The 72,089-nt window shown below is 46.6% G+C and overlaps 1 pseudogene; it reads right to left on the bottom strand.

Annotated features, from left to right (window-relative positions):
* Nucleotides 1–23,186: 23,186 nt before the first annotated feature.
* Nucleotides 23,187–70,316, bottom strand: LOC127031632 (sodium- and chloride-dependent betaine transporter-like; annotated as a pseudogene).
* Nucleotides 70,317–72,089: the final 1,773 nt, after the last annotated feature.

The following is a 72,089-nucleotide window of genomic DNA, read 5'->3' as shown; positions in this document are numbered from 1 at the left end:
TTTCCCAAACACGCCTACTACATTGCAAAAAACTATAAGGCCTGGATAACAGGAAACAACATTGAAACCTTGGAAGAACTGCACCTCCTCATACAAATGGAGCAGTTCTTGGATGGTGTTCCTGAAGACATCACACGGTACATACAAGATGGAAATCCCAAAAATATCGCTGAGGCGGGGAAAATTGGAGCCAAATGGATGGAACTGGCAGAAAGCAAAAAAGCTACTGCCAAGGGGAACGATTACCCCAGGGGGCACACAGACCATAAACCCTACAACCGAGGACAGCCAAAGACCCCACATACCACCCAAGTAAAGCCACAGATACCCTACCCTTCAACCTCACCAGTCTCCAGTAACTCACCTCGGCCCAGTGACCCATCAGATGGAAGATGCTTTAAGTGTAATGAACTGGGACATATCAAGGCCAACTGTCCCAAGAACACCATGCGAGTGCAATTCATTACACCACCATCACCCCAAAGATCCCCAGGCCCGGATGCCTCTCAAATACCCTTGGAGCGAAGGGAAAATTTGAGAGTGGGCGGAAAGAAGGTTACTGCGTGGAGAGACACGGGGGCACAAGTGTCAGCTATCCACCAATCCTTCGTTGACCCCAAATTCATCAAACCAAAGGCCAAAGTTACAATTTACCCCTTCATGTCACAAACAGTTCCAGGCTGAGCAGGAAGCGGATGACAGCCTTCAGAAAGCTTGGGCGGCGGCACGGAGCACCCCACCGCCTCTCAGCTCTTCTAATCGATCCCGGTTTGTTATAGACCAAGGACTTTTATACAAGGAAATTCTTTCTGGTGGACACCGGGAAGAATGGCAGCCGCAAAAAACAGTTGGTGGTTCCAACTAAGTACCGGGGGAAGCTCTTAAGCTTAGCCCATGATCATCCCAGTGGCCATGCTGGGGTGAACAGAACCAAGGACCGGTTGGGAAAGTCCTTCCACTGGGAGGGGATGGGCAAGGACGTTGCCAAGTATGTCCGGTCTTGTGAGGTATGCCAAAGAGTGGGAAAGCCTCAAGACCAGGTCAAGGCCCCTCTCCAGCCACTCCCCATAATTGAGGTCCCATTTCAGCTAGTAGCTGTGAATATTCTGGGCCCTTTCCCAAAAAAAACGCCCAGAGGAAAGCAGTACGTACTGACTTTAGTGGACTTTGCTACCCGATGGCCGGAAGCAGTAGCTCTAGGCAACACCCGGGCTAACACTGTGTGCCTGGCCTTAACAGACATCTTTGCCAGGGTAGGTTGGCCCTCCGACATCCTTACAGATTCAGGGTCTAATTTCCTGGCAGGGACCATGGAAAAACTGTGGGAAACTCATGGGGTGAATCACTTGGTTGCCACCCCATACCACCATCAAACCAATGGCCTGGTGGAAAGGTTCAATGGAACTTTGGGGGCCATGATACGAAAATTCATCAACGAATTCTCCAATAATTGGGACCTAGTGTTGCAGCAGTTGCTGTTTGCCTACAGGGCTGTACCACATCCCAGTTTAGGGTTTTCACCATTTGAACTTGTGTATGGTCACGAGGTTAAGGGGCCATTACAGTTGGTGAAGCAGCAATGGGAGGGGTTTACGCCTTCTCCAGGAACTAACATTCTGGACTTTGTAAGCAACCTACAAAGCATCCTCCGACACTCTTTAGCCCTTGCTAGAGAGAACCTAAAGGATGCTCAAGAAGAGCAAAAGGCCTGGTATGACAGACATGCCAGAGAACGTTCCTTCAAGGTAGGAGACCAGGTTATGGTCTTGAAGGCGCAACAGGCCCATAAGATGGAAGCATCATGGGAAGGGCCCTTCACGGTCCAAGAGCGCCTGGGAGCTGTAAACTACCTCATAGCATTTCCCAATTCCTCACTAAAGCCTAAAGTGTACCATGTTAATTCTCTCAAGCCTTTCTATTCCAGAGACTTTCAGGTTTGTCAGTTTACAGTCCAGGGAGATGATGCTGAGTGGCCTGACGGTGTCTACTACGACGGAAAAAAAGACGGTGGCGTGGAAGAGGTGAACCTCTCAACCACCCTGGAACGTCTGCAGCGGCAACAAATCAAGGAGCTGTGCACTAGCTTCGCCCCATTGTTCTCAGCCACCCCAGGACGGACTGAATGGGCATACCACTCCATTGATACAGGTAATGCTCACCCAATCAGAACCCCACCCTACCGGGTGTCTCCTCATGCCCAAGCTGCTATAGAACGGGAGATCCAGAACATGCTACAGATGGGTATAATCCGCTCATCTACTAGGGCATGGGCATCTCCAGTGGTTCTGGTACCCAAACCAGATGGGGAAATACGCTTTTGCGTGGACTACCGTAAGCTAAATGCGGTAACTCGTCCGAACAACTATCCAATGCCACGCACCGATGAGCTATTGGAAAAGTTGGGACGTGCCCAGTTCATCTCTACAATAGACTTAACCAAGGGGTACTGGCAAGTACCGCTAGATGAACCTGCCAAGGAGAGGTCAGCATTCGTCACCCATGCGGGGGTGTATGAATTCAATGTCCTTCCTTTCGGCCTTCGAAATGCACCCGCCACCTTCCACAGGCTGGTAGATGGTCTACTAGCTGGACTGGGAGAATTTGCAGTTGCCTACCTCGATGATGTGGCCATTTTTTCAGACTCCTGGCCCGAACACCTACTACACCTGGAAAAGGTCTTTAAGCGCATCAGGCAGGCAGGACTAACTGTTAAGGCCAAAAAGTGTCAAATAGGCCAAAACAGAGTGACTTACCTGGGGCACCAGGTGGGTCAAGGAACCATAAACCCCCTACAGGCCAAGGTGGATGCTATCCAAAAGTGGCCTGTCCCACGGTCAAAGAAGCAGGTCCAATCCTTCTTAGGCTTGGCCGGATACTACAGGCGATTTGTACCACACTACAGCCAAATCGCTGCCCCATTGACCGACCTGACCAAAAAGACCCAGCCAAATGCCGTTAAGTGGACTTATGAGTGTCAAAAGGCCTTTACCCAGCTTAAGGCGACGCTCATGTCTGACCCTGTGCTCAGGGCCCCGGACTTTGACAAGCCATTCCTAGTAACCACAGATGCATCTGAGCGTGGTATAGGAGCAGTGCTCATGCAGGAAGCAACAGATCACAACTTCCATCCTGTCGTGTTTCTCAGCAAAAAACTGTCTGAGAGGGAAAGTCACTGGTCAGTCAGTGAAAAGGAATGCTATGCCATTGTGTACGCCCTGAAAAAGCTACGCCCATATGTTTGGGGACGGCGGTTCCAACTACAAACTGACCATGCTGCACTAAAGTGGCTTCATACTGCCAAGGGGAACAACAAGAAACTTCTTCGTTGGAGTTTAGCTCTCCAAGATTTTAATTTTCAAATTCAACACATCACAGGAGCTTCTAACAAAGTAGCTGATGCCCTCTCCCGTGAGAGTTTCCCAAAATTCAGTAGTTAAAAAGTGTTCTTAAAATGTACAAGTCTGTTAGTTATATACTTAGGAGTATATGTAAAGGTCTATGTGTTGTATTAATCTGTTTATTTTCAAGTTCTAGAAGGAAATCGCCGCCAGTGAGCTTCCCCACTGTCTGCAATTTGGGGGGCGTGTCATAAACAGATAGCTAAGGGTTAATGTCTCTTTCACCTGAAGCACCTGACCAGAGGACCAATCAGGAAACCGGATTTTTTCAACTTTAGGTGGAGGGAATTGAGTGTCTAAGTCTTTTGTCTGTCTGCCTGCTTTCTCTGAGCTTTGGAGAAGTAGTTTCTACTTTCTAGTCTTCTGTTTCTAAGTGTAAGGACAAAGAGATCAGATAGTAAGTTCTATGGTTTCTTTTCTTTGGTATTTGCATGAATATAAGTGCTGGAGTGCTTTGATTTGTATTCTTTTTGAATAAGGCTGTTTATTCAATATTCTTTTAAGCAATTGACCCTGTATTGTATCATCTTAATACAGAGAGCCCATTTGTATGTATTTTTCTTTCTTTTTATATAAAGCTTTCTTTTAAGACCGGTTGGAGTTTTTCTTTACTTCAGGAAAATTGAGTCTGTACTCACCAGGGAATTGGTGGGAGGAAGAAATCGGGGAGATCTGTGTGTTGGATTTGCTAGCCTGATTTTGCATTCCCTCTGGGGAAATAGGAAAGTACTTTTGTTTCCAGGACTGGAAACAGAGAGGGGGAGTCACTCTGTGTAGTTTCACAGAGCTTGTGTCTGTGTATCTCTCCAGGAGCACCTGGAGGGGGGAAGGGAAAAAGGATTATTTCCCTTTGTTGTGAGACTCAAGGGATTTGGGTCTTGGGGTCCCCAGGGAAGGTTTTTCAGGGGGACCAGAGTGCCCCAAAACACTCTAATTTTTTGGGTGGTGGCAGCAAGTACCAGGTCCAAGCTGGTAACTAAGCTTGGAGGTTTTCATGCTAACCCCCATATTTTGGACGCTAAGGTCCAAATCTGGGACTAAGGTTATAACACCAGTAAAACAAGGCACGTGAATTTAGCATAACTCTTGGAAATCAAGAAGCCCAGCTGGGATCTACGCTATATACCAAGTCTAAGGCAGGGGATTAAGTTTGAACTGATTATATTTGAAATTCTCTCTCCAGACCTCCAGTTCCAAAAGTCTTTGCATTGCTCTTCTCTAAGGCAACTTGAGTCTCCCAGCCTGAGCAGGGTAGGAATATGCACCAGAATTTAGCATATGCAATTTTCAAACACTCACTTTGGCTCAACTCTCTTGCCATTGAAATCAACAGAAACTTTACCATTACGCCTGCCTGCTCGCTCCACCTGGGGAGACTTGTATGTTACATTAGCTCATAGGCATGCAAAGACTTTGAATACCCCACTCATGAAGTCCCTAATTGGCCACTTACCCTGAAAAGTGAATTTAATAGTTTGGGAAGATGGGGCGAATATAGAGAGCCTTGTCTCTTCTGTTACACGTTCTTTAAAATTAGAGGTTTGCATAAAAAATTGAGACTAATAAGATTGTGAATTGCCTCAGCAATCCCTGGAAAGAGGTCAGACCCTTCTTTTCCATCTGATCTTAAAAAGAAATCTATCCTCTTTTTCTCCTCCCCCTCCCATCAGCACTTGCATCAGTGATGCCTGGGGAAAAATCTGGAGTTCCTTTAACCAGAAGAAGAGGCGGTGATGGTGATACAATATGGAAAATAAACGAGAACATCACCCCACCTCCAGTGCTTCTCCGTCTGTTGTTTTTTCCGTTGACTGGAGTTCTGCTGTTTGTGCTAGATCTGCTTCTGGGCCCAAGGAGGGAGATTTTTCCAAAACTGACCGCTCTTTTGGCTATTCTAAATATGATGCAATTTCGCCAACGGTTTCTTCGGTTGTAGAAAGGATCATGTGACATCTCTGTGACTTCAGATAGTGAGAGAGGTGAATGCTGGGGGGGTACTCCCCAGCCAGCATTAGGCAGGGCATCTTCTTAGGCAGCACTAAGAAGAAATTTAAAAAATGCAGAGTCCTGAGTACAGGGGTAAGGATGAACTGCTTGGCAACATTACAGGATCCTGCCTGACAGAGATCCACTGCCATGTTGTTAAGACTCTCGCCTAGATGCTTGTGTGAATGAACATTTCAGTGGAGAAAATGATGGGTGTTTGACAACCAAGACAATGTGTCATTCACCTGCAGTCCAGGGAGTCTCTATACCAGCCTCCTTTTGGAGCAACAGGCACAGCCGTGGTACGGGGGAGTGTATCTGGGGGAGTTATGGTATAACTACTTGTGAAGGGACTGTACCAGGTGATTCAGAGTCTCCGCCCATCCCTTGTTCCATCTTAGCTGTTCACAGTCTCACCACTTTGCCAGCAGGTACCACAAGCAACCCCAATTTGACTGTCCTCCCAGATCCACATTGCTCTTTGCACCCTCACAGCCTGTGTAGTCCAGGCATCTGCTGGTCTCCTGAACCTATGTCTTGTTCCAACAGGTTCATCTCCTGTTCAGTCAGCCACCCAAGCATGGAGAGAATAGATGCCCCAGACTTCGCTGTACTCTTTCTTCTGGGGCCCTCTCTTCCAGTGTCCCTAGCAGAGCAAATGTCTCTGTTACAGAATCACACAGGCCAACTGTCAGCAGACGTCTCCATTATCTACATGCCCCTGCATACAGACACCTCTTCTACTGCTATCACTGAGATCTTTGAGGCTCCTTCTGCCTTCTCTCCATCTCAGGCTGTCCCCCTACTTTTTGGTGCAGTGCAATAGATGATTCACCTCATCACTTCCATCCTGAAGCAGAGAGAACTTGACAGCCCTTCTCCACCCAAACTAGTGCAAAAGGCTGTGAATGATGTGCTTCCATAGGGGAAAGCACCGGCATGGAATCCCAGCTTGTGAATCTTTTGTTGACTTTGTGACATCTCCTGGCCAGTATGCAGGATGATGGTTGATGGATGCATGGAAGATGTGAGCCAGTCACTCAGCTAGTTTCTGGGATATGGTGAGCAATACATGGGCACTGCCCCCCCCCGCCAAACAAACAAAACCAAAACCAAAGCCTCATAGGAGGGATGGAGAGTTTAGGACAGGGGTAGGCAACCTATGGCACGGGTGCCGAAGTTGACATGCAAGCTAATTTTCAGTGGCACTCACACTGCTTAGGTCCTGGCCACCAGTCCGGGGGGCTCTGCATTTTATTTTAATTTTAAATGAAGCTTCTTAAACATTTTAAAAACTTTATTTACTTTACATATAACAATAGTTTAGTTATATATTATAGACTTAGAGAAAGAGACCTTCTAAAAACATTAAAATGTATTACCAGCACGCGAAACCTTAAGTTAGAGTGAATAAATGAAGACTTGGCACCCCACTTCTGAAAGGTTGCTGACCCCTGGTTTAGGATAAGAAATGTGGATCTACTACAAATATGTTTGTCACTTCAACAAGGCATGGCGAGTACATCCAATTATAGTTTTCACTGTGTAAGGAAAGACCAAGCCTGTTTTCAGTTCAGTGGAAGCCCAAGTAGCAACATTGCGGACTTAGTTACAATTTTGGTAGGAACTGAGGTTGGAAGGACATTGCCAAGATTTTTGGCTAGGATTTTTTGGTCTAACTTAATTAGTGCATTGGGGTGATAGATGATGTTATTAGTCTCCTTTCCCTGCTGAAGAATTCAGGGCAGACGCGGCGTTACAGGAAGACAGGAGCCCCAGAGAGGTGAGATCAGACAGAATTCATCCTCATCTAATGGGATGTTGGACATCTTGGGGAAAGGAACCGAAAGAACAGCACTGAGCTGTGTGGAATTCTTGGGGGTATATCTGTGTAACTCGTACTGCGCTGCTGAACTTCTAAGGCATCAGTCTAGCTGTGTGCACAGCTGTCGTTTTGCGAAGCAGAGTAGATGTAGCATGTTCTACGGAAGACGTGCACTGTGTTCTCTGACTGAGATTTCACTACTTGTTGCTTCCCTTGATTCAGGCTGGAAAGAAATACCAGAAACACTCAATTCTAGAGCTGTCATGGCTTTGGAAGCCCTGTGGGTGTGCGTGTTACCACTTGATCTCAAAATCTAAAAGGTTTCTATTAAGGGTGTGAGTTTTGCAGGAGGGGAAGAAAATGCAGCATATTCAAAAATAAGCTTCTGTGCTTTGTGGCACTGTCAGAATTGCTAGCAGATAAGATATTATGGAAAAAAACAAATTCCTGGGAAATATCATGAATGATCCCAATATCTCTTGCCTTGTGGATCAAAGCAATTGGGCTACCAGCTGTGTTGCTCCTCAGGTGAACCATTATTTCCCCAGCTTTATTAGCAAAAGCATGAATGCAGGAGTCTTGCTAATCGATTGCAATGACAGCTTTTCTTGAAGGAGGGAACTGTGGTAGGGGATGTGTGTGTGTGGGTGTATTGGCTTCTGGGGTACAGATCATGTGCAGGGAAAATGATACAGCTGTGTACAAGGGTTAGCCAGGGCTCGACCCGCTTCGGGGCGGCGGGGAGCCACACAGGCTCACTACACACAGTTGATGTTCGGGGGAATTAGTCTGTCCGCAGGGGTATCCCTCCGCAGCCCTTGCAGCAACTGGAATAAGCACTGTAAACCCAGGCCCTGGGTCAGGGCGGGGCAACAATGAGTCAGGTGATCAGGCCCTCAGGCAGGGCAGAGCAACCGCAGTTCAATAGGAAGAAACCCCGGCCCAGGGTCAGGGCTGGGCAGCAATGAATCAGACGCTCAGGGCCCTGCGGCAGAAGCTGAGCAGGGGCAGTATAAACAGTAGCAATAAGCCTAGGCACTAGGTCAGGGCGGGGCAACAATGAATGAGGAGCTCAGGCCCTCAGGCAGGGCTGAGCCGTAACCGTATATGGTATAAGCAGTAATGAGTCAGGAGCTCAGGCAGAGCTGAGCAATGACAGCAGGCCCAAGCCTCCAAAGGGCCTAGGAGAGGGGGAGTCTGCCACCTACGAGTTGGGCGGCAGGGGGGACGCGCCCCTCCCACTCCTCTGCGTCCCAGCCCGGGGCCCTAGCAGTGGCAGAAGACCCACTGCTGTGTCAGTGGGGATCCTGGCTGCAACACACTCTGACATGGGTTCTGGCAGTGCTGCAGCCAGACTAGGGTCAGCTGCCCCTGGGCTACTTCCAAACTCTCCCTTGGGTAATATCTGGGTCAGGGTATTATCGTCTGGGAGGTCCAGCACCATGGGTTCGTCGGGGTAGTGGGCAAGCGGCAGGTCTGGCAACTCCTCCAGATAGCGAGCGCAGGTCAGGCCAGTCCTGGCCTGCACCTTGGGCTGCCGGAGTTTCCCAGGCACAGGCTAGACTGGAGATGTCTGGCCTCCCCAGCTGCTGGGCCACTAGTGAGCTCTGAAGGCGAACCTTTATACTTCCGTGTCATCGCCTGACCCTCTGAGGGGCGGGCTTAGAGCTCCCTAGCTCCGCCTCACTACAAGCTGCATTTTGGTTCTTAGCAGGTGATTGTTTAGCTGGGGAATGTCTGTCAAGCAGTGTATTCTGTGAAACGGGCCTCTCCTTGGATGGTGAACATTTGGCTCTGATTCTCCCCATTAGGGTTCTTAGTGCCCCAGAAGAACCTCCTGTGCTCCCTATTAGTGAACATCAGCTGCCAGCAACATCTGGCTGGTTTTGACTGTGGCTTGACTCCCAAGAGAACTGCCCCCTTCCTTCTGGAAAGGAAGCTGAATTTGTTCCCAGCTTTCGCTTAAAGGCACCATGATGCACATAACAAAGGGTTACAACACAACTGTGTGGAGCGGTCACAATTTCAGATGTCTCTTGCTCCACTATGGACTTTATTTTGGTGTAGTGTAAGCATTTGCTGATTATTGACCTATCTCCTTGCTGCACTGTAGAAAATCAGAATGCCCCTCTTAATTCTCAGGTTCTGCTGCATCTGTATATGAGTGTGCTTGTGTTTGCATAGGTCTTTGTATGACTTCCTGTGTGTGAACATGCATGTCTGTGTGCATGTGGCTATGTGCATGCATGCTTGCATATCTAGCTCCACACAGGTACACGAGTGCGCCTCACTCATGGAGCACTTTTTCCCAGAGGTTGGCTGAAGTCTAGGTGCAGGTGAGGCAGGAAGTTTAGACCACCAGCAGAGAATCTTGTGCGCTGTGCCCAGCCATCCAGTGGTGCAAAGATTGGTGGGGGAGGGGAAGACATTAGAGTTGTCCCTTGATAGCCCCACTTGATTGTGGAGGAGGCAGCACATGTGCTAAAGAACACTTGGGAGAAATATACCCTTATGTCAGCACTGGCTGTTTGAATGCAGTAATTTCCTAGATTGCATCAATGGTATTTGAGAGCCACTGTTTGCGTCCCCAGTGTTTGCTTTGCTGGTGGATCAAGAGGGACATTAACTATGGGGTAAAGGGTGCAGTCTGAAATTGACCTCATTTCCAGGACTTCTGCAGCTACTCTACTACCTCTGGAGGCAGCTTGGCTGATGGGGAGAGAGCTGTGCCCGCCAGGCCAGGAGAGAGGCTCCTAGGAATTGCTGTTATTGCTAGGACAGTGCTGCAGGGTGTCTATGGGCACGCATGGATGTACTGCTTGCTGTGTGCCCTCTGTTAGCTAGAGCATTGGGCCTGCTCGTGCGTGTGTGTGCGTGCGTTGTCCTTGAGGCCCACGGTGGCTATAAGCCCTAACGCTAGCACAGTTACCAGAGTTGTCTTTACCTCAGGTTAGGGTATTGCCTACATGTGGAGCTGGAGGTGTAAATCCAGCTCAAGGGCACAAACCCCGAGCCAGCTCTGAGTCAGCTAGCATGCTAAATATAGCAGAGTAGCCACAGCAGTGCAAGCCATGGGAGAGGCTAGCCGGGTCAATATGTGACCATCCAAGACACTAGGCCTGTATCCGGGGCAGCTAGCATCCCACCGTGTGTCACTGTGGCTACACTCCATATTTAGCGTGATAGCTCGATGGGAACTGGTTTGGGTATGTCTCCTCAAGCTGGAATTTATACCTCCCGTGTGACGTGTAGACATATCCTTAGAGGGGCCTTTGCAGCAAAAGGATCTGGGTTCTACCCCTGCTAATAATTGTGAAGTCCCTGTGGTCCCAGTGGGATGAATAGCCGCAGTCAGTGCATTATTAATATGCCATGCCACAAGCCTTCAGAAATCATGAGCCGGGCCCCCAGAATCACAACACTTTACGTGTGGGTTCTTTTTCTTTACCTTCTGGTTTCTGAACATTTCGAGTGCACTCAGGTGACGTTGCCAAGCTTTTCTCTGCAACCCGTGGAACTAGAAACTTTTTAAATGAATGCTCTGAGTCTCCCCTAATCCTATGATTCTACACTCCTGGGGGAATTCTGCGCCACTGCACAATGCAGAATTTTGCAGAAATTAACACTGCGCAGAATTTGCTTCCCCATCTCCCCAGAAATGGGCTGCAGAGCTGCTAGTCATCACTAGGGGCTGCTGGACCTAGCAGAGCCCAGCTCACACACAGAAGATGCAGCTGGGGGTGTGGGAGGGAGCTAGAGGGTTCCTGGCATCTGAAGTTCCCAGCATGCCCTCAGGGAAGGAGAGAACAGTGCACAGGAAACTCTGTGCAAGCCTGGGAATGAGCATCAGGCTATTTCTCCCTCTGGATCACTGGGTTCTGGGGGAGGAAAGAGGGTGGGTATCTGGACTGTGGGGTGCCATGGCTGGGATCTAGGGAGGAAGGGATTTAGGTGTATTGGCTGGGGGGATGGGGGCCATGGCTGGGCTCTGGGGGGAGGGGTTGTGGGTGTCAGGCCCCCCCTGGCTGGGCCCTGTGAGGGAGGGTAAGGGGGCAGAGAAACAGGAACTGGGCTGTCATAGAGGTTTCTTTAACTCTCCATTCCTGGGGGATTTATTGTGTCAGTATTGTTCCAGACATGCATGCTGATATTTATTTTGAAATAAATTACCAAAATAATTGAAAGTGGCGTGTTTATGTAGTGTTATTTTGATAAATAAAATTTGCAGAATTTTTAATTTTAGGGCACAGAACTTTTAATTTTTTGGCACAGAATGCCCCTAGGAGTAATTCTAGGAGCTGGGGGGTTCCAGAAAAACGTGACAATGAGACTTGTGATAAAATCACAAGAGATGGCAGCACTGTATCTATGCAGCCATGAAACTGTTGGCACCTGCTGAGGGCAGAGAGTGGTTCCCAGGAACTTGAGCTCTGGGATGGGCTGCTGTATCTCTGTGGGCTTGTTGGGATGGCTCTGCTTTTCCACAAACGAGATCCAAGGAACTGATATTGCCCCTGGGAAAGGTTTGCATGCCTCCTATAGGCAGCCCCTCCCTTCCACACCCACAGTGTGTCTCTTGTATGCCAGGACGGGAGTTCCCAGGCCCCAAGCTGATTGTTTAGAAGACATGTCATGAATAAACAGAGAGGTGAAAGAGTGAAAAATAGATCCAAAGAGTTTGACTAAAACCTGCACCTGCTTGAAGAAGAAAGGAGCAGGGAGAATTGGAGGCAGAGGAGCCCTGCCAGCTGGCAAGAGGTGAATAGAGAGTGGAGATTAGAAGAAAACTGCTGTGATACAACTTGTTCCCATTGTCAGCCAATGGAAAACAACAAAGGCCTCCATGGGCTGAAGGGGCAGAGTAAATACTAGCCTGTCAAGCTCAGCATCAGTCCCTTAGGGGTGTCGGAGTTCATGGCCCATGTCTGGCAGGCACGTTGTGTGCCTGGCAAGCTGAGAATGGGCTCCAAATAGATGAGTGATCCTCCAGAGGACAGCATCTCAGTGTGAAAGGCACTGGGTGGCACCCTTGGAAACCAAGGCCCCACTCCATAGAATAGGTGAAGCATGCGTAACAGTGCTTTGGGCTTCTCAAACTGCTCTCTTTCCATTTGCTTCATGCTGGACCAGGAGGGATCACTTCTAATGTGGCCCAGTCTGTTCTCGGCCTCTTTGCTGAGACAGCCTATAAGGGGACATGGTGCTTTCTGACATCAAATGGTGCAGGAAAATCCTTCCCCAAGGATGGGGTCCTCCCATCTAAAGCAACTTGTAAATTATCACTGGAAACAGCACTATGAATCTCAAAGGCAGCCGAACCTTTAGAATGGGCAGAGTGGGATCAAACCATACACTGGTTCCCTCTGCCCCATGGATATGCTGAGGAAAAGATAATACACCTGATGAGGTGACTAGAACTGAATTTAATGTTCTACATGTGGTTGTAGCAGAGCCATCTGAAGAAGGACTATTCCTCCCCAGTCCAGGACATAATATTTTTGTGTACACAGCTCAAAACTGCATTGGGTTTAGTTTGCTAACAAGTCTGTTTGCAAACTCGTGTCTGATTTACTTTCCATTATAGTTGCTAGGTGCTTCCAGCTAGGGCTCGGAAACAACCAGTATGCCCATATACTCCCTACTGGCACCTCTAAACTCGAAAATGAGAATCGAGTGTTACCAATATACAAATCATTCTGCAACAGAGCCTGGAACAACAGCTCTGAGAGGTGAGAATTTTCTCATTCATGTCAGAGAGGTGATAATGTAAGATGCCCAGTGATGAGAATCTAAATTTCAACATCCTTAACTATTTCATTACTCATGTAGGAAAGGAGAGAGAGGATCACAGATCTGCACAATTCCCTGCAAATGATGCCTCATTTTGATGTCACAAATGGATGGCATTTGGGAGATACCACCAGCATTCCCCCCTGCAATCACAGATGAGCAAAGCCCAATGATGTAGTAGGACAGTGGTTCTCAAACTTTTGTACTAGTGACCCCTTTCACACAGCAAGCCTGAGTGTGACCATCCTTATAAATTAAAACCACATATTTTTTATATTTAACACTGTTATAACTGCTGGAGGGGAAGTGGGGTCTGGGGGTGGAGGCTGACAATTCACAACCCCCCCCCCACATAATAATCTCATGACCTCCTGAGAGGTCACGACTCTCAGTTTGAGAATCCCTGTAGTGAGCCTATGGGCATACTGAAGTTGTACTGAGTTGTATGTGAGCTCAGGGAGCTCAGTGGAGCGAAGTGACTCACATGATCATATATTGAGTATCTGTAGTCTACTGTGAGTGGCACCTCATTTTGGTGGCTCAAGTGGGTGGAGTTTATTTTGTGGGTGAAGCTTGTAAAATACCACCTCCTACCCTTTGAACCCCCAACCTGAGCCCCACTTTCAGAATTACTGTTTTCTAGGTTTCTCCCTGTGCATAGCTGTGCTTCAAGATATTATCTCAGAGGCTTGGCTTTATTTTTCAGCTTGAATCTCATTTGATTGTTTCCTGCCCATGTTTCTTACCTCTATGTTCGTAGGTCCCTTTTTTATTATTTCTCTGACCTCCCCAATTTAGTAGCTGCTGTGAACTTCATGTACATGCTGTTTATTCCCTAGAGTTGCCTTTGCATTTTAAGAACTCCAGAAAAGAAATCCTGAAATGCAGAGATCTGTTTGCTCTCATGTACTTATTGTTCGCAGGTATGCTAGTTAGGAGTCTGCATATGGTGTGCCTCAGAATGCCTCTGGTTATCACCACAACCAGTGCATCCATGCGCTATCTGATCTGGGACTGCCTCCCTCATCCCCAGGGAGCTGCTAGAGAGCAGTGAGTGTATTCCAGCTTTGATAGGCCTTTCTCAGGCCTGGTCTATGCACAGAGTTTGTACCACTATAGCTATTTTGGGCGAAGAGATTTTTTTTTTAAATCAAAATAGTTGTACCTGCATCACTCCAAGTGTGCATGCAGTTATAACAGTACAAAGGTGCCTCATACTAGTATAACTAGGTAAAAAATGGAATTCCCATCCCTTGGGAAATTCTGAGATGTTGAGTTTTCATTTTGTCCCGAATCAGGATGAAAAGTAGAAATCTCTGAATTTTTCGTAAAATGAAATATTCCAAAATATTTTGTTTGGCCCTTATTTACCTGTTTTGATTTTACAGTATATAAAAGTTTTAAACATGCTGATCATTTCCATTTGAAAAATGTAGTGAAATCAATACGTTTCCTCAAAATGTTTAGGCGTTTTCTAATTAGTATTTTCTACCAGCTCCACAAATGTCAGTATATTCCCTTTCCCATCTAGAAATAAGTGATGCCAATATAAGCCATTTTATCCCAGTATAACTGCACCCACGCTAGTGTGGGTTGTACCACTTGAACTTTAGTGCTATGGCTTAAAGCAGTACATCTTTAAGAGAAGCCCTTGATGGTCAGACTTATCCCTCTTATATCTTAAATCTAGCCCCACTAGAGACATAGAGCTGGACTCTCCTGTCATAAGTGAGACAAGAATAGGCTTATTTCTGTGCCCAGGTGGGGGGACCTTACTGCTGCATCAGCCCATCTCTTGATTAAAGCCAAGTGCTTTGACCGTGGCTAGCATGCTCATGTTTAATACTGGAACTAGGTCTCTGATCCTTAGATCTGGCCATGCTTTGTTTGGCCACAGGGACACCTTCATGCTAGGGTTGCCACCTGTCTGGTTTTCACCCGAACAGTCTGGATTTCAGCTTGTGTGTCTGGGTGCCATTTGACAAGCCCCGATGTCCATTCCTTTTTAATCTGTGGCAACCCTAAGTAGAAGGAAAGAGGCAGCGCAGCAGCAGCTGCCTTCAGGGCCAGGTTGCCTGTGCAGCTGGCAGGGTGCAGAAGTGGGACCTTGGGAGGAAAAGGTGGGGCCTTGGGAGGAAGAGGCAGAGCAGAGGTGGAATATTGGGGGCAAGAGGCAGGGCAGAGGGTGGGGCCTCAGTGGGGCCTCAGTGGTAACCCTACTTCATGCTCCCCCAAGTCCCAAGGGTGCTGTAGGCCAGTTTGGTTCCCAGGGTAACTTCTTTAACTTATACTGGCTGTAATAGCTCCAAAGGATTGTTCTACCAGCCAGAGATCAACAGAACACAGTAGCCCTCTGGTCCCAGCCTGGATCTGTCCCCTATACTGGGAAGGGGCAGCACACAGCTTTTCCCCAAGCTGGAGAAATTCCCAGCAGCCCAATTAGAGCAGCTTTAAAGTCCCTTTATGTGGCACTGGCAGCCCAAGGGACTAGTATAATGGATCAGGCTCTGGCCCTACGGGTCAGTGGTTGTATGGAGAAAAATGCACTCCAAAATAGAACATCGGCTCTTTCCCCCTGCTTTATAAAACACAATCCTGACTACCTGTATTATGGCTTAAGCCGATGGAACTACCATTCACAGGTGGCCATTTAAACATTGCCCAGACTTCTCTGGGCTCCCCGCCTCCATCAGGAGTCATTGAGTATTTGTAGATATGATCTTGCCAGCTCCCTTTTAGAGTTTAAGCAGGATTTTGTTGGTAAAGGATATAAAAGAACCTATAGAGTCTCTCAGAAGGCCCAGCACGGCCAGGGGCTGGGTGCTTCCTGCTGCTTCCCAAGTGCCCTCAATTTCCACCTGATGGGCTACTACTGATGGCAATTGAGGGTGCTCAGCACCGAGTATTGTCCAACCCGGATAAATGGATCAGGAAATGTTCTAGATCCCTGTGTGAATGTATAGGCCCTGATCCTGCAAACACTTAGCTTTAGCACATGGGTCTGTGTCTGCAGGATGGGGGCCTAGGAGAGGGGAAGATACTGAATTCTAATGAGAAAACTGGAGGCACTGGCACCCTAGGTCCTGCTACTGATCATGTGAGTATCTCTGCCGAAATCACTACAGAGCGAGATACAAATATAGATACAGAGAAGTTGCTCTAAAGAGGAAATTGGAGCTGTCATAACTATAAAGGGAAGGGTAACAACCCTCCTGAATACAATACTATCAAATCCCTCCTGGCCAGAGGCACCAAAATCCTTTTAACTATAAAGGGTTAAGAAGCTTAGGTAACCTGGCTGACACCTGACCCAAAGAACCAATAAGAGGACAAGTACTTTCAAATCTTGGGGGCTCGGGAAGAAGGCTTTTGGTTGTGTGCTCTTTGTTTTTGAGTGTGTTCGCTCTTGGGACTAAGAGGGACTAGACATCAATCCATGCTCTCCAAATCTTTCTGAACAAGTCTTTCATATTTCAATTTGTAAGTAACCGCCAGGCAAGGCGTATTAGTTTATCTTTGGTTTTTCTCAACTTGTGAATGTTCCTTTGCTAGAGGGAGGTATCCCTGTTTTGCTGTAACTTTGAAACGAAGGCTAAAGGGAGTTCCTCTGAGCTCTTTGAATCTGATTATCCTGTAAAGTTATTTTCCATCCTGATTTTACAGAGATGATTTTTACCGTTTCTTTTTAATAAAACCCTTCTTTTAAGAACCGGACTGATTTTTCTATTGTCCAAAGATCCAGGGGTTTGGGTCATTGATCACTTTTGTAACCAATTGGTTAGGATATTATTCTCAAACCTCCCCAGGAAAAGGGGTGTAAGGGCTTGGGGGGGATATTTTGGGGGAAGAGGAACTCCAAGTGATCCTTTCTCTATTTCTTGTTTAAAGCACTTGGTGGTGTCAGAGTACCGGGTTTTAACCTAAGCTAGTAGAAATAAGCTTAGGGGGCTTTCATGCGGGTCCCCACATCTGTACCCTAGAGTTCAGAGTGGGGAAGGAACCCTGACATTGTGGCAGATCGGTGGGATGATTTTTGAACCAAAAGTACAGCAGGATTTTAAAAGGACAATTTTTTCTTGTTAAGAGTTTTTTTTAATCTGCCTGAAGGCAGGGGGGTCAAGTTACAGTAGCAAAGGAATTCACAGGCTGCATTGTTTTTTTTTCTTTCTAGGTCTCGTGTATAGCTAGGTTAAACACAAAAAGGCTAAACATTGAATGTTGTGAAAGTCTCTGTTAACTAAGTGGCCCCTGAGCTGAGTGCATCCGAGTTTCAGTGAACTGCAGAGGGGGTGTGACCAAACACAAGAAAGCAGGAAAATGAGAACCATTGACACTGCTAACAAACTTCAGCTGGCCAGACTGGAAGCACAAGAGAATGAAAAGAATCGTAAGAGACTGCTCGAATTAAAACAACTCGAGAAAGAAGCTGCTGAAAGAGCAGAGAAAGCCAACGAGGCTGCCCAGAAGAGAGCAATGGAGGAGAAAGAAAAGGAGATGGAGGAGAAAGAAAGAGAGAGGAAGCATGAACTGGAGTTAGAGAGGGTAAGGGCTATGCAAAATACACCAGACAACCCTAGCAACCCCTCTCCAGGTACCACTTCCCATCCCAGGAAATTCCCCACCTACAAGGCAGGCGATGATACTGAGGCCTGCTTAGAAAATTTTGAAAGGGCCTGCCTTGGGTAAAGCATCTCTACAGACCAGTACATGGTAGAGCTGAGGCCTCAGCTCAGTGGACCCTTAGCAGAGGTGGCAGCTGAAATGCCTAAGGAACATATGAACAGCTACAAACTTTTTAAAAACAAGTCCAGAATCAGAATGGGGATAACACCTGAGCATATCCGTCGATGGTTCAGAGCCCTAAAGTGGAAACCGGATGTGGCATTTTCCTGACACGCCTATCACATTGAAAAAAATTGGGATGCCTGGATGTCAGGAGCAAGCGTTAAATCTCTGGAATATCTGTCTTTCCTAATGCAAATGGAGCAGTTCCTAGAAGGTGTTCCTGAGGAAATAGAAAGGTGTATCCTAGATGGGAAGCTCAAAACTGTAACTGAGGCAGGGGAGATTGGAGCCAAATGGGTAGAGGTGGCAGAAAAGAAAAAAACTAGTAGCAGTTGGAGCAGATATCAGAAGGGGCAACCCAAAACAAAACCCTATCACCGGGGACAACCCAAGGCCCCACCTACATCCCAAGGAAAGCCCCAGACATCTTATCGTCCCACCACACCAGTCTCCAGCAACCCACCTTGCCCCAGTGACCAGTCAGCTGGGCGATGTTTTAAATGTAATGAGCTGGAGCATGTGAAGGCCAACTGCCCCAAGAACCCCAACAGACTGCAGTTCATTTCACCGGAGTCACACCCAAGGTCCTCAGGCCCAGATGCCTCTCAGGTACCCTGACAGCAAAGGCAAACTATGAGTGTGGGCAGGAAGAAGGTGACAGCATGGAGGGACACTGGAGCACAGGTGTCAGCTATCCACCAATCCTTAGTGGACCCCAAATTCGTCAGCCCAGAGGTCCAAGTGACGATTCAACCATTCATGTCAAAATCTTTAAACTTGCCTACAGCTGAGTTCCTGTCCAGTACAAGGGCTGGTCAGGAATGTGGACTTTTGCACTCTATGATGATGATCCCATTCCCATGCTGCTGGGGATCCCAACCATGGGAAGCTAGCCAAGAGGGTGGGAACGGTCACCCGCAGCCAGGCTAATCAAACTTCCACACCTATCCCTGTTCCTGAGCCTTCCACCAGGGCCCCGTCTGTGTTACCAGAGACCCAGACAGAGCCAGTCCCAGAAACAGACCTGGCAAAGCAACCAGCCCCAGAACCATTGCCAGCACTGAGTCCAGCGCTTGCAAACCCATCTACAACTTCAACACCAGAGGGCACCACCAAGCCTGCACTGGCAGCAGCAGCAGATAACCGTACGCAAGAAGCTCAGCCAGAGCCTGAAATACCACATTGTGCACCAGCAGAGAGCGGTTCACAGTCAATGAAAACAGCCCCGTCACCTGCATTGCTTCCAGAGGGACCAAGCCCAGGTCCACAATCCAGTGAGGAACTGATGTCTCCAGCATCAAGGGAACAGTTCCAGGTGAACAGGAAGCAGATGAAAGCCTCCAGGGAGCTTGGATGGCGGCATGGAGCAACCCACCACCTCTCAGCTCATCTAATCGATCCTAGAAAAAGGACTTCTATACAAGGAAACTCTTTCTGGTGGGCATCAGGAAGATTGGCATCCTCAGAGACAGTTGGTAGTTCCAACTAAGTACTGGGTAAAGCTCTTGAGCTTAGCCCACTATCATCCTAGTGGCCATGCTGGGGTGAACAGGACCAAAGACCGTTTGGGGAGGTCATTCCACTGGGAGGGAATGGGCAAGGCTGTTTCTACTTATGTCTGGTCTTGTGAGGTGTGCCAAAGAGTGGGAAAGCCCCTCTCCAGCCACTCCCCATAATTGAGGTCTCATTTCAGCGATTAGCTGTGGCTATTATGGGTCCTTTCCCAAAGAACACACCCAGAGGAAAGCAGTACATACTGACTTTCATGGATTTTGCTACCTGATGGCCAGAAGCAGTAGCTCTAAGCAACACCAGGGCTAAAAGTGTGTGCCAGGCACTAACAGACATTTTTGCCAGGGTAGGTTGGCCCTTTGACATCCTTACGGATTCAGGCACTAATTTCCTGGCAGGGACCATGAAAAGCCTGTGGGAAGCTGATGGGGTGAACCACTTGGTTGCCACCCCTTACCACCATCAAACAAACGGCCTGGTGGAGAAGTTTAATAGAACTTTGGGGGACATGATATGTAAATTCGTAAATGAGCACTCCAATGATTGGGACCTAATGTTTCAGCAGTTGCTCTTTGCCTACAGAGCTGTACCGCCTCCCAGTTTAGGGTTTTCACCATTTGAACTTGTGTATGGCTGCGAGGTTAAGGGGCCATTACAGTTGGTGAAGCAGCAATGGGAGGGTTCTATGCTTTCTCCAGGAACTAATATTCTGGACTTTGTAAGCAACCTACAAAACACACTCCGAGACTCTTTAGCCCTTGCTAGAGAAAACCTAAAAAAGGCTCAGGAAGAGCGAAAAGCCTGGTATGATAAACATGCCAGAGAGCATTCCTTCAAAGTAGGGGACCAGGTTATGGTCTCGAAGGCTCTCAAGACCCATAAGATGGAAGCGTCATGGGAAGGGCCATTCACAGTCCAAGAGCGCCTGGGAACTGTTAACTATCTCATAGCATCCCCACCTCAAACCTAAAGCCTAAAGTGTACCATGTTAATTCTCTAAAGCCCTTTTATTCCAGAGAATTAAAGGTTTGTCAGTTTACAGCCCAGGGAGGAGATGACGCTGAGTGGCCTGAAGGTGTCTACTATGAAGGAAAAAGTGATGGTGGTGTGGAAGAGGTGAACCTCTCCATGACCCTTGGACGTATGCAGCGACAGCAAATCAAGGAGCTGTGTACTAGCTTCGCGCCGATATTCTCAGCCACCCCAGGATGGACTGAATGGGCATACCATTCCACTGACATAGGAAATGCTCACCCAATTAGAGCCCAACCTTACGGGCTGTCTCCTCATGTCAAACTGCTATAGAATGAAAAATCAAGGATATGCTACAGAGGGGTGTAATCCGCTCCTCTGACAGTTCATGGGCATCTACAGTCAGGGCCGGTGCAAGGATATTTTGCACCCTAGTTGAAACTTCCACCTTGCGCCACCCCCCCCCCGATAACATCGGTTCATTGAGGGACCAGTCCCAACGAGCCTTTATAGACCCCAGGGGCCAGCCTGCCCAGGGGTCAGCTATGCCCAGAGGCTGCTCCCCAGACCAGGTTCCCCCGCCCCCTGAACTCCCCTGGAGGGTGCACAGCCCCGCCACCGTGAGCCCTCCCTTCCCCACCCCGGCGGCCCCCACCCTGAATCTGCTCACTGGTTTTGCTGGGCTTGGCCGCTGCAGCAGCTCGGCACAGAGGAGCTGCCTTCTGGGAGGTCCTGCAGCGGATGCATGCTGGCAGAGGCCCCTGTGCGCCCCCCCACCCAGCTTCCCCCTTTGCCACGCTTGGGCTCTGTGGCTCCTGGGAGTGTGAGCCTCTGCCCCTCCCGGAGCAGGATCAGGGCCCCTTCCCCTGGCAGTGACTCACATGTCCAAGAGCCACAGAGCTCAAGTGTGGTGAGGGGGTAGCTGGGGGGCGCACGGGGGCCTCTGCCCACATGCATCTGCTGGAGCCTGCAGGAGCCCCCCAGGGGGGTGCCAGGCCACAGCCTGGGCAGGAGGGGCGGGGGCGTGGCTGCTCCCTGGGCAGGGGACATGGCTGCTCCCTGTTAGCGGTGCTGCCGCCTTTGCAGGGTTCCTGCCCCCCTGTGCTGCGCTGGCTCCTCCATGGCTGGGGCTCGCCACCCCCTGCAAGCCGACACTCTGGCTCTCCGGTGCCTTTGAAAGGCAGCTCCTCCCTGTGGAGCCAGGGCCGCCCTTAGGATTTATGGGGCCCTATGCAGTATTATTAAACTGGTGCCCCTATGCCTGATGGCAGCCTGAGCTTGCAGCCCGGCGGGGGGTGGAGGGACAAAGCTGAAAGAATGACAAGATGCCCAGCCCACCTCACGGTGGCGGAGAGTCACAGTTCCCCGCAGGGACCACTGTACCCTCCCCCTCACACGGAATGGACATGTAGAAGGTACCTAATTAAAAGCACTAAACTTAATAAAAAATGTCAGTCACAGGTTTCTTGATATGCCCTGAAGTTTGTCAGACGTTTATTTGCAAAAACTTTGTGGTAAGGGTGAGTCAGCTGTCTTGCTGAATACAAAATTAAATATTATGGAATACATGATGCAGCTCTTCTCTGTTTTCCAGATTACTACAAAATTAACTCACTGAAACAGACATTAATTTAAATTAATCAGTCAGAGAGATTTAGTGTGTTTATAACAATGTTTATTGCTTTTAGAAAAAGGGAACACTAATTTACTGTGTGTGATCTCCATAACAATACTCATGTTTATGAAATTTCACCAACTTTAAAAAATATGTTTCCAAAGATTTTAGGCATAACAAAGGATTTTATATCATACTAAGGTACTGATTTTGCTTAAAGCTAGTTCATCAGATAGTCAGAAGTAAAGAAAGGGAAACTTTGTCCAGCTATCTGGAAGCAAAGGGCTGTTGCTTCCTTCACTAGGGGGTGAAGGGAGAAATGGGTGGACAGAAAGGACAGGAAGACTTTGGAAGTAAGTTTTTTTTACTATAGTAATTAAAATATGTATTTTAGATAAGGGTGGCCTTTTGAAGAATTTATTTAAAAAACCATATGTCTGAAGATCCAAGCCTTTAAGGCTAAAGATGATTGTGCATCTAAAAATCTATGCAAGGATTTTTTACAGATGTGATTTTATAATCTTCACCAACTCACTAATGAAATATTTTTAAAGCAAATTTTAAACTAAGGTCCTGTAGACTGACATGTTCTGAGTAAATATTACAGTCGTGCACAATTGTTTTTGTCAGTACATTCAGAAATTGACAGAAGATAACTGGGGGTTGGCAAATGCCTGTTAAATGTCTTCATTACCCCTTGAATGGCTCTTCAACAGTTTGTGTTGTACTAATAGATCTGGCAGGCTGGAGACTTTTTCTCAGTTTTAACTACAGGAAGACTCAGAGCCTGCAGTATGTGATGGGCTCTCTCTCCCTGGTATGTAGGTGACCTACCTGTGCACTTTCCTTTGTCAGCCTCCTGCTTTTTATGTACTTATAAACCATTTAACTTGTTCCTTTTGCTCACACCCTCATTTTGTGCCTTTACCTTCCTGACGTCACTTCTGAACCTCTCTACTCTTTGCAATTCCCTTTCCCCATTATTTTATATCTACTGTTCCTTTTTTCAGTGTCAGGGCTCTAAAGTGCCTCCGGTGAAGTCACACTGCGCTTTCCCAGGTGCAGAAGGAGAGAGCTGTCTCGGGGTGTTAAAAGAACTGCCATCCCAAGTCTGTATAGTCAACTACCTGATAAACCTGGAGAGGGAGAAGGATGTCCCAGAGTCACTGACTAGGATGGCTCTGCCTCAGGTGTGCAGGGGAGAACTGAAGAGTGCATTGTCCGAGGTGTGAAGAGAAGCCACCTCAGGAATGAGAGGGGGAATCACTCCAGAATGGAAAGGCGATATCCTTTCCCATATACTTTACAAGTGGTTTTCCTTCTCTGTGGTTATGAGCACTTCCTTGGCTGATGGCATGAGATCCTGTATTCTGCTTCGGGGCTCTCCAATGATTCAGACGCTCTAGCCCAGTGCTTCTTTGGCTGAGGCAAGTCCTCCACTGGGGAAGTAAGTTGCTTTAGCCTCTGCAGCGAGACAGGCAGACAGAGGGAATCTCTGTTAATTAAACTGATAAACAAACTGACACCCAATAGCAATCCACAGTAATTGCTGTGGGCAAAGGCATTTCAGAAGCTAATCCTCTCCACTTTCCATTCCTCCCTCTCTCCCACCCACACAGGCTCTAGTTTTTTTTGCTACCCCAAGCGAAAACATTTTTGCCTGCCCTCAGGGCCGGCCTTAGGATTTATGGTGCCCTAGGCAAGATTATTAAACTGGTGCCCCTGTGCCTGATCTGCTCTTAGCAACACAAACATAAGCTTACAGTATTGGAAAACTTGCCACATTCACGTTATTAAAACCAGTTTAACTTAATTAAGCACACTGTAATGCTGATGGACTAGCACTAAAGAAGCAGCACTATAGAAAAAATTCTGATGACAGAATGATGCAAATTTTTTTTTAATTTATCAAAATTTTATTGGAAATTTATATGAAGAGGTATTGAAACAAAGATTTGTTTTTAATTAAAAGCAATCTTTCTGGCTTTTTTGGCTGCAAAATCAGTAATAATGTCATCGTATGACAAAGACAAAGTCGTGTCTTGTTCGATTGCAAGAATAGCAAGACCAGTTAAGCGTTCCTGACTCATTGTAGAGCGGAGATAGTTTTTAATGAGCTTTAGTTTTGAGAAACTCCATTCTCCTGACGCTACTGTTAAAGGAATTGTCAGTAGAATACGAGTGGCAATGTACACATTAGGATATATGTCAACAAGTTTGCGGGTATGAATAAACTGTACAATGTCCATCACCGATTTTGCATGTGGCAACATTGATGACAGTGTACTCAATTCTTCGTACAGTTCAAGTCCATTTAAATCAAAACTATCACCGTGCTTCAGGAGGCTCTCTAGGTTCTTGCACTTTGTCATTAGTTGCTCTTGTTTTCCTATTTCGTTGAATTTAGTTATGTCATACAAAAATTCAAACTGTTCATGGTGTACTTGCAAGGTATTAAACCTTTTATCAACAGCAGATACTGCTTTATCCATCACAACGTTAAAAAATTCAACCTCAAATTTCTTTTCTGGATCGTCTATGGGCATGATCTGCTGTACAGATTCTTCACAAAGAAGTGTCCCTGGCCTTTTTAACTCATATTAACTATGTATTTACTTTATGAAAGTTGGAGAAAACATTGTGAAAACGTAAAACATTGGCTGCCCAACTTCTGGGCTGGCAAAAGTTATACTGACTCACAGGGAAAAAAAAAGCAGGAGAATCTTAGTACAACATATGGTCACTCTATACCAGGGGTCGGGTCGGCAACCTTTCAGAAGTGGTGTGCCAAGTTCACTGTAATTTAAGGTTTCTCGTGCCAGTAATACATTTTAATGTTTGTAGGTGGTTTCTCTCTATGTCTATATTATATAAATAAACTATTGTTATTATCTGAGGTCTTGGCCACCGGTCCTGCTCGGGCCACTGCCAGCTGAGTAAATGAAACCCCAAACTGGCAGCGGGCTGGTGGCTGGAACCCTAGACAAGGATCCCAGGCCCTGCTCAGCCCGCTGCTGGTCTGGGGTTCTGACCACCAACTCCTGCCAGCCAGGATCCCGGCCGCCAATCCCCCCTCAGCCCGCTACCAGCCTGGGATTCTGCTCACCCAGGCTGGCAGCAGGCAGAGTGGGGCTGGCGGCTGAGCTCCTGACTGGCAAGGGGCCGGCAGCTGGAACCCTGGAGTAGCAGTAGGCTGAGTGCTGCTGGCACCCCAGACTGGCAGCAGACTGAGCCACTCAACCCCTCATCGGCCCTGCTCAGCCCGCCACCAGCCCACTCAGCCCGCTGCCGGCTGAGTGAATGGAACCCCAGGCTGACAGCAGGTTGAGTGGTTCAGCTGGCCTGCTCAGCCCACTGCCAGCCTGGGGTTCCTTGGGGGTCCCCAGGCCAGCAGCAGGTGCTGAGTGGGGCCGATGGCTGGTATCCCAGCTGGCAATAGGGCAGCAGCCGGAATCCCAGAGCAGTGATGGGCTGAGCCGCTCAGCCTGCTGCTGCATACCATCAAAAATCAGCTCACCTGCCACCTTTGACACGTGTGCCGTAGGTTGCCGACCCCTGCTTTATACACTAGTAAGGAGATGAGCATATTACAGTTGTTGGAGGGCTCTTATCAGGAGTAACAGGCTATAGGAAAGTCAGTCAACATTTTTTGTTTCTCTGATGAAAACTGGCCCACTCCCTGCCTCACTTAATTTTCTGTTTTTGGCTAAGATATTGATTTTTTTTTAAAATAATATTGAAATTGGATTCAGGATTGTTAGCAAGAATTTTTGGCAAACAAAGTTGTTAAATGACAATCTAAATGGCAACACAGTACTGCTTTCATGCTTGGCTCACCCCCCAGCCCGCTGGTCCAACAGCTGCAGTAGAGGAGGAGATAGGTGGAAAACTGCAGGACCACAAAATCCACCTCTTGGGGTACCGAGTGGCAACAGCAGCAGCAAACCCTCAGGTCCAATCACACGCCAATGGGCACCACCACCAGCCTTATGGACCAGGGTGAAGTTAGCACAGCATCTGATCTCAGGGACAGGGCACCCATGGAGCCACAGCAGCTCATCCTGCCCTATGCAGCTCCCTCCGGATGAGATGGATCGCTGGCAGCTGCCAGCCCAGGGGAGAGGCGCTCCCCAGCTAGGGTGGCCAGATCCAGATGTCCTGATTTTATAGGGCCAGCCCCGATATTTGGGGCTTTGTCTTATTTAGGCACCGATTACCCCCACCTAGAGTGACCAGACAGAAAGTGTGTAAAATCAGGACAGGGATGGGGGCGGAGTGGGGGGGTAAAAGGAGCCTATATAAGAAAAAGACCCCAAAATTGGGACTGTCCCTATAAAATAGGGATATCTGCTCACCCTACCCCAATCCCAATTTGTCACACATCTGGCTAACCCCAGCCAAACCCTGTGTGACATTCCAATTCTGGCTGCCTGCCCAGGAAGTGAGTTACTTTCACTTTCATTCCTCAGCAAGCAGCCAGCCTCCCCTCCCCCCACCTACCCCCACCACCTCACCCAACCCAGCCCTGACGGAGGGGAGGGAGGGGAGAGAGAGGGGTGCTCCTGGGGAGGAGGGAGAAAGGAGGGGGTGCTCCGTGGGGCAGGGGGGAGAAGAATGGATGTTATGGGAGACAACAAAGGATACTGGTTCCAGAGCCACAGAGCCTGCCTCACCTGACCACAGCCAGGGGGAAAGAGTCACACTCACAGGTGAGCTCCTTTCCCAACCTCCACCCCCTCCCCTTCCCAGAGACCCCAGCAGCCAATCCTGTCCCTCAGACTGTGCTGCATTCGGCTCTCTCTAGGACCCAGCAGCCCTGCTTCTACAGTGTCTGGGCTGCCTGCAGAGTGGTGCCCCCAGGCAGTGTGAGGCCCTACGCCCTTGCCTATTCTGCCTATGCCTAAGGACGGCCCTGCCTGCCCTCCCCCACTTTTATTGGCTTTTACATGTTTGCACTTTGCAGTTTTGTTTTGACTGTTTAAACTTTTAAAAAAATGAAAACAGAATTTGTAGTTAGTGAAATAAAACAATTTACTAGTGTAATGTTAACAAAAATACAATTACAAACAATTTGAGTTCAACTATATACTGTAATGAAAAACATTAGTGTCTTCCAGTTTCTCATAAATTAAAAGAATTTATATGAACTGACTTTTTCTGGTTTTTATACTTGTGCAGTATTTTAACAAGTCAGTGAAATTAAATTTTTTTGCAAAAGTCCTGACATACGATTTTGAGACATGGTGGACCTCAAATAATTTAGTAATCTCAATTTTGAGAAACCGTGCTCACCAGAAGCCACTGATACTGGTAATGTTAAAAGAATGCATAATGCTATAGCAGTGTTTGGAGTGAAAAAATCATTTCTTGCTATAAATTCTAATACTTTTAGAGGAGAAGTTTTAGGACTTATTAGCTCAGATAAAGCTATTAATTCATCATACAATTCTACTGTATCAATGTCAGCAGTGTTATCAGTACTGAGCGCTAAATGTAGGTCTTGGCACTGCTTCATGAGGTGTTCTTTGGAAAACTGATTTTTAATATTTCCAATATCGTATAAAAATTCAAAAGTTTCACAATGATCATGCAACTGACAATCTTTCTTCAATGGAAGTTATAGCTACATACAAAATACAATAGAAACATTCAACTTTAAGCCTTTTGTTTGGATTGAGAATAGGATCATCATGAGCCTCAGAACAAAACTGTCTTGTTTTTTCCTCGAGGACGAATGAGTTGTTGAGGTGCAAACATTGGTTCAAAATCAACATCCTCTGCTATTGTTGTTGCTTCTTTGACAGTTTCTTCAAATCCTTCATCTGAATGGTACTTTTTAAAATATTCCAGCATTTTATTCAAAATCGTCTTTGTCTCGGATATGTCTATGGTTATGTTCTGCATAACTTTGCTGGTCAAATTAATTTGATTTAGAATATTGTGCCAAATAACCTTGCAACATGAAAATTGAAACTGCATCATTTTTTGAGCCAATGTTTCAGCTTTATGTCGAAATGAAGGTTCATATGACAAGTCCTGGCTTATTTCGAATAGTGCATCGTAAATCTCTCCTGATGAATATCGGAATGGTCTAATAGCGTCTATCCTGCTTTCCCATCTAGTTTGACTTAGAGGTTTAAGTGTGAGTTTTTGTTCAAGATGCTTCTTCAAGACTACCCAACAGTGTGTGGAAGCACTAAAAAAGTTGTCAATTGCTTGCACTTTGGTAAGATATGAAAAACGACATCTTTATATGATTTGGCGGCATCACTGACAACTAGATTGAGCGAATGCGCACGGCAAGGAATGAAAAAAGCTCTATTGTTTAAATTCAATATTCTTTGCTGTACACGTGCATGTCATCCTTGCATGTTTAAGCTGTTATCATATCCTTGGCTGTGCATATTTTCTAAAGGTATTCCATAGTGTTCCAGTTTCTGTAGAATTACATCTGTGAGGGCTTTCCCAGGAGTTTCATTCACTGGTATAAATTCTAGAAAGTGTTCACAAATTTTCACTTCTGCATTTTCATCAATTTTCAGAAATTGTAAAACTATTGACATTTGCTCAGTTTTGCTCAGATCTTGAGTACAATCAACTATAATTGAGTAATATTTGGCATGTTTCAAATTCGATAAAATTCATTACGCACTCCATTAGAAATTAATTCTATTATCTCATTTTGTGTATTTTTACCCAAAAATGGGTGTGACTCTCTCCATCTTTCACTCTTCGAACATGCTCAGCCATAACATTATCAAATTTTGCCAATAACTCAACCAATTTTAAGAAATTTCCATTGTTATTCTCATTTAAAATATCCAAGGATCCACGGAATGCGAGGCACTGTTCGGCTAGGAAATTAATGATTGCCAGTAAATGTTCCAACATCACTTGCCAATGTTGAATTTATGAATTTAGCTGATGTTGCTGTACCGCATCGATTGTTGTACTGGAATGTAATCTGTTTGACAGCTCAATACAATTTGTCAATGAGCGTAAATGATTTTTTCATGTTCTTTCAAATGCTGATGCAAATTTCGCTAGTCATTAAAACCTGCAGTTGCCAGAAGAATGTCCAAGTTACAGAACAGTTTGCAGCAAAAACAGAAAACTACATCTTTGGTCTGTGAATACACTAACCACGATCTATTAATCTGTTCCCTATTTTTCATTTTTTTCTTCATACTGAATGGCATAAATCGACGATTCGACTCATTCAATGGATATTCAAATGTAGGATCTAGTTTTGAAGGACCTTTTTTCATAATAAGTCGCATTGTATCAGTAATTGTTGGCCATGTACTTGGATCTGATCCTATGTCAGTCTCTCCACCTTCCAATAATTGTTCTTCAGTTTTAGATTTGGATAACAGTTCTTGATTTCTGGACTCTTCAGCTGAAGTAGTAAATCTTTGGATGGATTGTGATTGTTCGTCTTTATCGGTTAGTGAAGATAATCTTTGGTCAGATTGTTGTTCATCTTTATCAGTTGATAAAGGTAATCTTTGGTTTGATTGGTCTTCATCAGTTGATGAATAATCACTTTCAATGCATTGCTTAGAGCTTTCTCCTTGATTGTCGACTTTTTTAAAATACTTTTTTGAAGTACAAGATAGTTTTTCTAATTCTTTTTGCTGTTTCTCTCTCTGTTGCTGGTAAGCAGCACCGGAAAGTCATTTTTGTTTTTGTCCTGGCACTTTAGCCCTATAACCACTGGCACTGATATGAAATGGAAATTAGCGCAAATGGCACTGATAGGGCAGCACAGTACACACACGTAATCATGATTTGAGTGACCGTGTCACAACATGACATTTTTCACATCACACTCCTATTGCTCTACTGTACTTGCTATAGGTAAGGTGCTAGTCATTGGGGCGAGAGAGCTCCCCACGAGCTCGGATACACATTGGACCCAGCCCTGCTGACATTTTCCCAGTGCTGAGACTACCCAGCTGGGAGCCCGAGGGGCATGCAATGGAGAGAGCTCTGGGGCTGGAGGAGCCAAGGAAGGGGTGCTGGGCTTGCTGGACAGATGCTGCCCCTCTCTGCCAGATCACTCACCCTCTGCAGGAGGGGAGGCAGAAGGAGACTCCAGGCATTGGAGTGCTGTGAGGGGTTGGGGAGGGAGGCAGCAGCCTCTGGGGCTCCAGCAGGCAGAAGCTCCCCAGGGGTCCCAGGGACCCTCCCACCCAGCCCAACTCTTACCTTGCTGCGGATCTGGCCTGAGGAGGATTCATCTCCCATCACCAACACTCCCAGGGCCAGGGATTGGGACTGCTGCTGGATCCCAGCCCTACTCATCCTTGGCCCCGGCCAGGACCGCCGCTAGGGGTTTGAGCGCCCTAGGCGGATGGCAATTTCAGCGCTCCGCGCGCTGGTCCCGCGGCTCCGGTAGAGCTGCCGCAGTGGTGCCTGTGGGAGGTCCACTGGAGCCGTGCGAGCAGCCGACCGTCCGCTCGCAGGCACGACTGTGGCAGCTCCACCGGAGCCGCGGACCAGCGGACCCTCTGCAGGCACCACTGCGGCAGCTCCACCAGAGCCGCCTGCCACCCCCTCCGGCAAAACAGCGCCCACCAATTATTCTGGTGCCCTAGGCGATTCCCTAGGCCGCCTAACGCTGGCCCTGGCCCTGGCACAAGCTGGGCTCAGCCCAGGCTGCCGCTCTGCTCCCCTATTCCCTCCCCTGGCAGGAGGCAGCGCAGAGGGGATGAGGAGGAGGCAGAGGCAGGGACAAGCCAAGGAGGAGCAGCCTGCCCGGGTGCCATGTTCCCCTGTCCTCTGCAGCCGGAGCAGGGCCGTGATACCGGCTCCCGCCTGAGGGATGAGGGGTGGCTGCTGACCGCGGGAGAGCAGTGTGAACAAGCTGAGGAGCAACCCGTCCTCGGCAGCTGGGGCAGGGCTGCGCTATCGGCTCCTGCCTGAGGGGTCGGGGATGGCTGCTGCCCACAGGAGAGCAGCAGGGATACGCTCCCCACTTAGCCGGCTCCCTGCCCAGCTGCACCCAGTGACAGAACAACAGGCTGGTTACTGCCCATGGGACGGTCAGGATCCAGCCCAGGATGCCACTTCAGGTATAAGCTGGGGCCCCAGCATTATACCGCCCCGTATATTTTGCCGCCCTAGGCACCTGCTTGTTTAGCTGGTGCCTAGGGCCGCCCCTGCTCGCGCACTCTCTCTCTCTCTCTCTCTTTTTACTTTTCTTTATCTTTAGCCAGTTCTCATCCATGATTATTCAACCTCCAGGCTTACAATGTTACTGTTTGTTTACATTTTGGGACACATGTATCACAAGGCACATTAGAGATGTATTTATGGGAGGAGGGACGGTCTTCTGTTTAAGGCACAGGAGTGGGAATCAGTACACAAGGGTTCTCTTCCTGGTTCGGCCTCACATCTCCAGTGGCCTCAGACAAGCCCCTTGTGACTTAATTTGTGGTGCTGAGTAGTCACACCTTCTGCTGCCTTCAATGGGAGTTGTGGCTCCTCTGAACTCATCCGATTCGGAGGGCTGATAATAAAGAAGTGCTGCTCAGTTACAGATCCAGTTCATGTCAATAGAAAAATCAGCATCTTCAGCTCTTTGTACCCGTGTCATCAACTGTAAAACAGGGTTACTAATACTGCCCTCCTTACAGGGGTCCTGGGAGGCTTTCATTACAGGCTGTGCCATGCTTTGCGATCATTGGATGGAAAACGCTAGGTAATATTATCATCCCACTGCACACACCTACCCACAGAGTAGTGCCATAGAGAGAGATGCTTTTAGCTATAGATCTCCCCCACTTCCATGTTTCTAGCATTCGTCTCACACCCTATACCCTCCTAAGACCCTGCACTCCCTGGGACTACCACAAAGTGGTTTTCAGACTCATTGAGCATCAAAACACTTCTCTAACAGACATTGATATTCATAGCTACATGTGTCTTTCTACTCAGACTGTCTGGCTCAGCACACACCACTCATCTGATCACATGCTTACAGACTACATCACAAACAAGGCCGAGCAATTACCTCATTTATATAATTAATTTTCAAGTATCAGAGTGGTAGCTGTGTTAGTCTGGATTTGTAAAAGCAGCAAAGAGTCCTGTGGAACCTTATAGACTAAGAGACATATTGGAGCATGAGCTGTCGTGGGTGAATACCCACTTCGTCGGATGCACTGATGAAGTGGGTATTCACACATGAAAGGTCATAAGCCAATACGTCTGTTAGTCTATAAGGTGCCATAGGACTCTTCGCTGCTATAACTAATTTTGACTCTCTCTCTCTCACTCTCTGTTTGTGAATTGCCTGCCAACAGATTGTCTTCTCTAATTTATTCAAAAATATTCATCCAGTAATTTCTGGCATAGTTCTTGGCCAGTAGCTTGTTTGTGATTCCATGTTTGGAATTTGAGCTGTTTTTAACTGTACACATAAGGTAACAATGTTTGTGTTTCCTGATTGGCCCAGTAGAATTCTGGGAGTCAGCTTGCTGGTGTGAATAGTCACAATTACCAATTAGAAATGTGCTTTCCATTAATATACTGCAATATTCACTTTAAATACAGCATGCTGTTCCTTGGAGCTTTGCTGCCAGTACATGCATTGCTTAAAATAGTCATAGGCAGTGAATGAAAGAGGGGCACAAGCACACTCAGGGAGACTCCGTTTCAAAATCAGAACAAATATTCATTGAGGACTTTTCTGTGTGTATGGGAGGGAGGTGGGGGTGGACAGACCCCTTCCTGTATTTCTAATCCATGTCCTTGGAAGCTTCTTTATAAAGAGAGAGTTAAAAAGTCCATGGAAGTTATGTCTGACATTTTATAAAGTGAGAGGTAAACAAAATAATCACTTAGCTGTACTTGACTAAATCAGTCACTTGAGCACACTATAAATTAGCACTAACACATCATAATAAAATATTTGGCACCTACAGGAACTTTTTGGCTGTAGATCTCAAAATGCTTACCAAAGGTGGATAAGTATCATTCCCATTTTACAGCTAGGAAAGTTAAGTCACAAAGGTCCCCATCTGCTTTTAAGAGCAGATAGTTTAACCTCTTTCAGCTGTGTAAGCTGGTTGTGTTCTAGACTAGGTAGCTGAAGTCTTGTCTACACACAAGTTCTACCACTTTAATTATATCGGTCTCATTAATGCAATAACCACTCCTCCAGTGTGAGGCCAGCTATAGTTTCCCCAGCGACTGCACCTTGATGTGATGTGTATGCTTGTGTGCTCCCGGTACCCTGAGAGTTATGTTGGCAGGTGTAGAACTCCTGGTAGGGTCATCCAAGACAGAAAGGTCAAAGAGTAGGAGTCAAATTAAAGGCAGTGCACTGGTCTCACAAAAATGCTCTCCGTTACAGAAACATCTCGGAGACATGCTGAATCTATCACAGATTTGCAAATACAAATATCAACTGTGGATAACCATCATGTGCTGGATGTAAGACAAAATAGTACTTATCAACCAGCAAATCCGTCTGACATTCTGATGCTGGAGAATCAAATCCGCAAGGAAGTTGTTAATCTGAAATGGGGTATTTTCACAGCTAAAACTAAGTCAAGAATTGGAAGTTGAAATGGTAGATCACTTCAGAGCACAGGCAGACTGACACAAGTTATCAGAGAAATGAAAATCTCTGGCCCAAGTATACTTGGACTGACTGAGATGAGGTGGACTGGACCCATCTAATTATCATTGGAAGGCATGATTGAAGAGAAGATGATAAACATTGGGAAGGTTAAATCTAGCAAGGAAGCTACTACAGCACTGAAGGAATGAGTATCTGCACGTTCAAGAATACTGACCACTTGTTTTATGACAAACCAAGCAAAAGTCACACTTGTTCAGTGTTATGCACCTAACAAATGATTGCGATGAACAAGGCAAAGATTGTTTCTATTAAAGGTGCAGAGCGTCCTTGGCAAGATCAATAAATATGATATTATCTCTATGGGAGATCTAAATACACAGGTTGGCGATGCTAATACTGGATCTGAGCACATTATGGGCAGAAATGGCATATTAGAACAGACTGACAATGGAAAATGTTTTTATAATTCTGTGTCCTATGCAGTCTATGCATTTTCACACAAGGAAAGACAAACTGACATGGAGATGAAATGATGGCTTCACCCAGAAACAGCTTGATCATGTTGCCTTTAGCAGGTGCTAGAGAAGATCATAGTTGAACACCAGGCTGTACAGGAGTGCTAGTATCAGAAGTGACCACCATCTTGTTTTTGGGACAATCAAAATAAAACTATAACAAAACAAAACAAAAACAACACACTCAAGGCAGAAGGAATGTGATACTAGAAAGTTAGTAGATCCAACAGTGAAGGCACATTTCAAGATGCAATTTAGCAATAGATTTGAAGAGTTAAAGACACAGATGGATGACAGAAAAACAATGGGAGTTTTTCAAAGAGGCAAGTGAGGATGCATCCAGGACTACCATGTGGGATGAGACTATCTAAGAAAGAAGAATGGCTCCAACCAAATACGTGGAAGCTAGTTGAAGAGGGAAAGAATTAAAGAAGAGAAAGCAACAAGAACGAGACAGCAGTAAAAGAACTATTCTGCAACAAGAATATGTGGACAGAGACAAGGAAGGTAAAAGATTAGCCAGTAGAGATCTTAGAGAATGGATGGAAAATAAAGCAAGAGACACCGTGGAGGCACATAGGAGAGAGGATTCTAAAAATCTCTCTCTAATATCTAAACAATTGACATCACAATGCTCTAACCTTTGTAGAATTGTGTAGAAAAGCTCAGGATTGTACAATTTCAACCACAAAGGATGGACAGAGTGCCCATTGGATGGTACATTTCCAGGCTGTGCTAAACCAGCCAGAACCATTAACACATACTGAGAAATGTGAAGACATAGTGGTCTTATCTATATCATTACAAGTAATTGCCTCGGAGGAAGGAACTAAGGCTATGAACCAGCTGAAGAGAGTTAAAGCACCAGGGTAGGATAAAACAAATGCTGAAATGTTAAATGCTGAGGAGGAAATAATGGTGAATTACACGCGCAGGCAGTTGGAGTGGTCTGGAGATGGGACACCCGTCCAACGGTTGGAGAAGAGGTTTTATCTGCAAAATCCCTGAAAAGGTAGAACAGCTTATTTGTGATAACTAGAGAAGGGTGATACTCCTAGCTGTACTTGGGAAAGTGTTTTGTATTATCATTTTGAATGGGATGAAAACTGCTATTGATAAAGTATTCAGGGAAGAACAGGCTGGATTTCAATGTGGTAGGTCATGTTCGGAACAGATTTTCACCTTGAGAAGACTCAGTGAGAGAGGCTTAGAATACCAGAAGAATGTAGTTTTAAACATCCTTGATTTTACTGAAGTATTTGATAGCATGCACAGAGATGCCCTCTGGAACATCTTGAGACACTATGAAGTTCCAGCAAACGACTGTTAATTTGATAAAAGCTTTGTATGACGAGATTGCATCAGGACCAAAAGTAGAGACACAGAACGGTTTAAGAGTGTTACTGGTGTAAGGCAAGGTTGCATATTTTCTCTACTTGGCTTCTGTATTGTCATAGATTTTTTGATGATAAGACTGACAGCTAATGGCGAGAACACTGGTATTGTTTAGGCAAGAAATAGGCTGCAAGACTTAGATTTTGCAGACAATATAATCATACTGGATACCAACCGGGATGGAATGAAAGGACTCTTTATGAATCTAAAAGCAGAAGCAGCCAAATTGGGACTTTGTATCTGTATACTGAAGACCAAAATCATGGAGATAGGAGAGAATGCTATCAACACGGGCAGATGTGTGATGGATGGAGAAGAGTACAAAAGAATTAATGACTTATTCTATTTTGGAAGTACAATATCTGCTAATGCCCATCTCACTAAAGATGTGAAGGTAAGAACTGGCAAAACTAGTGGATCATTTTCCCATGCGTCAAACATCTGGAAGAGTAAGACCACATCTACACAGAAAAATGAGATTGTATAGTTCTATTGTGCGCCCAGGAACATGGCAGATGGCAGAAGTACGCAAGAGGATGCTGAAAGCATTCCACAAGCATTGCTTAAAAAGAATTTAAGAAACTCACTAGAAAGATCATGTAACCAATGTGGAAGTGTTGCATCACATGGGTCAGCAGATTGAGGAGTCAGTGATTCATAGATGCCAAGGGCAGAAGAGATATTGTGATCATCTAATCTGACTTCCTGTATAACACAGGCCATAGAACTTATATTTTAGAAAAACATCCCATCTTGAATTAAAAATTGTCAGTGATGGAGAATCCATCAGGACCTTTGTGATCAGACAAAGACAGCTACGGTGGTTTGGCCATACCATCAGGTAACCCCGTGGCATAAGCACAAGGTATGTCTTAAATTGAATTCTTCCTGGGGAAAAAGGCGGCGCAGAGGACAATGAATGACTTATTGCAGGATGACTGAAAATGATGTTGCCATCATGGAGACTACAAACATCTTGCTCTGGACAGACGGCAGTGGGGAAAATGAGTTGCCTCATGCGTCACTAGGCTCAGGAGATTCCATAGCTAAAAGCTAAGAACAGTTCCACTAGTATAAAAGTGCTTATACCAGTCTAGCTTATTCCAGTGTGGGAAAGGGATTAAGGTATACCCACAAAAGGCACCTTTATACCAATATAACTGCATCCACATTAAGGGTTGTACCAGTATAACCATTCCAGTTAAAAACAACAACCCTAACCAAAATAGCAATAGTGCTACAAAATCAGTGTAGACTAGGCCCAGGTGTTAAGGACCTTTCCAACTGCATAAAGCTGGTCCAGCTGATAAAAGCACCTTTTCCCCTGTGCAGAGAGGGCCAGTAAGGCCAAGTCACTTGCCTAAGAGCACAGATGTAGTCAATATTAGAAGGCAGGTCTCCTGACTCCCAGTGCTGTTTCCAACCCAGAGGCTGCATTCCTTGACTTCCTCCCTTCCCCATTTGCTCAAGGCTTTTCTCCCCCTCTCCTCTGAATGGGGCTTTGCCTTGCAACTCATTAGGCACCTGAGGTGGGCACTAATCAGCACTGCCACACAGCCTTTCACTTCTAATTAAGTTAGAGTTCCTAGCCAGGAAATAAGAGCCTCATGGGCACAGATTCACTTTCCCTGAAGTGGCGGAGCTGGAAAGGACGTTGTGAGCCCAGTTTTTTCCCTGATGTAATAGTACTGCAGGGTTCTCCTCTCCACTCATCTCAAGGAGCGAGATTTGAATAACTCCCCCCAGCTCCCCAGAGTTACATTCCACCCTCCCCAATTCATTTACGTTTCCATCAGCCTGAGCTGTCATTCAAACTGGGACAAATGGGGAGAGATTGTGCTTCCCCATGTCTACACAAGGAAGTAACCCAGTGTGTGTGTGGGCCTTGAAATGGGGGTGGCCACCTCCATGGTGTCATTCCCCCCCTTCTCCCCTCCCCACAGACATCTTAGAACCTTGCATAAGGCTCTCCACAGGTTCAGGATCCCTGTGGTGGAAGAAGAGGGGACTGGGCAGTGAAAAGGCAGCTTTGTATAGACTGGGAGCAAGTCATATGTCCTGCCCATACTGACCCAGGTGAGACTGCCTCGCCCAGGGCAGAGTTAGGTAATACACCTTGTGAAGAGTTATCTGGGGTAGCCCTGGCCAGGGGAGACACTGGTAAGAAGAAAGGGGAAGATAGAGGTAAAGAACCAGTGTCTGATCCAGGACTTGCATTTGGCACAACTCAGGAGGGTGCTTTATGCACCTTCACTCCCTCAATCCTGGAGGCAGCTAATCTCCAGTGGAAATTAAGCCCAGAAGCCTGTGTCTCATAGACTCATAGACTTTAAGGTCAGAAGGGACCATTATGATTATCTAGTCTGACCCCCTGCACAATGCAGGCCACAGAAACTAACCCGTCCACTTCTATAACAAACCCCTAACCTATGTCTGAGTTACTGAAGTCCTCAAACTGTGGTTTGAAGACTTCGAGCTGCAGAGAATCCTGCCGCAAGTGACCCGTACCCCATGCTGCAGGGGAAGGTGAAAAACCTCCAGGGCCTCTGCCAATCTGCCCTGGAGGAAAATTCCTTCCCGACTCCAAATATGGCGATCAGTTAAACCCTGTGCATGTGGGCAAGACTCACCAGCCAGCACCCAGGAAAGAATTCTCTGTAGTAACTCAGATCCCATCCCATCACAGACTACTGGGCATACTTACTTGCTGATAATCAAAGATCAATTGCCAAATTAATTGCCAAAATTAGGCTATCCCATCATACCATCCCTTCCATAAACTTATTAAGCTTAGTCTTAAAGCAAGATATGTCTTCTGCCCTCACTACTCCCCTTGGAGGGCTGTTCCAGAACTTCACTCCTCTAATGGTTAGAAACCTTCGTCTAATTTCAAGTCTAAACTTCCTAGTGTCCAGTTTATATCCATTTGTTCTTGTGTCCACATTGGTACTAAGCTTAAATAATTCCTCTCCCTCCCTAATATTTATCCCTCTGATATATTTATAAAGAGCAATCATATCCCCCCTCAACCTTCTTTTGGTTAGGCTAAACAAGCCAAGCTCTTTGAGTCTCAGGTGGCCTTTCTGAGAACCAGAGATTGACAGAGTATAGAGTTGCCTCAGTCAAACTCCCTTTTCCATCGACACACTCTGCACCAGGGAGTGGGAGAGGTAGAGATAGATGCTGCTATGAGAGCTTTGTGCCACATTGGGGAAATCCTCCACTAGCTCGTTAAGTCAACATTATGATTGTCTTACATCATCATAGTCATGCATATCGGTTGCACATAGAACTGCAGATCTGGCCCGCTCCAGGAAGGCCAAGGTGCTTGTTGGTCCCCTGGGAGCTGAGCAAATTAACGAGAACCTTCCCAGTGTAGCGACGGCCGCTGCAGGTCATTCTGCAGTAGGCAAATGCCAGGCCACCCAGACCGAATGATCAGGGGAGGACTTAGCCAAGGAGGTCCTCACTGAGATGTCCTCCTCTGAGCCCCATCCTGTGAGAGGCGATCCTGACCACTGTTTTGTGTATCACCCATTGACCATGGACCCATAACTCCTTATACAGGCAAATCTTCCAATGAAGTCACTGGGAGTTTTGCCTGAGTAAAGGCTTCAGGATTTGGACTCCCATAAACTGGCAGCTACCAAATTAAGGTACCTTTGTTCCACAAAGCCTGAACACATCACCTTCAGCCACAGCTTAAAATGACCCTGCTGCTTCCCCATTTTCTCCAGCATCCAGTCCAAAACGTTCCTCTTTCTTTTTAAAACATTGATTCACTATATTCTTTTGGAAGCACTTCCAAACAGTTTGGGCCAGATTCTCCATTTCCCTGCATCTCAGTCATCATTTTACACTACTGCAAATTGCTCCCATTCTAACTTATGCCCACTCTACACAGATGTAACCAACGAACACGGTGTCAGGCCTCACTGAACCAGGCCCTCCTCCATGGCTAGCCCTTTAAAGAAATGCTACTCATTGAATTGTTTGAATGACATTCACAATCATGAAAACTGCTGTACTGACAGTGCCATAGATCAAGGACAGCACGGACAGCATAAGGACTATCTTCATCCACTGTCCCACTCATGTGTCTCAAATGTGATCCACAGTATCCACCTCTGGGAGCAGGAAGGTACTTTATTCTCCACACCTCTATTCATCTGTGGCCTCTCTTCTAAGCCTCTCCAATAAGAGGTTCAATTATGGCCAGTTGCAGAGATGGTTTCATACTAGTACAGTAGAACCTCAGCGTTATGGACATCAGAGTTATGAACTGACTGGTCAACTACACACCTCATTTGGAACAGGAAGTATGCAACCAGGCATCAGCAGAGACAAAAAAACCAAAATCCAATTACAGTGCAGTTCTGTGCTAAATGTAAACTACTAAAAAAAATAAAGGGAAAGCAGCATTCTTCTTCTGCACAGTAAAGTTTCAAAGCTGTATTAAGTGAATGTTAATTCTAATCTTTTGAAAGAACCATGCTTTGTTCAAAGTTACAAATGTTCTCAGAGTTATGAACAACCACCATTCCCAAGGGTTCATAATTCTGAGGTTCTGTTGCACTGGATGGAGACCATCTATTCATTTCACACAAGCCAATGGGAAGCACTCACACAGTCTGTAGTCACTGATGACCTGGGCTGGATTTGAATTTGGGACCTAGAAGTTCTAGACCTTCTTTTACCTTCTTTAGTGATCCTCCGGTTTTCAGCAGAATGAAAATGATGTAGAGTGGAATGCAGATCATGGAAGAGAGAGCCATCAACCAGCCCAGAGTGTAGCCCCAGGGAGAGTACGCGTACCAGTTGTTGTATTTGAGGGGGGTGTACTTGATCAGTGAAAATAGGAAGGTCGCCTGAGGAATGAAGAACATAAAAGTCAGAATAGCAGGTGGGTACATGCTGAGTCAGAAACAGGTGGTGAGAGACAGTTCCTGATAAGGGATGTATAAGCAGTAGAAGATTTGTGATCTCCTCACTTAGTTATATCCTTGTTCCTAAGTGTTTGGGAGTTGGAAATAGTGTGATGGGTATGTACACTGCTGTTACTTACCAGCCTTAACTGAGTTTTGAAACATTTTTTGATTTTGGAATTTTCCCTTCCCCCTGTGCTGTTTTCCATTCACCAACCCCTCCACTGCCCTGAACTTTTAGGATGTGAGTCTCAGTGCTCTTCTATCTCCTATCCCCCACCTTTCCAGCCCCTACCCAGATCCTTACCTCGCCTTGCCCTCTCCAACATGGATCCTTTAAGCCTCCAGGAAATTCCCTCTCTCTCCAATGTATGTGTAGGAGGAAGGTCCTTATTTGTAAGCTCTCTGTAGTCAGGGTGCAGAAACTCTGGAGCAGCCAATCAGGGGCTGCAGTTTGGGCACCTTTTCTGGTGATTCCTAGCTTAGTCATGCCTCTGACAGGACTGACTTTTCAGCTCTGGGAACAGCCCTGGGGCAGCCAAGGCCCTCTCTGAAAATATTCATTGAAAGATGCTCTCTCAGCCTGCACCCAGCCCTATAGAGCATTCACACCACTGAGCTCTCAGCAACTCATGCATGACCAAGCAGCAGCTCTGAAAACTCCCTGATTGTTTTCAACTCCCATTGGAGCCCTCAGGTGGCAGCTGCAAAAGCTATTTGTGCTTATCCAAGCTGTTGAAGATTTTGGCCATAGTGCCTGATCCTGATCCCATTGAGGTCAATGGCAAACAAATGTCATGATGGTCACGGGAGCAGGATTAGGCCCATACCATCTGCTGAAATCAATGGAAACAGAACTGGGCACAAGACAAAAATAGTTAATATCTTTCCTTAATTATAAACTGTTTTCTTCAAACATAGTTGGTGGGTGCATTTTCAAGGTGATTTGACTTTATGGAAAGCAAGGGGCAGGAACAAGATGTTTTTAAACTAGCAGGAGTCATAGAAATGTAGACAGAAGAGAACATTTCAGAACAAGGGTAATTCTTTAATGGGCTGAAATTCAAAAATGATTTGATCAATTCCCTTCAGGCTTTGCAGATACATTCTCCTTTGCCTGCAGAATAAATATGCCAATTTTCAGGTTAAATGAAATTTCCAGACCTAAGACAAGGCTTTACAATGGAAATTGATTCCAGTTTCAACTACGGAGAAGCTACTGCTCCTCCACAGCAATTCTATGAAACACTAGTGCCCCTCTCAAATTCTCTTCTTCACTCAGATTCTAGGATCCCTGTATAACATGCCTCACCATAGTTTGTACTTACCAGGCAAACACCAGGGGTGACAACCTGCCAACAGATCTTAAACAGCGGCCACGGCCAATAACCAATCATGTCCTTGATGTTGTCATAGAAACGGTCTGCACCTTGACCATCAGAGGAAGGGACAGAGAAAGAGAGAGGTAAAGGGGACGGGAGGAGAATTTTTGTTCTTCAGAAATTACTCATGCCAAGTCCAGGTTTAGTTATGCTTTACTAAAATGGAAGCTCTAATTCCATACAGCAGGGATGTATTTGGTCCTCCAGGTGCTCAGAATTTCTGGAATTCAGGCCGCTTATTTAGATGCCTAAATATAGAGAGAGGTGCAGGAGCGTTATATGCTATGGGGCAAGAGGGGCAGTCGTCCCTTGCTAGACCTTGGTTTTCACCCTCACCCATGCTCCATTATGTCTTCCACTTTTTGCCCTCCCCTTCTCTCCCCCTCGCCTTGGGATGTGGTCATCAGGAAAGCACATTTTGCCTGTCTGAATTTTTCTGAAATGACCCCTATGGCTAGGTATCTCACTTTAGGCACCCACTCTTAACAATTTGGGACTAAAAGAACTCCCTAACCTGGCTGACACCTCCCCTGCCCCCAGAATAAACCTGTGGGTATACATAGGCTTTGTAATGTGCTCTGTAGGTCAAGAAGAGACAGTTCTGTTACATTAATTGTGTGGCTGTGGGTGGAGGGGCTCTCTGAAGAATATTCTGCCCTAGTAACCAGACGGATCCATCTGCGGCTTTCAGCTTAATTGTCCTAGCTGATATCTAGGGCTAGTCCAATATTTTCCCTCAAAATGTTTAAGGCAAATTGGGTTTTTGACAAAGCAAAATTTTCCATGAAGTGTCAATTTTCCATAGAAAATTTTGACCTTTTTTGTTTAAAATCTGAAAGCTTGGAAATCAAAACTTTTTGCTGAAATAAAAAAAAATTCAATTTGCAAATGTTGACATGGTGCTTAATGGGAGTTGAAGTGGATGGCTCATGCCCGCATTCTCTGTGGCTGGGTTCCCCAGCTGTATTACATCTTCCATGGTGCACCACATTCATGTGATTCCCATGATGCACTGCAGTGGCTCAGTAAACACGGGAGATTGGGGGCATATCAAGGGATATATAGTCTGGCCAGGGAGCCCTGTCCACCCTTAGAGGACTTTGGCCATGAGGCACCAGAAAATTTCCATGAGGCAGCATTTCTGAATTTCTGACTTTGGCTGGAAATATTCAGTGTGGTGGGTTTCTTTTTTCTCCTGAAAAGCTGAAATTTTCCATACAGGGGAAAAAGCGTTTTTTGGACCAGCTTTGCTGATATCACTTTCCAGGTTCAAACAGGCCCATAGAATAGTCTGTGAGACACTGCACAATCTTTCCACAGGAACACATTGTGATGTTAAATACAGCATGGGCAAATTCATCCCTGGTGTAAATCTGCTGAAGTCAATAGAGTATCATGAACATAACATAAGAACAGCCATACTGGGTCAGACCAAAGGTCCATCTAGCCTAGTATCCTGTCTTCTGACAGTGACCAATGTCATGTGACCCTGAGGGAATGAACAGAACAGGTAATCATCAAGTGGATCCATCCCATCACCCATTCCCAGCTTTTGGCAAACAGAGTCTAGGCCAGTGGTCCCCAACCTTTTTGTGGCCAGTATTACATTCATGTTTTCAGAAGAGTGTGGCGGGCGCCAACAATTTTTCAAGGCTTATTTTGTATTTGTACATTAAATATGAAAATCATCATATTTAACATTACATAATATATGAATCCATATGATAAAAAGGGTAATTTGCTCTTTTTTATCTACTTGTAAGAAAAATTGAGTTTTTACAAAATAAATCTCATAACCAGTTTTCATCTTATTTATTTTAAAAAAGTAAAACATTGTTGAATTGCTGGTCCAAATATATTTTTTATTCTTACTTTAACATAGAATGAAGCCTGCAGCCCCGGAGTTCTCTGTCCCCGGCAGGCGCGGGGCCACAGTTTCTCTCCCCTGCTGGGCACAGTTTCTCTCCGGCTTAAGCCACAGCCCCACGCCTACCGGCTGCCCACGCCTACAGCCTGCGGCCCCAGAGAAGCTGGAGAGAAGCCACAGTCCCGTGCCTGTCAGAGACAGAGAACACCGGCGCCCACATCCTGCAGCCCCAGAGTTCTCTGTCCCCAGCAGGTGCGGGACCCCGGCTTCTCTCCCCTGCTGGGCACTAGGCGGGCCCCGAGCATGCTGGGGACAGAAAACATGGTGCCTGCAGCCCACAGCCTGCAGCCCCAGTGTTCTCTGTCCCCGACCGTGACTTCTCTCCGGCTTAAGCTGTGGCTTCTCTCCGGCTTAAGCCACGAACCTGCGCCTGCCGGGGACCAAAAACATCAGTGTCCGCAGCCTGCAGCCTCGGAGTTCTCTGTCTCTGGTGGGGCACGAGGCGGGCGCACATAAATGCCCTGGCGGGCGCCACGTTGGGGACCACTGGTCTAGGGACACCATCCCTGCACATCCTGGCTAACAGTCATTGATGGAAAAATCCTCCATGAACTTATCTAGTTCTTTTTTGAACTCTGTTATAGTCTTGGCCTTCACAACCTCTTCTGGCAAAGAGTTCCACACGCTGTGCATTGCGTGAAGAAAAACTTTCATCCTGGATTTCTCTACAGGATCAAGTGCAAGGGAAATCCTGGATGACTGGGGAAAGAGCTCTTTTTTAAAAGCAAATATACCAAACAATAGCAAGGAGAACACAGAAGACACCTCTGCACAGGAATCCATATTCTACTAATTCTATTTAGTAGTAGTATTAATGTTTCCTTTTCCAAATGTGTTCCAGATAAACACCATTTTCTGTGGTTCCAGCGCGCCCATTGCAAGCAGTGGATGATGTAGTGGAACACGGTGAGACCTGACATGAATGGATTCAGCGTGCCCAAGAATACGAGGTTTTCATGATCTACTTTTCACAAGCAAATGACAAAGTACTCAGGCTGAAGAAGTTATCAGTTCCACCCAGTCACCATTGCTTTCTAGCTAAGAAGAAGCTAGAGGCACAGCATGTGTTGCCCTTTCTCCCCACTACAGATTTGGAAGGATTATATGCATTACGGGAGGGAATGCCTTAAAGATCTCCCCAGAGCGATCTTTGCTGGAAGGAACAGACATGTCTGCTTTTATCCTGCGCATCCTAAGAGTTGCCATACTGGAACAACGCAACAGTTCATGAGCCCTAACATCTCCTCTGCAAGTGACCCGTGTTGGATGTTTTAGGAGACATGAAAACCCCATTGACAGTTCCTCTAATTTTGCAAACCTATACCCAGAGGGGAAGTTTTTCTGAACCCAGCTGGTGATCTGTTTATGCCCTGAAGCATCAGGATGTAGAGCCCTTATAATGATTTATCTAGCCTATAAGAACCGCAAATGCTGTTCAAGTTCAAATGTGTCTAATCCATTTTTGAAGTTATTAAATTTTGGTTTTCTCAAGACTATCCAGCAATGGGGAGTTCCTCAGGTTAATTATACAGTGCATGAGGGAAAAACTATTTCCTTCAATCCATTTTAAATTTGTTGCTCTCTGTCTCCCCTTGTTCTTGTATTATGAGAAAAGATTAAAAGGTGCAATTGGTCTACTCATACAGTAACTACCATCCTCAGTTCGATTGCCCTTCTTTCTATAATTTGAGATGAACTCACCAAAGCTGAAAGCAGAATTCAACTATACAACCCATTCATAGGGTAGCATAATGGTCATTTGCAGCCCTATAGAACCTTGCATTTGAGGATCTCAAAGCACTTTACAGAAATAGATATTATTGTCCCTATTCTACCGAGGAGTGAGCTGAGGCACAGAGAGGCTAAGTAACTTGTCCAAGATCTGCCCTGCTAAGCAATAGGAAAGCCCAGAATGGAAACCACAGCTTACATCCTTAGCTGGTGCACACTGGCATACCTCCAGTTGAGGATCTGGCCCATGTTCTTCAGACTCTCAGTTCTCTGAGCTATCCACTAAACAACAGTGTTGTCTGTTTTATTCTCTTTTCTTAATGCAGCCTTAATCGCATCGTCAACTAGCTCCACACACTGAGCAGACATTTTCACTGACATGACCATAGCGATGCCTAGATCTCTTTTCTGAGAGGATGAAACAAATTCAGAAGCCATCAGAACGTGTGTTGTGACGGGCTGAATCACAGAACCCCCCTGGGAGCTGCCACCCGGTGTGCCACGACTACTTCTATTCCTGTTTTCCCTGCCAGCTCAGGACTCCAGCAACCTGTCTTGCTGAGCCGGACACTCCTGTCTGCTCAACACAGACCTAGGTTCTGAACAGGTATTTGTGCTTTCCCTGCTGCCCAGTCCCATAAAAGGATCTCCTCTCCTCTCTCCCTCTTACTAAAAAGGGAACAGATCCTGGGGCCCAATCCCTGTGTGACTGTATCTCCACAAGGAAAAGGTCTGTTTGAGGGATGCATCCTAAAGGTGAAGCTCCCCAGGTGATCTTGTGGAAGAAAACCCAGCCTGTGTTTAAATTATAGGAGGGAGGATTCCATTCATTTTATGGCAATGAGATTTCATTCCCCCTATTGCAGGTCTTCTCAAACACTGCCAGGGCATGGATGACATTTACAGACAGAGGGCCCCGAGCATCACGCCTCCCTGTTCACAATTGCACACGCCACATCCCTTCCCAACTCTGATCATATAACATCCTGGTGACAACCTCACCGATTGCTCATGTAGAAAAGAATTACTAGCAATGAAGTCAGTGCACTCTTAGCTGTCTGTAATGGGACATAGCAGCTGGGAACAAAGAAGAAAGCCAGCCCTGTTGGGAGCCCCTATCCTGCTGAGTGTTAGCATGCATGCTTATTCATAGATATGTGAGGTGGGAAGGGACCTCAAGAGGTCATCAAGTCCAGCCCCTGCTCAGTGGCAGGAACAAGTGAACCTAGACCATCCCTGACAGGTGTTTGTCTAACCTGTTTTTAACCTCCAGTGATGGGGATTCCACAACCTCCCTTGGAAGCCTACTCCAGTGCTTAACTACTATTTATAGTTAGACAGTATTTCCTCATATCTAACCCAAATCTCCCTTATTTTACATTAAGCCAATTATGTCTTGTCTGACCTTCAGTGGACCTGGAGAACAATTGATCCTCAACTTCTTTAGAACAGTCTTTAATATATTTGAAGACTTCTCAGTCTCCTCCCATCTTCTGTTCTCAAGACTAAACATGTCCAGTTTTGTTCTGTTTTTTTTAACATTTCCTCATAGGTCAGGTCAGGACAATACATGTTGTGATTGTAATGGCTTTACTCTAATTTGCACTTGCTGGCTTCATTTCTAAGAATGTTGAAATAGAGTCAGTAGAAAAAAATGGGGGAGTTAGTTAAAAAAAGTGACTAATGCCAGTTAATGGATTTTCCCCTTCCTATGGGTTGGCAGCACTGATTCTCTGGCTTACACTGCAAAATATTACAGCAGTGGCACTAACACAAACACTCATTCCAAGCTTCCCTATTGCCAGCAATTATGATGCCATCCACCACTAGGTAGCTTCTTCCTGCCTGTCAGCAAGGCATTGTTACAAGGATTTCAGATTTCCGGTGCACAGCTTTAGTCCTGTAAACAGACCAGGCTGCGTCAAGCCCACTGATGGCATTTGCCAAAGGGGAAGCACTAATGTAATTTTTTCCCAGCTCTGAAAATCGAGTGTAGAATAAACTGATAAGTTTTCAGAGCTCTGGATTTGAAGGCTGATGCCCCAATAACATGCTGCAGGGAGCATTCTCCAAACAACAGTGTACACACCAGGATTAACTGCTCCAGAAGAGCGCTCACATACAGTCCTCTTGCTGCATCAGAGCTGAGACTGAAATCATGAGGACTGTTTTAGATAACCAGAGCAGATACAAGATGAAGTGATGCCCTAAGGCAGTATTTTGGGTGGTCCTGCAATGAATCCATGCTCTGTTTTTTGCATTTGTATAAATCTCTCTCACACAGACACATGCACACATAGAGGGAGCAGGCACAAGAAATTTGTGCTTTTGGGGTCCAACCTTGCTGCTCTTGAAGTCATTGGGAGTCTTGCTATTGATTTCACTGGCCGCTAGATCAGACCTTTAATTTCATTTGTAACTGTGGCCAGACACTATGCAAATGAGTTTTATTCACAGTGCGTATGTATATGGAATTTTAGATTAAATAAATTGTCAGGATTAAATTAACAGAAAGACAGAGGGAGATCACATGACAGATCAGCCATAAAATGGCAGCCAGTGCCTCTCCTACATGGAGAATCCTCTTCTGCTCTAAATGAGCATAGTCTGTGTCAGCCAGAAAGGGCTAGAGGTCCACTGACAGAACAGCACAGTGCATGGGAGACAGAACCTCTGCCTGAATGAGCAGGAACACCAAATTCACTTCTGTTCCTGGGAAAATCCCTTTCAAAGCAGAGATAAGAATCATTCCTACACAGTGTATGGGGACTGATGAATGCCGTGGGTGAACAGATTAAATCTGAAGCACAAGCACTCCTGCTTTTCCCTGGGGCTAACATGGCTATTCCCATCCCTCCCATAGCAGTCTGGGTCCTTGTGTTCCACTTACCATACACCCAGCCAACACAGATGGCTTCAAAGATGGCCAGGAACAGTAGGCATGTACCACTGGCAGCATAATAATCAAACAGCTGGAAGACGTACATTCCACCCTGTGTCAAGCAGAGAAAGGGGAGACATGGAGGGCTCAGCAAAAGGGTATGTGCAAGAGAAAATGGCTCAGCTGGAATTTGGACAAATACAAAAACAAGGCTGAGGGAGGGGGGAATTGCACACAGAGCAAAGGGGCATAGGAGGAGGGATCTCTCTCTAGGCCTGTCCACTCTAGGAAATTATACTAGGTACCACCTTGCACTAAAATGATTGTCAGGCATGGGGCCAGGATGATGTTTGAAATCATGCTATGAAATGATTGTGAGGGTCCACAGAGGCCAGGGATTTGGGTTTTTTTAAACGCTGCTATAGACCATTCTCCCTAGCAAGTTTCTAGCACTGTTTCTGAATGTAGTCCTTGGCTATGTTGAGCTTTGAGCATAAGCTGTAAAGTTTAGATCCAGGTGTGAACTACCCTGAAGTTCAGTATATTTAGATGCTGGGTTTCTAGATCAAGCCCATCTCTACATGTTGCAACGGTCCCAAGCATAGTTGGAAGCCCTATGGGGGCAACGGCCTTTGACTCTCTGTTGCGCAATGACAGTACAATGGACTGAGCATTTGTTCTACTCTCAGGAGAGCTATTTGTACAATCTGACTCTCTCTTGTGTTCTCACGACTTGTCTTGATAAGACAATAGCACTTCCAAGAAAAGAAAAAAGTGGAGCAGATACATTGAAAAATTATTCAACCCCTTGAATGGCCCTGAGACAGAAGAAAAACTTTCCTATTAATCCCACCAAACACTGAGCCAGATTTGTGTAGTGTTTAGATTATCCCGCAGGTGATGGGCAATGTGTAAAAGCCCCAGGGACGTTAGATAGGTCCTAAAGTCCTGATGCAGTTTTCACCCAGTTCTTACTCAGGCGAAGCTCCTATTGCCTTCTGTGGGAATTCTCTCAAGTGAAATCTGAGCAAGGACCTCTGACTTTTCAGATGACTGCAGGAATGCCAACTAAGAGAGGTTAAGGGTTGTATCAGATAGCAAGATCCTGCTGTCTCCAGAGTGTGGGGAGCAACTATCAATGACTTCTTTCCTCTAAATCAGTCATTCTCAATCAGGGGTACATGCACCTCTGGGATACTCCAAGGTTTTCCAGGGGGTGCATCAACTCATCTCGATATTTGCCTAGTTTTACAACAGGCGACATAAAAAGCCCTAGTGAAGTCAGTAAAAATTAAAATTTCATACAGACAAATACTTGTTTATATTGCTCTATATACTATACACTGAAATGTAAGTACGATATTTATATTCCAATTAATTTATTTTATAATTATATGGTAAAAATAAGAAGATAAGCCATTTTTTCAGTAACAGCATGCTGCGACACTTGTGTAATTTTATGTCTGATTTTGTAAGCTAGTTGTTTTTAAGTGAGGTGAAACTTGGGGGTACACAAGACAAATCAGACTCCTGAAAAGGGTACAGTAGACTGGAAAAGTTGAAAGCCACTGGTCTAACTTAGTCTAGGACCTGCTATCAACAGCCTTCATACCCCCAGTCCTGTTTTCCACAGATGACAGCCAGCCAACTGTGCCTTCCCTTGGGAGGCCTTCACCATGGCAAAGACTGGCAGCATTCACATCTCACGTGTAGCTCCTCTACTTTTGACCTGAGAGCCATCAGGACTGGAGTTTGGACAGAAAGTTCCTTTCAGGTGGCCCTTCCCTGGTGCTAGGTTCAGGAGTAGGCAACCTAGGGCACATGTGCCAAAGGCAGCACGAGAGCTGATTTTCAGTGGCACTCAAACTGCCTGGGTCCCGGCCACCGGTATGGGGGGCTCTGCATTTTAATTTAATTTTAAATGAAGCTTCTTCAACATTTTAAAAATCTTATTTACTTTACATACAACAATAGTTTAGCTGTATATTATAGAACGAGACCTTCTAAAAACATTAAATTGTATCACTGGCCTGCAAAACCTTAAGTTACAGTGAATAAATGTAGACTCGGCACACCAGTGCTGAAAGGTTGCTGACTCCTGTGCTAGGTTCTCTCTGAGGCATACCCCAGAGGAAGGCTCAGCTATACAGTATGACAACATCTCACCTGGCACTATATAAGAAAGAAGAACTACTGGTTCTGATATGCAGCAGCTAATAAACTAAGCTAAAGAGAGAGAGAATAACTAACAGTCTGAGATACAAACTTGCTGCAGATAATACTGCTCCAAACGAGTCCATATCCCTCTCCCCCACCATGTACTTCCCTTCTTACCTCAGTGACTAGCATCAGCCCAAGCAGGTAGCATATGACTGCAATGACCAGAGTCAGCAGCTCCTGGTGCCCTTTCCTCTGGAGAACTTTTGGGTACATGTCGACAATGGCCGTCACTAGGCTCTCAAAACAGACAAACCGCAGAAGAATTCATGTCAAGAAACCAAAGACCTAATGTCTCTCTTTCCCTACCCATCCTCTTTCCAATTCCATTCTTCCACTCAGTCCCTCTCCTCTTTTTCCTACACCTGAATCATGAACTGCCTGGAAACAGGGAGGTGTAGCTGCATCTGAGTCCCAAAGGAAGTGGAGTTACCACTGGTGCAACATCAGGAATTGAGCGCCCCAGAGGAGTGACTGGAACCATATCTGGAACTGAGTGAGATTATCACAAGCCTTGCACCTAGAGTAGGGAGGATGTTCAGGTACAACAGAAATGACACAAGGACCATGGAGACAATAAGGGAATTGCACCTCACCCATGGCTGGCTTTAGGCCAATTTCACCAATTCCCCTGAAGCGGGTCCCGCCCCTAAGAGGGCCCCAAGCCCAGTGAGAATCTCTTCCCTGGCTAGAGGCGCCTTTTTAATTTTTACTCACCTAGCAGCGCTCCTGGTCTTCGGCAGCACTTCAGCAGTGGGTCCTTCGTTTGATCTGGGTCTTCGCCGGCAGGTCCTTCAGTGCCGCCGAAGATCTGGAGCGAGTGAAGGACCTGCTCCGAAGTGCCGCCGAAGACTCGGAGCACTGCCCAGTGAGTACAAGCCCCATGTGTTTTTTTTACTTTTTTTTTTTTTTGGTCTTCCCTGCCAGGATCCCATCGAAACTGTTCGAATTGGGCCCCACACTTCCTAAAGCCGGCCCTGACCTCACCACAAAGGATTATCAAGAAATAAATTGTGTGTCACAAGGAACCACTGTGGTATAAAAGAAGTTACTGCCAGGAAGCAGCTACTCTGGAGCCAGGAAACAATGAGGGTCACAAGTCACACTTGGAATCAAGAACACGTAGTACAGTCAGAGCTGCCACCAAACTACAGTGACATGCCCCATCTGTAACAATACAAAGGGAGTCCTAGTGAACTTAGAGGAGATTGACACAAAATGTGTAGTAAAGTGCCTGGTTCATGAGGGATGATTACTAGCCCCTAAGGGCTGACTTGGTGGGAAGGACAAAGAAGTGTGGCTGCTGATTGTCACTGGATTGTCAGAGACTTATGCTGGAAGGTACAGGTGTTTCAGGTCACTGTTAAGGAGTAACACCTAACACCAGCTGGCTGCTGGGATATACTGGCCAGCTCTAAGTATTATCATTCTGAAGTAGTAACATGGATGTGTGACAGGTGTTCCAGATGGCTGAGACACACATCACCATTTCCCACCCAGAGCCAGCTCTAGCTTCTTTGCCACCTCAAGCAAAACAAAAATTGGCTGCCCCCTTCCCCACCCTTTTTTGGCTTTTACACGTTTGCACTTTGCAACTTTTTTTTTGTTTTGTTTTTGATGGTTTAAAATTTAAAAAAAGATTAAAACAGAGAATTTGTAGTTAGTGAAATAAAACAATTTCCTACTAGTGTACTCATTTACTCACTAGGCCGGCCATGGAGTGAGCTGGGCTGTGTTTGCCTGGGCAGAGCTAGGGCTGCCCCTGTGTCGGAGGCCTTGACATAGGCAGGACGTCAGCGCCGACCCCATGTGATCCGTGAGGGTCAGATCAAGTCACGCTGCTGGCGGGCTATGCAGCCTGGCTGTCACTGCCGAGTAGCCCCAGAGGGGCCTGGAGCTGCGTGGGAGACACCGAACAGCTCTGCCTCCTGTCTGTCCTTCCCCTCGAGCACGCTCGGGGGCTTGGCGCTGCCCTCTGGACCTGGGCGTCACAGCCCTGTGCCAGTGCCAGCAGGAGCAAGCAGCAGGTGTGTGGGGGTGGGGGCTGCCTGGTCCCTCCAGCCACAGCACAATCACCTCCACTCCCCCGGCGCCAATCCCAGTCTGAAAGGGCTGTAGCAGCCTCGCCCACAGTCCCATGTCTTACTATGCAGCGCGGGGAGGGGAGGAGGCTCTGAGAGCAGAGCTGCGGCCAGGCTTCCACACTGGCCTATTGCCCCCGTGGCTGGAGGAGCAGCCAACCCTGGGAAGCCTGGCTTGGGCCAGCCTCAGCAACACTCCAGAGTCGTGGGCGGTCACCCTGCAGCGTGGCTGGGAACAGAGCCAGCTGGCCGGGGGACACGGCCTGTAGCTCTCACGAGGAGCGAGCTGAGGTGGCTGCAGGGTTCAGCTGATGGGGCCCGGGTCAGAGCAGCCAGTGGCTGGTGATGGCAGGGCAGCATGCCTGTGCCTCCCGCTCCCTGGTACCCCCACGAGCCGGCTTTGGGCTTGGCCTGAGCAGCGGCACGAACTTGGCTCAGCCCGGACTGCCACTCCACTCCCCTCCCTGGGCAGGAGGCGATGCAGGGAGGAGGAGGAGGAGGTGGTGGAGGTGGGGACAAGCCTAGGAGGAGCCCGCAGCTGGCACTGGAGGAGCGGCTCCCCCACCGCCATGTTCTGCCGCCACCCTCTGTGCTCCGCGGGGCAGGGCCGCACTACTGGCTCCTGCCTGAGTGGGGCTGGCCGCTGCCCATAGGAGAGCAGCAGAAACACGCTCCCCCCTGAGCCGGCTCCCCCTACCCCGCCGCACAGCCCCAGTGGCACCCGGTCAGAGAACAACAGGGCGGTCAGGATCCAGCCCAGGACACTGCTTCAGGTCAGAGCTGGGGCCCCAGTGTTATGCTGCCCCTGGTAATTTGCCTCCCCAAGCACCTACTTGTTTTGCTGGTGCCTAGAGCTGCCCCTGTTCCCACCCACGAGTTATGATCTACATGAGGCTCTCAAACATGTGACAGACACCTTGGAGTTTGAGGGAAAGAGGAGGGTTATTTACTGTACCTAGCTGTCCAGTCCCAGGAAGATCAGCATAAGGAAGAATAGGCAGGACCAGAGCTGAGACACAGGCATCATCGTTACAGCCTTTGGATATGCAGTGAATGCTAGGCCAGGACCTGCCAGTCAGATAGCTGAGTAAGGATGAGGTTTCCCCAACACGACCCAGCAACACAGAGACCAGTTTGATGTACTGTTCAAAAAACTTAGCCTGCCAAGACCTCGCTTTCCCAGAATGTATTGTGCAATGGTCACTGACACACAGGATAATAACTGCAGACATGAGCTGAGCGGCTGGTTTTGGAAAGAAGAATCAGGGATTTCAAAACAAGGGGGAATGCAGCTCTGCTTCTGGACAGTGGCACTAAGTTCATCAGGATAGCAGAGAATCCTGATAGCAGGTTCTGGACGACAGGGCCTCTGAGTCCACAGAATAGGCAGAGGCTGTTCTGGGCAACTGGACTGGGAACACAAGCAATTACAGAGGATGTAGGATTGGTTCAAGGTAGCAGCTCTGCTAACCTCATGGGCTGGCTTCATATTCAAAGGTGTCAGTTCCTAAAAAGTCCACCCATGCTTTAAGTTTTCCTTTTGGCCCTGCCACATTTAGAAAGCACCTACCTGACTCAGCCACTTCTGAAATGGGCACACCCTGTTCTTGTGCCATGAAGCCCAGCACAGAGAAGATAGCAAAGCCGGCCACAAAGCTGGTAGCACTATTCAGGAAACATAGCATGAAGCAGTCCCTGTTGGGGCAGAACCAAAAAGAGAGAGAGAGCGCGAACATTGTTTTCCTCTGCAAATTTACCACTCTGGGCAATTGCTTTGTGCTCAGCTTTCTGAATGGGACGTGAATCCATGCACTTGCTTACACTAACACTAGCCTGAGACTCCTCCAGAGGCCAGCAGCCCAAAACAGTATTCGGCAGCCTACAGCCTTGAACCCGGCACCACAAGAACTACACGATTATATTTGGCAATAAAAATGACTGGGGGCTGCAGCCATATATTGTAAGCAGGATGCCTCAATGAAGGCACTAGGGACTTGGCACAACAAGGGGCAACAGGAATCATCATATGAGGGTAGAGCAATGGAACAAATATTGAGAGAAAAAGGATCCTTAAATCACAAGGGACCTGATCCAAAGCCCTCTGAAACCAATCGAAAGACTCCCATTGACTTGAATGGGCTGGGGATCAGGCCTGAGAAGAAAAGGGAACTAGAAGCAATAAGCACTGGATGAAAAAGAACCTGTCATGCCAGACAAACCTTTCTGTTGCTCGTTCGGACTGAATTAAAACACACGCAGGGCGCACTAAAGAGGCTGGGATTTTAATAAGGCATTTGATGCCATGGGGCAGATTCTCCTCTTCTTTAGACCACTGTGAATCTGGCTAATTCCCTGAGATCAGACCTAGGTAACTGAACTGAATTTGGCCACATGTGTTACTACATCTTATTTCCATATCAGGTAACATTTACAATACCCACATCAACTCAACAGTGGCACCTCCAGGAGTCCCATGCCCCCTCTCCCTGTCCAGGTGGCAGAGTGCCACCAGCAGAGCCACTAAAGGCATTTCTTGTAGCCCCGGGGTTTTCTGGGGTAGTCTCCTACCCAGTCGCTGAGCCCTGCTTAGCTTGTAAGAGCTGCCAAGAGCATAGGATGAAATGACGTGGGCCCCACTTGTGATTTCGAAGCAGTGAGTGCCACAGCTCCACTACATTTGGCCGCCCACATGGCCCTCAGCCGGATGTGAGAGGGAGAGAGAGGCACAGGCTGCTCCTACCTGTAACAGTTGTTATTGTACTTGTTGTAGTTGCCCAAAGCTGTCAGGCACCCCTGGTAGATTAAGAGAAGAAGATCTGAGTGCCTGCATCCATCCACACCTAGAACAGAAAAGGACAGTGATTTCCAGCCATAGCTAAGGAAATAAATGGTAAAGTCCAGTCAGGGTACACACACTTTGGGGCAGCAGCTTGTCAGACATGGAGAAATCCACATCAGGCAGAGAAGGGAAGAATCCATACAGGGTGTGACATGTCTCTGGATTGATTGTCCCAACTTGGGGGACTGGAGTGAAGATTCCACCATGAAAAAGGAGGGTGCATGGGGATCTGGCATGGTATAAAGACTGTACCAGCACAGGTTGGAGATCACGTAGCCACTTGGTAGTGAAAAAACTATGAGTATCTCACAAAGCCATCCCAAACAAGTGCCAATAAAACCTCTATATGACACCACGCAGCCTCGTATTCCCTACACATGAGGATGGAGGAAGATCAGGACAACAGGAACAGCCAGGAGATGTTGGGTTCATAGTATCTCATCATCACCATGATTTTCATTAACTCATCCTGGCACCCATCGAGAGCAGCAGAGTTTGTTGTTTATTTCAGCCTTCAGCCACTGGCTCCTCCTCCACTGTATTGATAGCACTTTCTCTCACACAATGTGATGCTAGAATGCTAGTATACAGAGCCACAAAAGATGGGCTGCAGTGCTCTAAATCTTCCACACCGCCAGGGAAGGATATTAGTAGCAAGTTAACAGCCAGGAAGGAACACCTTGTCCACTATCCTTGCTGTCCCCTAAATGGTGCCCAGCAGGCTTCCAAGTGGCTGCAAATTGGCAGGCCTTCAAATACATGCAGCCAGCCACTGCTGTTTGAATTAACTGAGATCCCTCATGGACCCAGACCTACAGATTCACCCAAATTCACCTCTGCTTCTCTTTTCCCCCGCCCCCCACATTATAATCAAGGTCCAAACTTCTCCACAGCAAACTGGACTCAAATTCCGCAGCAAGGTGTCTGGCTCCTGCAGCTCTCCCACGTGGCAGACCAGAAATTCCATATCAGCTTCATTTAGATTAGAAAATGGAGGTTTTGAGTGAATTAACTGAACACAAATAAAACACTCAGCCCGTGTTGTTTATTTTCATATTAAAATTCCATTTAACTGAAGCTGTCTCCATGTTTTCAACATATCCCCGATTTTTGTGTTGACAAAACGTAACTGTATCTGAAAGTCATTGAGGGAAGCTGGAGGTGTTAGCAGCTGGGTAGGGAGCAGTTGGGCCTTTCGCCATCCAGGAAGATGTGGGAGACAGTTTGAGATTGTGGGAAAAGCACATTAGCTGATTTCACTGCTGATTATTGTAGCAGAAGCAATAATTAATGTTTAAATACTCTTCGTTAGGTCTCAGAATTAACACACTATTGGGATGCATGGAACAATAGTTTGGAGATCTGCAAACTCAGGGAACTAACACTGAATGCAAGTTACGCAGTGTCAAGCTTCCACCCCTCACACAGATAAGGGCTAGAAACAATGTTTTTTAAATTAAAGCTAAGATTTTGGAGTACAATTCTGTAAGAAGGTGCTGCTTTCACAGCAAATGCCAGAAATGCCAAATCTCAGAATAAAGGGGCTCCTGTTTATAAAAACTGGTCATTTGTAGCTCCAATAGTTACATACACACCTACTGCAGTTTGTCTTATACTAGGAAGCTCGTCTCCCTGAGGAAGAACCAGCCTCTTCCAAGAAAAGCTCAAGCTGGGCCAGAGAGCATGAAGATAGAGGCTTTTTCTCCTTTTGTTCATCATCATTTCACTTAAGGCTCAACAAAACCATCTGTCATACACTGAATATTTAATAGATGCTTCTGCATTTGCCAAGCCCCTAAATGGCAATGACCTAACACATCCATATGTTTAAAATGCACTGACAAAAAGGCTATATTTGTGCTGGGCTGAGATTCCCCCATCAACCCTTTTAAAGAGGCCTCAGTATTTTGTCGGTCTCTTAGGGGAGGGAAGTCCAACCTGATTTAGATAACAGTCAATTAAGGCCTGATCCTGCAAGGTGCTGAACCCCTGCTTTTCCGGTCACCACTTTGTTGGCGTCTCTCCACACCTCACAGTATCAGGCTGTATTCACTCACCTGTGGGTCTGAAAGCCTGGAAATGTCTGGCTTCAGGTAGAACGTGATCCCCTCAGCAGCACCAGGCAGGGTGACCCCTCGAATCAGCAAGACAAAAAGCATCAAGTAGGGAAATGTGGCAGTGAAGTAAACAACCTGGAAGCAGAGAGAAGGATAAAAAGGAAATGTTGTCACCCTATAGATTATACATCCAAAGCAAATCCTCTATTATTAACAACTGAGTCTTTAAATCCCCAAAGCCTCTGCTTTCACTGAATTCTAATTAAAGGTCACAAAAATATTTCTGTTGATGACCAAGATTTCCAAAAGTGAGCAGTGAATTTGAGGGAGGCAAGGTAGCAATTTGAGACACCCGGCAGAGGCCTGATTTTCAAAGCGTGATTGCTCAACACACTGAAAAATTCAGCCTCTTTAAGGCATCTCAACTTGAATCTGAAAGCTCCAAAAATCTTGAAGTATTTTTGAAAGCCTTGACCAGAGTTTTTGTAAAGCTCTCCTGTCCTCTCTTTTCTGTGGGAAACGAAATGTATTGTGATTGGTCAAATAAATCAGATGGTGCTGTTTCTGTTCCCTGATTGGAGGAGCACACAAGCACTTCTGGCACTGAAATTTGTCTCTGAAATTCACTTTTTTGAACATTTATGCTAGTAAACCAGATTTATTTGAACTATGAGGATAGTGAACACAAAAGGAACACAAATGTGGCCAAAGTGAACTGGTTTTAAAAAACTACTCATTCAGACTTGTCATATGAATTATTCTCCCAGATCTGGTATGTGGTACCGGGCCTTTAAGTATTGACTATTAAAAATTAACTTTCAGTCAAGATTTGACTTCCTGTTAACTACAAAGTGATGGGAGCTTCATGGCTGGAGAGAGACCAAATCGTGGGAAACATCTTTTATGGAAGAAGGGGATTGAAGAAACTGGCCACTCACCCCTCAGCAATTGTCACAAGTCCTCTAGAAATGTGCAAGACTAACCCTGAGTTGTATAACCCACCCTCGCTGCTGCTTGGGGGGGTTATACTCCAGCCCTGCACCACTGAAGCCTGAGTGGCTTCTTTAAGCCTCCTATGTGAAATATGTTATGCTCATCCAATCCAGGAATAGAAACAGTAACATGTGACTTATGCAATCACAACCAGCCAGCCCAGCTCACATTTTCAGTATTGAGTGTGGAATGCTCACAGCAGAGTCCTGTTTGTGAGCAATCCATTGGGTTAAAGAAAAAAGACAGAAAACCACCAAACTGAGCAATTACAAATAATGAGGAAGCGAGAGGTAACCACGATGAACCCCCTAAGGAGATTATTTCTAGTGGGATATTCACTCAGCTCTGGTGTTTAATTATTATTGGTGACTGGAGATTTGACACTAAAACAGGCCAATGTTGCAAAAGCCACCAGACCACTTGGGGACTGTGCATCAGCAACTGGATGATTGTGTGTTGCTAATGGTGAAGCAGCGTCTTTCACAAGGTTTCCCCATTACAGTGGACCATGCTGGTCTAGGACTTTATCATTTCCTCTAAGATCTTTCCCGTGTCTCCCCTCTGATTGACTTTCTTTGCTCTTCTCATAATGGACTAAATTCAGACCCAGCGTAAGCAGCTGTGACTTCAATGCAGTTGCACCCACCCATGCCAATCTGAGTACAGTCCTATGTCTTGTGTGTTCCCTGCCTCCTTTCTTCTTCTCCTCTCTCTGTAGCATGGAGAAGGCTAAGAAGGTGGAAAAGAGATATAATGGCAGCTAGGAGGAGGTTTAGGGACTAAGGATGCAGAGTTTGCTCTTACTTTGCCTGTGGACTTGATTCCTTTCCAGATGCAGAAGTAGCAGATGACCCAGTCGAACAGGAGGCAGAGAGCCAGCTCCCAGCGCACAGTGCCCAGATTGTGAATACCGTCTGTGAGTCCCAGGACCTGCTTCCTGACAGTGCAGGAGGTGAGAGAGGTTAACATCCCAGACTTGACTCTTCCAGCCGCCCCTCGCCCAGAGTTTTCATACACATCCCATAGCACAGCTGCTCAATCTCCCCCATCACTCCTGCTTCCAGTCACCCTAGCCCTGACAGCAATACTGTCTTCTTGGTCACCATAATGCCTTAGGTGTCTCTGGGATCCCCTCGCAGCCTGGCCCCCGCAGTTCCACCTCACCCTTTAATCAGTCTGGGCTCTCCAATTCTGCCAAAGCCCTCAATAGCCCCACTGCAGCCCCTAACCATTCACAGCACAGTCACTCCCGATCTCACATCACTGCCATCCCTTTGGCTGCCTCACAGGCCACACTCCATCAGCAGCTGCCCCTGCAGCCCTCCCAGTAGCATCAAAAGCTTCTAATCACCTGCTGGCTACTTTGTTTCCTCCAACCACCCCATGTTCTATGGCTCTCTCCGGGAACTCTTATGGTTATGGCCCTCATTCATCCCTACAGGTTCCCCTCAGCACCCAGGCTCCCTAAGGCTAGGTCTACATGATGAGTAGGGGAGGGAGGGGGTGATTCCCACTTCACCCAGCCATACTCGCCCTCCCCCTCACCTGAGTTAGCATACTGACAATAGCAGTGTAGTCGTGGTAGCAGGGGTGGCTTGTGCTAGCAGCCCCCACTACATGCCCATGGAGTTCAGGAGGGTTTGTACTCAGGGCATCCAGCACGATGCTGTCTTTGCCCATGCTACCATGGGTACACTGCTATTTCTACTCTTTTAAGCATGCTAGCTCAGATGAGAGCTGGCATCAGTATATCTACAAGAGCTGGGACCACACACTCCCGTTCAGAGTGTAGACACAGTGTAACAGAGACCATGTGAGCCTGCAGTCTGCAGCCTAATATCTATGACAACTCTATGTCCTCCCGGCCAAACCTCCCCCCAGAACTCTAGGGGCTCCCTTGTAGCCAGCAATGTTGTACTGAAATCACAATGGTTTTTGTAGCTATTGGTGGATGGACCCATGGCACGGGAGTCTGATACAGTTCTTCCTCTGACTCATCCTGTGGCATTCTACAAGTCACTTCACCAATGGGGAAGCTGAGACACAGCAAAGAAAAACCCACAGCTGGCCTGTGCCAGCTGAGTCAGGCTTGTGCGGGGTGGGCTGTGGGGCTGTTTCATTGCAATGTAGATTCCTGAGCTTGGGCTGGAGCCCAGAATCAGGGACCCTCCCACCCCGAACGGTTCTAGACGTCCAGGCTTGGGCTGGAGCCTGGGTTCTACACAGCAATGAAACAGACCTGCAAGCCCGAGTCTCCTGGCACAGGCCAGCCGTGAGTGTCTAGTTGCTGTGTAGACATACCCAGATAGGCTAAGTGGGATAATGGATACTGATCACCTTTGCAAAGCTCTTTGAAAGCAATGGATGAAAACATGCTATTGTGATTGAGCCCCTGATTCCCACTTGCTTCCTGTCACTTCCCTAGATTGGGAGGGGGCACGGTTGTGAGTGCCAGTCCTTAGAATTACAACTCCCATATTGTTCAAGCCCCCTGAGGGCCGGTGCTGGACGATTCCCTACAGTGTATTCTGCAGCATTACTCCTGTCAGCACTCCTGTTTGCCTTCTGGGTGTTTTCACGGGGTGCATAGGTGCCCAGCAGTAAAGAATCACAGAAAAAGTTGCTTTCCTCTAACACTGAACAAGGAACTCAATTAGAATAAGGGGAAAAGCTACTTTGTCTCTTCCTGCTTCACCGCAGAGCATCTTTGCAGAATCTCTTCCAGCCCCCTCCCACTTGGCCTCCCGCTCTAGATAGATCATCACACTTGGTGTGCGTACATGCGTGCCCGCTAGGTGTCGGCAGGGTAGCCCTGCCAACATGTGTTCAGGCCCTGTGTATCCACAGCCTGCGGGTGCTGAGTGCATCTGCCATGTCAGAAAGAAGTGTCTGTGTGCGTACATGCATGTGTTCTCAGTAAGGGTTAATGTCCAACCTCTGGGGCTCTGTGGTGCATGGGGTGAGACAGCATGTGTCTTGGGAGTGCCCATGTGCCCCATGGATTTCTGTCAGTCAGTGTGCCCTGTCAGTATGCAAGTTTGCATGTGCAGGGAGTGTACTCATGTGCCCCATGATGTGTGATGTGCCACAGTCCTGGGCTCCGAGATGTGGCCTTTCAGAGACTCCATTTGGAGTATTCACACACTGCAGTGACCTCTTGAGGAGAAAAGAGTCTGAAACTGGGGTACGTACTCCCAGAATTCAGTAATGGGGGAGGTGGCATTAGCAGGCGCTGTCCAGTTCTCCATGTTAGAGTGATTCAGAAAGTCCACTCAGCGACCTACAGCGGAGGAAGCAAGTCGGTGAGCCTGGAGAATTCTTGTGCTTCTCAGCCTTTGTGCTCCCTCCCGCCTCCTCCCTGTTCACTCCAGCTGCAAACAAACACTTCATGTTGCCCTGTAAAACATCACTCTCCTCCTACCCCTGCCAGAATCCTAGGCCAGGAACAGTAAGAGGGATGGGGAAAGTGGAGGCTCCTTACTGAATAGAACCCAGATGGCTGTGGAATGCAGGGTACTGCGGGGCAGCGACGATGGTTACCCAGGCTGGGAAGTTACTTAATATTAAGAGATAGCTCAGAGAGGAATTTCCCTGGCTTTCCCCACAAATAAAGCTCTGCTTGTGGAGCTGTGAGAGTTGGATCCTCCTTTGGGGAAGGGAGTGACCCTTGTCAGGGGTATGGCAAGGGAAGGACTGTGAGTCAACTGAACATGGAGAAGGGAACTTTCATAAATCCAGATTCCATGGGCAGAAGGGACCACTGCAACCATCCAGTCTGGCCTCCTAGATGACGCAAGCCATAGACCTTCCCCAAAATAATCCCCAGAGCAAATCTTTCAGAAAAACATCCAACCTTGATTTGAGACTAAGAATTTTGCCAGGAAAGCTTATTTTACTCAGGGAACAAGAGGTGGAAAAAGCAATACTGGACAAAGCACAATTTTGCCAGTATAAGCTGCAACCACATGAGATGGGCTTTGCCTGCACAGTACGTTGGTGCAGCTATACTGACCATGCACTCCTAGCAGGGACCTGGCCTGAGTAAGCCAAAGACTGACTGAACAAACAGTTCTCTGCTGTGACGGAGGCTGGCCCAGATGCTTGAGGGTCTGAGGTGCAGTGAGTGGTTTGTGCTGTACCCCGTTACACTAGATAAGGGCAGTGCAAGCTCCAGTGAAAAGCTCCTTCCATGGCTTAGAGTGGGGTGAGGACTCCAGACTAAAGCTGGTCTGAAAATGGGTTTTTGCTGCTGAAAAGTTTTGAATTTCCCATGAAAAATCGAAAACCAAAACATTTTGGTTCAGAAAGGCTGCCATAGGAGCAGGGGCGACTCTAGGTATTTTGCCGCCCCAAGCATGGCAGGCAGGCTGCCTTCGGTGGCTTGCCTGTGGAAGGTCCCAGGTCCCGCAGATTTGGCGGCAGTCTGCGGGAGGGCCACTGAAGCTGTGAGACCAGCGGACCCTCCGCAGGCATGCTGCCGAAAGCAGCCTGCCTGCTGCCCTTGTGGGGACCAGCAGAGCGCCGCCCGTGGCTTGCCGCCCTAGGCACATGCTTGGCGTGCTGGTGCCTGAAGCTGCCCCTGCATAGGAGTTGTAGTTTGGCTGCCGCACGCTCCCACTATGAGCTGAGTTCCCCAGTCAGACTGCCTGACTCATGATGCACCATGGTCTCTCCTCATGGTGGCAGGAGGCTGTTGCATCCTGGCCATGGTGCATCATGAGAGAAGTAGTCTAACTGGGTGTCATAACTTTCCTACTCAGATCTGAACCTTCGAGTTCAGAACATGAGAACCTAGCATGAAACCTCCAAAGCTTAATTACTAGCTTAGATCTGATAGCGCTGCCATCAATCAGGAATTTTAAGGCCTGATACCCTCTGGTCCCCCCAAACCTTCCCAGGGGACCCCAAGACCCAGATTCCTTGAGTCTCACAACAAAGGGGAATAAACCATTTCCCTTCCCCCTCTTTACCTCCTCCCAGATTTCCCCGCTCTGGGGACCCTAGGATACTCCCTGCTTCAAGTCCTTGAAACACAAGTACCGAGAGATCAAATCTCTCTCTCCCCTCACCCAGATGGTATGCAAAGTCAGGCTTTGTAACTCTAACACAAAGAGATGTTCCCCCTCCCTTTGTTTCTTAGCCTTAACCAGTGAAAAACACTTAAACAGGTCTTAAAAAGAAAGCTTTATATAAAACGAAAGAAAAAGACATAAAATGGTCTCTGTATCAAGGTAACAATATACAGGGTCAACTACTTAAAGGAAAAAAATGAATAAACAGCCTTATCCAAAAAGAATACAATTTAACACATTCCAGCAACTACACACATGTAAATACAAAAAAACCCAATATAAACCTATTGTCTTACTATCCTTGTACTTACAACTTGGAAACAGAAGATTAGAAAGCCTGGAGATTCCTGTGGTCACTCTCAGAGCCCAGAAAGAGAACAGACCAAGAACAAAGGACTCACACCCAAAACTTCTCTCCACCCAGATTTGAAAAAGTCTTATTTCCTGATTGGTCCTCTGGTCAGGTGTTTGGTTCCCTTTGTTAACCCTTTATAGGTAAAAGAACATTAACCCTTAGCTATCTGTTTATGACACTGGGGAGCCCAGTCCATAGAGGTGAATGGGCACATGAGCAGGGCTAGATTTCACATTAGGCTCAGTAGGCACATAACTAGGGATGCATAAAAATTAAATTTTTATCACTCCCAGGTCCCAGCAAGGGTGGGGCCAGAGTCGGCTGAGCGAGAGACAGCCATGCAGCTCTGCTGGATCACTCCTCACTCAGCCCAGCAGACACAGTTACCTTCTAGTGGGGCTGGTGAGTGCAGTCAGGGGGCAGAGCAGGTCTCTGGGGGGTTGTGGAGAGGCTCTGGGTAGTGGGGGGATTGTGGAGGGGTGCTGGGAAGTGGGAGGGTGAGGGAGGTATGTATGTGTTGGGGCAGTGCGGGGTCTGTGGTGGAGGGATGCCTAAAAGTTAAAAGTGACAATACCCTCACTGCCCGCAATGGTTAGGCGCTCCAAGCCACTGTGGGGGTACCCCACAGTTCCCATCTGCTGCCAAACAGTGGGGATCCCTGGAGCTCCCGGCCAGAAGTGGATAAGGGGTTTGTGGGGCTGTGGGCCAGAGCAAGTGGGGGATACGCCTCACCCCTTACATCTGCAGTCCCTCCCACTTCCACCCCTGCACTCCTGCTGGGGAAATGGGGTCAGAGTACAGGGGCTTACCCCGCTACTCCTGTTGGGGAGAGGGGTCAGGATGCAGGGGGCTTCTCTTGCTCCCCATCAAGAGCACCAGGTGGGTATGGGGAGTGCCGGGGCAGGCAGCAGAACAGGTCAGGGCACCGGAGTGCCCATTTTTCCGGGGGCCCCCAGTTGACCAGGACCCCTGGACATGGGTCCTGTTGGCCCAGTGGCTAATCTGCCACAGCTTCCAACTGCTGCGGGTGGCTGGGAATCACCCCACAGCTCCCAGATTCTTCCTGGCAATCGGGGCTCCGGATCTCCGAGCTGCCACAAATGGTTGGGGGACCCTGCTGCTCCTGGCTGCCATGGAGGGGGGTGCTGCTCCCAGCCTCCATAGGCAGTGGGGGACCCCAGAGTGCCAAGTCCTGGGTGGCAGGAGACTCTGGAGCTCCAAGCCCCTGCAGGTGGGGGTGGGGAGCTTGGAGCTAGGGGGACCCGCAGCTGCCTAGACACCAGGGAAGGTGTGCAGACCCTGCCTAGGGACATGCAAGGTGTAAATCCAGCCCTGCACATGAGGAAACCAAACAACACCCATTTGGCCCACAACTGCATATTGAAATCAAAATATTGTAGTTTTCAGCTGAATATTTCAATGAAAATTCAAAATTTTCCACATAAAGCAAACAGTGCAAAAAATATGTTTAGTCAAATACTCAATTTTCTGTCAAAAAGCAGTTTTGATGGAAAGTTTTCAAACCCAGATCCTCTTTCCAGAAAGAGACTAGCTGAAGCTGTACCTGAGTTCCAAGGATTATTACAGGTGGCCCAGGGAAGCACAGCAGTAAAGGAGCTGAACAGGTAGAAGATAGCCCAGGACAGGCTGACGATGTAGTTGATATTCAGATAGGATTCGATGACTTGTGAGGCGTATCCAATTCCTAAGAGGGAAAGGGAAATGGCCCCAGGCTAGCCCCAAATAGATCAGACTTTAGCTTCAAATAGTGCCATAGGCCATCCCACTGGACTTGCAGGCGGGGCAGATTAATGAGCAATTTGGTTCACCAAAGAATCCTGTAAGACTCAGGTTGAGGGTGGGCGATCCAGATGTGGTTCATCATGGTGGAGAAATCAGAAATAAAAAGGGTTTTCACTGCTAATTACATCCCACGCCCAAACAGTGGGTCAGAGCAAAAGCATAGGGTCAAGAAGGTGCTGGAATCTCCATCCTTATTGTTTTTTAAGGCCCAGCTTGACAAACCCCTGGCTGGGATGATTTAGCTGGGGTTGGTCCTGCTTTGAGCAGGGGGTTGGACTAGATGACCTCCTGAGGTCCCTTCCAACCCTAATCTTCTATGATTCTAGGAGGTAGCTTCTAATCCTGGCTCTGCCAATATCAGCAAATGCCACTCTGAGCAAATCACTTAATCTTTCTGTGCCTCAGTTTCCCTCTCTGTAAAATGAAGATCATAAAACTTCAGGATAGTTGTGATATTAATTGTCTGCAGTTTTAAAGTAGAGCTGTCCAGAAAACAAGAATTCCATTTCACAAAAAAAGTCAAGGTTTTATCATTTGTTTTTGTTCTGCTTCAGAACAAGAAATAGATGTTTTGAAATTTTTCACACAAAAACCCATGAGACCCAGAAATTCCATCGTGGACCCGAGAAACCCATTCATTGACTCACCTTCAAAGAGAGGGCAGATCTTCCGCCAGGCGGTGACCCCTCCCTGGCTGGTGTACTGCCCTAGCGCTGTCTCCAGGAAGAACACTGGGATCCCACAGGTGAAGAGGAAGATGAGGTAGGGGATAAAGAAGGCACCTGCAGAGAGAGAGAGAGAGAGGGTAGCAAATGGAGGAATCTTTACTACTCGATATTATCATAATTACTCATTACCAGGCACACTAAGAAGTGAGATGTACCATCAAGGCTCAGGTAAACACCCTTCAATGTAAATGCCTATCCGAACTAAATGGACCTGGTGGGCCTGCAAAACTGTGCAGATCTTGCAAGAGAACAGCCTCTCGGCTTTCTTCTTCTTGTCCTGGAAATACCCCATCATCCCTGTTCTCATGCTATTTCAGCAGTGCCGCGTCTGGTCCTGGCCAGAACCTGGAAGAGGAGAACGGCAAGAAGACCAAAAAAGCCACAGAAAATAAATGTTAACTATATTTTTCAGCCTTTAAAACCAGTTTGAGCAAAGTTTTGGGAAGATAAGAGGAAATCTTATTGTATCCAAACTGGGTCCTCCTTACCAAGCAGTCACAGGACAGCTCTCTCCAGTTGATTCTAAACTGCTGCCAGGATCTCCAGCCTTTCCTTCGCCCATCTCCTAATTTGCCTTTCCAAAGAGAGCAGCTGGACTCCACACTTCAGAACCTACCCACCCCAGTCTAATGGCAGATATATGGCAAGCAAATGCCATTCTCCTCCTGGTTGAAACAACAGCCCTCAGGGCCTCAGACACAAAGAACAAATGATAAAAGTTAATATATTCCCATCCTTTGCCCCAGTCCTCTGACAAAATCACAGATGTTTGGAATAAAGATTTGGGTTCCTTCTCTCAAAAGCAAATCTGGTTCTTCTTAGATCTGTTTCTCCCTTGTCAAAAACAGTCATGGAGACCCACATTCCTTCCCATGAAGGATAATTAACAATTGGGTCTAAATAAAGAACATTTCTCCTTGTTCTTATGTCAGTAATGTTAAAATAAAGAGCAACATCAAAATGTTCCCTAAACACGGATGTATTATAGTTGCAGAGGACGTAGAGCCAGCAGACCCTTCATATCTAGGATCAGTCCAAGTTCATGAAGTAGGAAACATGGATCCTGTACGTATTCAGCTGAAGGCAGCTGCTCCTTTTACAGCCACATAAAAGACCTTCAGTCAGAGTTCTTTGGAGACAACAGTATTATCCAGTACTTGATTAGATGAATCCTTCCGGAGATCCCATACCCTGTTTTCTGATTCTGTCCTAGTGGCTGATCAATTTAATGAATAATCATTTCTAAAAGTGCCATCTTACATTTATAAAGCTTCTTTCCATTCTGAAGTTCCTAAAGTGCTAGCCATGATACTAGGGTTAACATCTATTTTTGCAAAAAATGACATGGAAGCTTTCATGACTGTACAAGTGATCAGCGACCCCTCAACACAGTTCTGAGCCATTGGTTCTCAATGAGAAGGGTGCTTTGTACTAGAATATGAAAACCACTTTCTGTAGCATCTTGAATTTTCTGTGGTAGTCTCCCAGCCAAATTTTGCCCAGACCTAGCTGTGGCCAGCTTGAGAGATCTAACAAGATCACAGCCTGATATGTTACAGCTACATTAGAAATAACCATTGAGGCAAATAATTTAGTAATTTTTAATGCAACAGAATGTATGCAAGTAGCTTTTTCAGTTACACTGGTCATGATAGAGACTGCAAGGATTATCAGTCCTGATACTCCTGCTTCACCTGGCAGAAGAGACCCAAATGCAAGGTCACTGTATCCTGGCCTTTACTGAATGGGAAGTCAAAGGGAGAGTGGTATATAGGACTGTAAACATTATCTCAGGACCTGCCCATGGAATGGGAGAACAAGGTGTGCTCTTAATACCTTGCAGGACTATATTATTTTAGTTTTCCTTAATAAACCAAAGTCTAACCATTTTTATAAACCAACTCGTGATGTTCAGTTATCTCCCCCTCACTCCGTTTCATTTTACGGTCACTAGAAAATCTCATTTTTAACCATGTAAAAGATCTTACTGCAGTTTTACTGTAATAAGGAATTAAGCAAGTCACACTAGAAGCAGCAGTAAAGGGGGATGGACTCTCTCTGTGGGAATTAGTTTCAGAGTGGTAGCTGTGTTAGTCTGCATCTGCAAAAAGAACAGGAGTACTTGTAGCATCTTAGAGACTAACAAATTAATTTGAGCATAAGCTCATCCGATGAAGTGAGTTTTAGCCCATGAAAGCTTATGCTCAAATAAATCTGTTAGTCTCTAAGGTGCCACAAGTACTCCTGTTCTTTTTCTGTAGGAATGTTCCCCTGGCCAGGGGTTAGCTACTTATAGATCTATTATTGGGGAAGAGGTAGAGGTAGCGCTGTCCTTTCCTTTCTCATCCTCTCAGGCACACCCTCCTGAAGCTCCTCAAATTCATCTTTACCCCCAGAACAAGTGCCTTGCCCTTTTGCTTTGAAAATCCAGTGACCTTACTCTGCTTTAGAATTCACTGGGGACAACACACCTCTGTTTGGATAAGTTTTTCCTGATCCCTGATTACCAGAAATACCAAAGTACTGGGAGAAAGGCTACAATCATGGGCCAGTCAGGCCTGAAGGGTGAGTTTAGTGTGGACGGGAGCATCGCCTGGGTCACAGAACATACAGGATAGGGGGCAGCTGTCCAGGTGCCCTTGAGGAGGAGCCCAAGCCCTGAAGGAGGTAATAGAATATCAGAGATGGAAGGGACCTCAGGAGGTCATCTAGTCCAACCCCCTGCTCAAAGCTGGACACATCCCAACTAAATCATCCCAGCTAGGGCTTTATCAAGCCTAGTTGAAAGCAGCTATCCAGATCCCCCCTCATTCTTCTCTTCTGCAGAATGAACAATCACAGTTCCCTCAGCCTCTCCTCATAAGCCATGTGCTCCAGCCCCCTAATCATTTTTGTTGCTCTCCGCTGGATTCTTTCCAATTTTTCCACATCCTTCTTGTAGTGTGGGGCCCAAAACTGGACATGGTACTTCAGATGAGGCCTCGCCAACGTTGAAAAGAAGGGTATGATCACGTCCCTCGATCAGCGGGCAATGCCCCTACTTATACAGCCCAAAATGCAGTTAGCCTTCTTGGCAAAAAGGGCACGCTGTTGACTCATATCCAGCTTCTCATCCACTGTAACCCCTAGGTCTTTTTCTGCAGAACTGCTATTAGCCATTCGGTCCCTAGTCTGTAGCAGTGCATGGGATTCTTCTGTCCTAAGTGCAGGACTCTGCACTTGTCCTTGTTAAATAACAGCAACAAAGTGTTTTCCCCTGCCAAAAGATCAGCTGTGATCAGAGACAGCTTGGGAATAGCTGGGAGGAGGAGGAATGGAGGCTGGGGAGGAAGGGTCCCAGGGACTGTTGGGTGGGGGAACTGACAGAGTGGGTTCCCTGGCGGAGGGAGCCCCCAAAGGTTCTGATAATTCAGCTGTGTTTTAGATAAGCATCTCACCTGTTGGCTGCCTATACAAATGGCAAACCTAGAGGTTCATCCATTATTAAAACGGGAAGCCTACTGAAAGCTGGAATGCTCCTCTCCATCCGGCAGAGCTACTCTGAGCATCCATTCTGAGTGAGATTGTCTCCCACAGTCCAGCTTACCTCACTGTGTGATTGCTTCACTGGAGGTACGGGGGGTAGGCATGGTCTGTATGTATCGATGTGTATATATGAACGGATGAAAGTGCCTCCTCTGGTGCGCATATTCCTGGGCCAACATCTCACACAGCCGGGGCTTTATGGACTTACCTCCTCCATTTTTGTAATAGAGATAAGGGAATCTCCAGACATTGCCCAGGCCGATGATCTCCCCAGCCATGGAGAGCATAAACTGCATTTTATTACTCCACTGGCCTCTTGGCTCCATTTCCGGCTTCTCCTTTTTGAGCAGCACCATGCCGCCATTGGGATCAGCCTCCACAGGTGCTTTACTCTCCGTGGCCCAATGCAGCAGGGAAAACAGAGCACAGACTGTAAAAAGCTGTTACAAGACACACAGGAGTAGTATATCCCTCGATAGTATTCATCACCGTGCATTTTGACAGGTTTCCATACCCTATTTGGGACTTTTGTCCTGCCTTCCCACCCCATTTCCGTTGGCACCGAAGTTTGGCAGTTGGCCATTTTGAAATTTGTGTGTGTATGTGTTTGAATAGGGGAAGTGTTGTGTATGTTTGTGTTGGAAACATTGAGAGAAAAAGGTTGAAAGACTAGCGTGAGAGACTTTAAAAATAAAAAAGAAAGGTTGAAAGAAGAGAGGTAAGTTATTCAAGAAAAGAGAGATGATGGTAAAGGCCTAGTTTGGTATGCTATTAAAGAATAGAAAAATTTGAGATAAATATAAAAGGTGTATTAACTATCAGGGTGGATTAAGAAAAAAGTTAAAAAATATTGAAAACTAAGTTTAAAAAGGAAATTTACTAAGGCAAAGCCTGTTTAGTAAGCACCTGGTAAAAACTATAAAGAGTGGCTAAGAAAAACACAATTAAACTATGTACTATTAGAGTAGGTTAAGAAAAAAGTCTTTAAAACATTAAATAATATTAAAAACAATAAGATAGGTTTTAAAAGGGAATTTACTAAGGCAAAGTCTGGTAAAGTCAAAGCACCTGGTAAAAAAGTGAATAAAAAAAAAGCATTCAATACCAATGTAGGTTTAAAAAAAGCATTTAAAAACATTAAAAACTAGATTTAAAAAGAAAATGTACTAGGGCAAAGCCTGTTTAGTAAGCACATGGTAAAAAAAAGTGACTAAAAAAGCATTCAACACCAGTGTAGGTATTTAAAAAAAATAAAAAGGTCAGAGAGAGAAAGAACAGGGCAAGAAAACAAGAAAAGGGACAAGAAAGCCCCCTTTGCAAAGGGCAAAGATTGAGAGCACATGGTTGAATCAGAGAGAGACAGAATCTTTACCTTTTCTGTCTTTCTGTAGAATGAGGCAACTACTCAGTTCAGAAACTTTCAGGCTTGTTATCAGCGCCATTGGATTGGACCAATCAGAGTTTGTTCTACAGCAGCCTCATATAATTCATTTTCCTGAACCAATCCTATGGTCCCAAGATTTTAAACAAGAGCCAACTCCCTTCTCTCCCCCTCCTCTCCCCTCCCTTGTAAGTGTCTTATTCTTATCTAAAGAAACAGACCCCCAGCATTTTTTTCACCATGTTGCCCTTTTACATTGGGTTTTTTATAAAAGTTAAAACCATAAGCTTTTAGTAACAGACAATTTTTAAAAGTTTTCCTGTAGACACATCCCTTTTGCATGTGTTTCAATAAAAAATCATGCAGAAGCACCTCAGGTTTAAAGCACAGGTTTTTAGTGACAGTTTATATTTTCCTTCTTTTGTAAAACACTGGATCAGAGAGAAAAAGTTTGTTGTCAATCCCCCCCCCCCTTTTTTTTTTCTTAATAAATAGAGGTGAAAGTTTTGGAAAGGAATAAACACTTGAAAAGACAAGTCTATCTGAAGACACATTCCTTTGTATAGGTGTTTTAATAACATGTGAGTTTGCAGAAACAGTCCAGGGTTAAAAACAGAAAGCCTGTTTATAAAAGTAATGTATAGTGATAGACTTTTTCCCTAGGTTTTAGACTAACGTGGTTATTTTTTAGTAACTCCAATATGAAACAACAGGCTTTTTCAGCAAAGCCATTGTTAGCAAAAACAGCCTCTGTGATTAGAGATAAGAAGGCCAGAACATAACAAGAAAGGCCTAGGCCTTCTTTT

The sequence above is a fragment of the Gopherus flavomarginatus genome, chromosome 1, assembly GCF_025201925.1.
Source record: "Gopherus flavomarginatus isolate rGopFla2 chromosome 1, rGopFla2.mat.asm, whole genome shotgun sequence".
NCBI classification, from domain to species: Eukaryota; Metazoa; Chordata; order Testudines; family Testudinidae; genus Gopherus; species Gopherus flavomarginatus.
This window is presented reverse-complemented; position numbering and strand designations above follow the sequence as displayed.